The 69787-nt window shown below is 50.0% G+C and overlaps 4 protein-coding genes, 1 non-coding gene and 1 pseudogene across 7 annotated transcripts; 4 read left to right on the top strand and 2 right to left on the bottom strand.

The window, feature by feature from the left end:
* The first annotated feature begins 13365 nt into the window (after nucleotides 1-13365).
* Nucleotides 13366-17644, top strand: LOC125509775 (protein EMSY-LIKE 3-like). 3 transcript variants are annotated; one of them, XM_048674809.1, is made up of 10 exons: nucleotides 13366-13682; nucleotides 14725-14924; nucleotides 15030-15139; nucleotides 15230-15449; nucleotides 15526-15648; nucleotides 15736-15804; nucleotides 16416-16637; nucleotides 16718-16780; nucleotides 16906-16969; nucleotides 17193-17644. In XM_048674809.1, exons 1-10 carry the CDS (start codon nucleotides 13646-13648, stop codon nucleotides 17261-17263), a joined length of 1179 nt encoding a protein of 392 aa, XP_048530766.1. In that variant the 5' UTR covers nucleotides 13366-13645; the 3' UTR covers nucleotides 17264-17644. The 3 variants fall into 3 exon arrangements, 1 of the variants encoding a protein (XP_048530766.1); XR_007284220.1 differs by having other exon boundaries at nucleotides 13367-13682; nucleotides 16718-16826; nucleotides 17193-17315; XR_007284221.1 differs by having other exon boundaries at nucleotides 13367-13682; nucleotides 16718-16804; nucleotides 17193-17315.
* A 560-nt stretch (nucleotides 17645-18204) lies between these two features.
* On the top strand, nucleotides 18205-18277 carry TRNAF-GAA. The gene has a single exon. It is a non-coding gene; the product is annotated as a tRNA-Phe (tRNA).
* A 2032-nt stretch (nucleotides 18278-20309) lies between these two features.
* Nucleotides 20310-29603, top strand: LOC125509777 (peroxisomal (S)-2-hydroxy-acid oxidase GLO4-like). Its single transcript, XM_048674811.1, has 12 exons — nucleotides 20310-20584; nucleotides 21463-21610; nucleotides 21702-21826; nucleotides 21913-21959; nucleotides 22046-22123; nucleotides 22206-22330; nucleotides 22727-22787; nucleotides 22870-22932; nucleotides 23254-23323; nucleotides 23447-23547; nucleotides 28892-28996; nucleotides 29184-29603. Exons 2-12 carry the CDS (start codon nucleotides 21465-21467, stop codon nucleotides 29361-29363), a joined length of 1101 nt encoding a protein of 366 aa, XP_048530768.1. The 5' UTR covers nucleotides 20310-20584; nucleotides 21463-21464; the 3' UTR covers nucleotides 29364-29603.
* Nucleotides 29604-29900: 297 nt separating this feature from the next.
* LOC125509776 (nuclease SbcCD subunit C-like) lies at nucleotides 29901-32993 on the bottom strand. The gene is made up of 3 exons (XM_048674810.1): nucleotides 32411-32993; nucleotides 31880-32234; nucleotides 29901-31075 (listed from the first exon to the last, which is right to left on the bottom strand). Exons 1-3 carry the CDS (start codon nucleotides 32785-32787, stop codon nucleotides 30071-30073), a joined length of 1737 nt encoding a protein of 578 aa, XP_048530767.1. The 5' UTR covers nucleotides 32788-32993; the 3' UTR covers nucleotides 29901-30070.
* Nucleotides 32994-34083: 1090 nt separating this feature from the next.
* Nucleotides 34084-35628, bottom strand: LOC125509778. Its single transcript, XM_048674812.1, has one exon. It carries the CDS (start codon nucleotides 35397-35399, stop codon nucleotides 34323-34325), a length of 1077 nt encoding a protein of 358 aa, XP_048530769.1. The 5' UTR covers nucleotides 35400-35628; the 3' UTR covers nucleotides 34084-34322.
* A 163-nt stretch (nucleotides 35629-35791) lies between these two features.
* On the top strand, nucleotides 35792-38062 carry LOC125509779 (annotated as a pseudogene).
* Nucleotides 38063-69787: the final 31725 nt, after the last annotated feature.

The raw sequence follows: 69787 nt of genomic DNA on the forward strand, positions 1-69787 counted from the left end.
TATTTCCTTGTTCATGATAATTGTCTATTGTTCATGCTATAATTGTATTAATCGGAAACTATAATACATGTGTGAATACATAGATTGTAATATGTCCCTAGTAAGCCTCTAGTTGACTAGCTCGCTGATCAATAGATGGTCATGGTTGCTACCTCTTGAGCACTGCGTTGGATTTCCCCGAAGAGGAAGGGATGATGCAGCAAAGTAGCGTAAGTATTTCCCTCAGTTTTTGAGAACCAAGGTATCAATCCAGTAGGAGGCTACGCACAAGTCCCTCGTACCTACACAAAAACAATAGCTCAATGCAACCAACGCGCTTAGGGGTTGTCAATCCCTTCACGGTCACTTACGAAAGTGAGATATGATAGAGATGATAAATAATATTTTTGGTATTTTTGGTATAGAGATGCAAAGTAAAAAGTAAAAGCAAAGTAAAAGCAAAGCAATAATAAAGTGATGGAGATTGATATGATGAGAAAGAGACCCGGGGGCCATAGGTTTCACTAGTGGCTTCTCTCAAGAGCATAAGTATTCTATGGTGGGTGAACAAATTACTGTTGAGCAATTGACAGAGTTGAGCATAGTTATGAGAATATGTAGGTATGATCATGTATATAGGCATCACGTCCGAGACAAGTAGACCGAAACGATTCTGCATCTACTACTATTACTCCACTCATCGACCGCTATCCAGCATGCATCTAGAGTATTAAGTTAAAAACAGAGTAACGCCTTAAGCAAGATGACATGATGTAGAGGGATAGTTTCATGCAATATGATAAAAAACCCATCTTGTTATCCTCGATGGCAATGATACAATACGTGCCTTGCTGCCCCTTCTGTCACTGGGAAAGGACACCGCAAGATCGAACCCAAAACTAAGCACTTCTCCCATGGCAAGAACAACCAATCTAGTAGGCCAAACCAAACTGATAATTCGAAGAGACTTGCAAAGATAACCAATCATACATAAAAGAATTCAGAGAAGATTCAAATATTGTTCATAGATAGACTTGATCATAAACCCACAATTCATCGGTCTCAACAAACATGCCGCAAAAAGAAGATTACATCGAATAGATCTCCACGAGAGAGGGGGAGAACATTGTATTGAGATCCAAAAAGAGAGAAGAAGCCATCTAGCTACTAGCTATGGACCCGTAGGTCTGAAGTAAACTACTCATAATTCATCGGAGAGGCTTGGATGATGATGTAGAAGCCCTCCGTGATCGATGCCCCCTCCGGCGGAGCTCCGAAACAGGCCCCAAGATGGGATCTCGTGGATACAGAAAGTTGCGGTGGTGGAATTAGGTTTTTGGCTCTGTATCTGATCGTTTGGGGGTACGTGGATATATATAGGATGAAGAAGTACGTTGGTGGAGCTTCGAGGGGCCCACGAGGCAGGGGGCGCGCCCTAGGGGGGCGCCCTCCACCCTTGTGACCGCCTCATGGCTTTCTTGATGGAGGGTCCAAGTCTCCTGGATCTTATCTGATGAGAAAATCACGTTTCCGAAGGTTTCATTCCATTTGGACTCCGTTTGATATTCCTTTTCTTCGAAACCCTAAAACAGGCAAAAAACAACAATTCTAGGCTGGGCCTCTGGTTAATAGGTTAGTCCCAAAAATAATATAAAAGTGGATAATAAAGCCCAATAATGTCCAAAACAGTAGATAATATAGCACGGAGCAATCAAAAATTATAGATACGCATGGAGCAATCTTAAGCATAGCACAAGATCGTGTAGTTCGTTTGCTAAAGCTTTTCTAATGTCAAGTATCATTTCCTTAGACCATGAGATTGTGCAACCCCTGGATACCGTAGGAATGCTTTGGGTGTACCAAACATCACAACGTAACTGGGTGGCTATAAAGGTGCTCTACAGGTATCTCCGAAAGTGTCTATTGGGTTGGCACGAATCGAGACTGGGATTTGTCACTCTGTATGACCGAGAGGTATCTCTGGGCCCACTCGATAATGCATCATCATAATGAGCTCAATGTGACTAAGGAGTTGGTCACGGGATCATGCGTTACGGAGTGAGTAAAGAGACTTGCCGGTAACGAGATTGAACGAGGTATGGGGATACCGGCGATCGAATCTCGGGCAAGTAACATACCGATAGGCAAAGGGAATTGCATACGGGATTGATTGAATCCCCGACATCGTGGTTCATCCGATGAGACCATCGTGGAACATGTGGGAGCCAATATGGGTATCCAGATCCCGCTATTGGTTATTGGCCGGAGAGATGTCTCGGTCATGTCTGCATGGTTCCTGAACCCGTAGGGTCTACACACTTAAGGTTCGGTGACGCTAGAGTTGTTATGGGAATAGTATGTGGTTACCGAAGGTTTTTCGAAGTCCCGGATGAGATCTCGGACATGACGAGGAGTTCCGGAATGGTCCGAAGGTGAAGATCGATAAATTGGACGAAGGATATTGGAGTCCGGAATTGTTCCGGGGGTACCGGGTGACAACCAGCGTGTCCGAAAGGGGTTTCGGAGGCCCCGACAAGCGTTGGGGGGCCTTATGGGCCAAGGGGAGGGGGCACATCAGCCCACTAAGGGGCTGAGCGCCCCTCCCACCCCATCTCACGTAACCTGGAGAGGTGGGGGCGCCTCCCCAAGGGCAGCCACCCCTCACGGCTTGGGGGGCAAGTTTCCTAGGGGTGGGGGCGCCCAAACCCATCTGGGATTTCCCCTGTGGCCGCCGCCCCTTCCCTAGGGAACCCTAGGGCGCCTCCTCCTCCCCCCTTCCCCCTATATATAGTGAGGGAGAGAGAGGGCATCTGCACCCCTTCCCTGGCGCAGCCCCTCCCTCCTCCAACACCTCCTCCGTAGTAGTGCTTAGCGAAGCTCTGCCGGAGAACCACGAGCTCCATCACCACCACGCCGTCGTGCTGTCAGAGTTCTCCCTCAACTTATCCTCTCCCCTTGCTGGATCAAGAAGGAGGAGACGTCCCCGGGCTATATGCGTGTTGAACGCGGAGGTGCCGTCCGTTCGGCACTTGGATCGGATCTTCCGCGATTTGAAACGCCGCGAGTACGACTCCATCAACCGCGTTCTTGTAACGCTTCCGCTTAGCGATCTTCAAGGGTATGAAGATGCACTCCCTCTCTCTCGTTGCTAGCATCTCCTAGATTGATCTTGGTTACACATAGGAAAATTTTGAATTATTACTATGTTCCCCAACACGAAGGACTTGCCTCACAGGGTAGATCTTCACGAAGTAGGCGATCTCCTTGCCTGTACAAACTCCTTGGTTCAACTCCACAATCTTGACGGAGGCTCCCAGGTGACACCTAACCAATCTAGGAGACACCACTCTCCAAAAGGTAATAGATGGTGTGTCAATGATGAACTCCTTGCTCTTGTGCTTCAAATGATAGTCTCCTCAACACTCAACTCTCTCTCATAGGATTGGATTTGGTAGAAAGATGATTTGAGTGGAAAGCAACTTGAGGAAGGCTAGAGATCAAGATTTATGTGGTTGGAATGGAATATCTTGACCTCAACACAAGTGTAGGCGGTTCTCTCTCAGAAAATGTATGTTGGAAGTATAGGCATATTCCGATGTCTCTCTCCACTGATGAAGAGTGGGTGGGGGGTATATATAGCCTCCACACAAAATCTAACCGTTACACACAAATCACCAAAGTTGGTGGGACCGAATCATACAACTCGGTCAGACCGATTTAGTTCAAAATGTGTCCATTAGGGTTTTCGGTGGGGCCGACATGATCAACTTGGTGGGACCGATTCCATTAGGGTTAGGGTAAAGCCTCATCTCGGTTGGATCGATTACACAAACTCGGTGGGACCGATTTTGGTAATAAGCTAAACAAAGAGTTGGCCAAGCAAACTCGGTGGGACCGATTTCATATTTTGGTGGGACCGAAATTAATGCAATAGGCAACAGAGAGTTTGCAAGCCCATCTCGGTGAGACCGAGATCCCATCAATGAGACCGAATTGATTAGGGTTTCTGGCAGTGGCTATGTCAAGAGAACTCGGTGGCGTCGGATAGGAAATTTCAGTAGGGCCGAGTTTGACTTTTGGTTTGGGACATATGTAGATTTGAGAAAGTAGTTGAGGGCTGTGGAGCATATCACTAAGCACTTTGAGCAAGCAAGCCATTAAGCAACACCTCATCCCCTCTTAATAGTATTGGCTTTCCTATGGACTCAATGTGATCTTGGATCACTGAAATAGAAAATGTAGAGTCCTGAGCTTTGAGCTTGAGCCAATCCTTTGTCCTTATCATCTCGAAAGGGTTCCACATCCTCTAGTCCATGCCACTCCATTGTTGAACTTATCTGAAACATACTAGATGAAAGCATTAGTCCAACAAGAGATATGTTGACATTAATTACCAAAATCACCCAAAGAGCACTTGTGCTTTCAGGACGCTCGCCTTGAAACTGAGGGTCTTCGGCTGGTGGATGAATGGCGTCAATTGAAGGTGGCCATCAACCTCGGGCGCCTCCAGCGTGAGCGTGCCAATGCGGATGTCGAGGCATCCCTTGCAACCTCGCGTGAGGCCAGCGCCCGAGCCTTGGAGGAGGCTAGGGAGGTAGACCACCGCCGCGAGGTTGCCGAGAAGCGCAGGCAGGAGCTTCGGGCCTTGAATGCCCTCCTGAAGCAGCAGGCGGAGGCGCGCAGTGCTGCATTGGCATCGATGAAGGGGGCGCCGTCCGATGAGGAGGAGGTTGTAACGCCCCGAGACCGTTGTACCAGGTGTCCTCCAGTTATTCGCTGTTGTTGCCTTGTCATTCGCTTGCGTGTTGCATCTTACCATGTCATCATGTGCATTGCATCATCATGTTTTCAAAACTTGCATCCGTCCGGGTTCCCCCAGTTCCGTCTGTTGTCCGTTCTGAGCCCAGACACACTTGCACGCGCCCGCGGCACGTCCGAAATAATATTTTATAAGTGGCCGGAAAATGTTCTCGGAATGGGTTGAAAGTTGGCATGTGGTGTTGTTATGTTGTAGGTAGGCCGCCTGCCAAGTTTCATCGCATTCGGAGTTCATTTGATGGCCCAACGTATAACTATGGCGGCAGTATAGCCGGTCTTTTCGTCGGACGTTTTCGGTCTCCGGAAACCCTGCCGGGCTGCATCTCTCCCCTCTTCTCTCAGACCAACCCGCTCTCCACAGTCCACTACCTACCGTCAGGTCCAACCTAACCTCTCTCGTCAGCCCGCGGACCTCCTCGCGCGCGCGTCCGAAAGTTGTCCCGAAACCCGACCCGGGCAGTCGTCACCGTTGGATCCGGATCATCCCCAAACATCTACAAAACATCTCCGTTTTGTTAATTGGGCCCCCTAACCTAATTATTCGCGACCGTCCGATTATGATCGGAGGGACGAGGTAGCCCCTAACCTAATCGGTGATGTATTTATACTCCACTCCTAGTCTTTTGGACAAACCCTAAAATCTAGGAGATGTGTCCCGTCGCCCGCTGCCGCTTTCCAAATCCACATCGGGATCTCCTCCCGCAGCAACCGCAACTCCACCTCGTCTCTCCTTCCACCTTGGGATCTTCCCAGATCCAAATCCTCCTGCATCCGAACCAACCAGCAACCGATTCCCCCTGCGCGTACTCCTCACCGCGCCTGCAGCTCCCCGCCGGAGCAGGCAACCGGACCACCACCAGGCTCCACCTCTCCTTCCCTTCTTCCCCTATGGTTTTCTCTCCTTCCCCTTTGATCTCTCTCACGATCTCCCTCTCTCTCTCTGTACTTCATGTTGCAGGAACGGCCGCGGCTCGCGGTGCGCCCGCCTCAGACCCTGAGCAGGAGCCCGAGTCTTCCTCCTCCTTGTCCCCGTGCCCGCAGCAGCAGAGCACTCCGGCCTCCCTCGCCTTTCCCCGCGGCACCGAAGCCCCGCGTACAAGCTCTGCAAGTCCCGCACCTTCAGCAGCGAGCACCTGCGCCTTGGGCTGCCTTCGCCCCCTGCCGCTGCAAGATCCGGCAAGTCCAGTGCTTCCCCGACCTCGTCGCGTCTCCAACCGCATGCTCCGTCGTGCTGTCTGTCTTCTTCATCGACGAACAGCGCCCATCTTCTGCGTCAGGAGGACACTCGAACCTCCTCTGCTTCCCGCTCGTCTGCATGCGACCGCATCGACCTCCCCTACTCCGTTCGTCATTGTCTCTGCCAGATTCGGCGAGTCCCAGCACCCCGGCCTCGTCCCTGACTCCAGTCCGCCGTCGTCGTTCAAGTCCCGCCTCGCCGTGGCTCTGCTTCGTGCGCCATGGCTCTGCTTCGTGCGAACCGAGAGCGAGCGAGATGACCGATCGCGTTGACCAGCGCCAGCGCGTGGGTCGTGCCCAGCTCCGCTGTTGAGCCGGCCCAGCCTCTCCAAGGCCCAAGGCCCAGCCCCTCTGCTGCACCGCGCGCTGAGGCCCAGCCGCTGGCCAGATCCGCCCCGGTGAGGTGAGGACGCGCCCAGCCTCCCCTGTGCACTGTTGGGCCGGCCTCTGATTCGGCCCGTTATGTTTTTTTTCAGTTCTGGAGGTTTTTTCCTAATTATCCACAGAATTGCAGTTTTGCAGAAAAGACCCTCATGTTCATACATTTGATAACTCACAAACTATGCATCACATGGAAAAACTTTATATATGTAACTTGACTAGAATTTCATCTAGTTTAATAATTTGCAACTTTCATCTAGGTTTAAAATGCTTAAAATGTTGTTTGTTTAAATTTTGCTCCTATGCCATGTTAAAATGCTTTAATTCATAACTAAATAACCGTAACTCAGATTTTAATAAACTTTATATGTAAATGGGGTAGAAAAATGCATAGATTATCATGGTGCACTTTTCTTGCATGTTTAATAACTCTAAAATTGTGTTTAGGGAAGAACAGGACCAAATCTAATAAATGCATATGAGGATTTTTTTGGAAGTGTTGTTTGTTGTTTCGACCTCATTTAAATTTGCCTAGATAGGTAGTTTTCATTTGATTCACCCCTTGCCATGTTAATCAACATTTAATATTGTTGGGTACATAAACGAGATCGAACTATAACTTGTTGTGGTGTTTCGTCAATATGCAACTCGTTGCATATTGGGCTCCATTTAATTTGTAGGATTGCTTGTGCACTTCGCCATGCCATGCCTCATTAAACCGGACATGCATCATACTTGTTGTGCATCATGCCATGATTTTGTGGTGGTTGTTTACTATGTTGTTTGCTCCTTTCCGGTGTTGCTTCTTCGGGTTGGTTCCGATAACATCGCGTTTGTGAGGATCCGTTCTTCTACGTCCGTTTGTCTTCTTCATGGACTCGTTCTTCTTCCTTACGGGATTTCAGGCAAGATGACCATACCCTCGAAATCACTTCTATCTTTGCTTGCTAGTTGCTCGCTCTTTTGCTATGCCTATGTTGCGATACCTACCACTTGCCTATCATGCCTCCCATATTGTTGAACCAAGCCTCTAACCCACCTTGTCCTAGCAAACCGTTGTTTGGCTATGTTACCGCTTTGCTCAGCCCCTCTTATAGCATTGTTAGTTGCAGGTGAAGATTGAAGTTTGTTCCTTGTTGGAACATGGAGATGTTGTTCCTTGTTGGAACATGTTTACTTGTTGGGATATCACAATATCTTTTATTTAATTAATGCATCTATATACTTGGTAAAGGGTGGAAGGCTCGGCCTTATGCCTGGTGTTTTGTTACACTCTTGCCGCCCTAGTTTCCGTCATATCGGTGTTATGTTCCCGGATTTTGCGTTCCTTACGCGGTTGGGTTATAATGGGAACCCCTTGACAGTTCGCCTTGAATAAAACTCCTCCAGCAATGCCCAACATTGGTTTTACCATTCACCACCTAGCCTTTTCTTTCCCTTGGGTAGGCCTGCCCAAGGGTCATCTTTATTTTAACCCCCCCCCGGGCCAGTGCTCCTCTGAGTGTTGGTCCGAACTGAGCTGCCTGCGGGGCCACCTCGGGGAAACTTGAGGGTTGGTTTTACTCGTAGCTAGTCTCATCTGAGTGTGCCCTGAGAATGAGATATGTGCAGCTCCTATCAGGATTTGTCGGCACATTCGGGCGGTGTTGCTGGTCTTGTTTTACCATTATCGAAATGTCTTGTAACCGGGATTCCGAGTCTGATCAGGTCTTCCCGCTAGAAGGAATATCCTTCACTGACCGTGAGAGCTTGTGATGGGCTAAGTTGGGACACCCCTGCAGGGTTTTTGAACTTTCGAAAGTCGTGCCCGCGGTTATGGGCAGATGGGAATTTGTTAATGTCCGGTTGTAGAAAACCTGAAGTTGACCTTAATTAAAACACATCAATCGCGTGTGTAACCGTGATGGTCTCTTCTCGGCGGAGTCCGGGAAGTGAACACGGTGTTGGAGTTATGCTTGACGTAGGTTGTGCTAGGATCACTTCTTGATCATAGTTTCTCGACCGTGCTTTGCCTTCTCTTCTCGCTCTCATTTGCGTATGTTAGCCACCATATATGCTAGTCGCTTGCTTCAGCTCCACCTCATACCTTTTACCTTACCCATAAGCTTAAATAGTCTTGATCGCGAGGGTGTGAGATTGCTGAGTCCCCGTGACTCACAGATACTTCAAAAACCAGTTTGCAGGTGCCGATGATACCGTACAGGTGACGCAACCAAGCTCAGGGAGGAGCTCGATGAAGATCTTGTCCTTTGTGTTGTTCCGTTTCCAATTGATCAGTAGTGGAGCCCAGTCGGGACGATCGGGGATCTGTGTAGCATTTGGGGTAGTCTTCTTTTATTTTGGCTCCGTAGTCGGGCCCTGATTGTATTTGGATGATGTAATGCTTTATTCCTGTATTTGTGTGAAGTGGCGATTGTAAGCCAACTATGTATCTTTTCGCTTATTGTATTACATGGGTTGTTTGCGAAGATTACCTCACTTGCGACATTGCTTTCAATGCGGTTATGCCTCTAAGTCGTGCTTCGACATGTGGGAGATATAGCCGCATCGAGGGCGTTACAGAGGTCTTGAAGCATGAGGAAGCGCTAATGTTGGAGGCCACAGAGCGCAACCTCGAGCTTGAGCGGTTGGAGACAAGGGAGCGTCAGGTTGCTCAGGCAGAAGATGCCGTCAGCGCACGCGAGGCCAGGATCCAGGAGGAAGTGGACCGTCGGGCGGAGGAGGCTCGCCTGACCTTGCCAAGAGGTACGACCTAAAGCTGAAGCTCGTGGAAGCCGAAACTGAGGGCAGGACCACCGCCCTTAGGTCAAGGTTGACTGAGGCGGAGCAGCGCCAGGCCGCTGCATCTGCTTTGATCTCCGTGCAGGTTGAGTTGGCCTCCGCCCATGCTGAATTGCTTCCGCTTTAGCAGCGAGTTACTGCCGCCGAGTCCCTCGCGCAGCAGAGTAGGAAGGAGGCGATCCACCGACAGACATTGCAGCACAAACATGCCCCCATGCTCCATGACCTCAGGGTGAGGGCCAACCAGGCGCTGGGCATCATCTGCGATGAATACGCCCTCATCCTCATGCAGAAGACTATACCGGCCACCTTCGCTTCTTCACCGACGTCCTGACGCGCCTGGAGGACAGGGCTGAGAGGGCTCGCGAGCTCATTGACGAAAAGAGCCGCGGCCTCCTCGGGCGCGCGTTTTCCTGCGTCTTCAGCCATCTTCAGAATGCCGACCCCAACTTAGACTTCGACGCCGCCATCACCCCAGTGCCCGGGGCTATTCGGGGCAACCTGGCGCGCTAGGTGGATGATAACGTGGATGCTCTGGTCAGAGCTTTCGCTTTCGATGATGATGTTGTGGTGGTCGCGGCGAATGAAGGTGACGTGGTCGATGATGGTGCGGACGACGCCGGCGACGACGCCGGTAGCGTGTCCGGGAGCGATTCGGGAGATGTTGCGAGCGACATGTCCGATTGAGCCCACGCTCCTTGTTCTGAACCTGCGCACAAAAAGCTTGGGCATGGCCCCCGACGATGTGAGTGTATTTTGGAGAGGGGGAGCCCCTCATGTAATCAGACTATTGTTTTATTCCCTGAGCCAGACTTAAGGCGTGTTTTAGCGAGTTCTCAAGTTCCTCCGCGAGCTCGCCATAGTAACTTACCTCAGTCTAGGCGGGCCCCAAACTGGCCTTCTAGTTGTCGATGTGTAGTCCTCCTGAGGGGAGTCCTCCGCGGACTTGCGAGGTTTCAGGCTTCTGCGGAGCCCGCCGGTCCGCTTGAGAGGGCCTTGCGAGAGACGGGGGTTAGATTACGGTGAGATGCATGCGCATACCACGCTCAACCCCCGCTCGGGAGGCACTCATGAGGAAGGGGCAGCAGGTGCCGGTCTCAAAACAAGGCACGGAGCCGGTAAACTCAAGAAATCAACACGAACGAGAAGAGATGCCCCCATGCTTTGCCAATGAAAATACGACTGCGAGTTCAAATCCAAAAGGCGGCGAACCAAGCTACAGAAAAAGGGGTTGAAAGCAAATGGCCGCGTCCGGCACCTACCTAGTCTTCTTGTCTTCTCACCAGCACGGAGCCTAGTGCTTTTGCTGGCCGTGAGCTTATCCATTGGGGGACAGTGTCGACGGCGATGAGCATGGTGCTTCCATTAGGACATGGGCGGGAGCCCCCGAGGCCCGAGGGCGGCTCTCCAGAGACTCCGGGGCGTGTACAGCCCCACTCATTATTACGTGAGAGTGTCATGGACGGAGAACTTCATAGGCGCGAGCCTTGCTTCATATCGCCAGACGAGGGCCTCGCCTTGCGCCGCCCTCGACCACCATTGGGGCTTCCGGAAACCAAGACGAGGCCAAGGGGCAAAGGGGACGCCAGTGGCGCCCTCGGCGACCATGGGCCCTCTGCCGGGGGAGGGCTCGCCGACGCCTCCCCGGCAGAGGACCTACCTCTGGGTGACGCCTTGCCCCGCGCGACACGGGGGAGGGCCTTGCTCCAGACCCCTTCCGTGCAGCCCCAGTGCGCCGCCCCTGCCTGGAGTGGGGCTGCAATGCTGGGGTCGCCGCCCGCCACTGCGGCTCGGTCCACCTACGACCCATGGTTAGCATAAGCCTGCTCCTGAGATATCAGTGGTACCCTGGGGTGGTTGCCATCGGCTGGATCGGCGAGGCTCCTGGGTGGCTTATAGAAGGCCTCGGCCTCCAGCATCTCTTCTTCCCAGCCCGGCTCATGGAATGTGCAGGGGTCGTCCTAAGCTGCCTTGCCGGAACCTCCGCTGAGGCGCCCTGTGCCCCACGCCGCCGAGCCCGGCGCGCCTTTCTGGTGGTTGTGGGGCCGCGCCCGACTGGGACCGTGAGGAGCAACGCCCGCACCTACACCACCCGGGGGAGGCAAAGGCATGGCTGGATGTCCGGTACCGCCGATTGTGCTAACGCTGGCGAGCCCCCTGGTGCACCTGGGAGCACGTGGGCGTAACGAGGCCCGTCATGTGACCTGACCACAACTTGAGATGTAAGTAGGGAGCGGAAAGGCGGCGTACCCCTGGCTGCAGCATCCAACAGCTCGGCGACGCGTTGCGCGGACGCTCTCCATCAACCGGCACCGCAGCAGCTCCCGCGCCACCACGAGCACGACTCGCATGTTCGCCTGTTCTCGTCGGGTGTGTGGCGTTGTTGCTGCCGCGTAGCTTGCGGCGGCCCGCGCATGTCGCGGCGTGAGGGCGGTGGACGTCGATCCGCGCTACCCGCGCCTGCGGTTGTTGGGCGGTGCGTGGGCCGCTTGGAGCGCTGAGTTGAGGTCTTCTGGAGCGGATGGAGGTGCTCGAGCTGGCCGGGCCGCCCAGCGGTCGTCCTCGGTCCTCGTATCGTCAGACATCGGAGGCATGGGGCGACAACAGGTCGGTCGATGGGAAAGAAAACCTCGGTGCACCCCTACCTGGCGCGCTAAATGTCGAATTAGGGTTCCGGCAAACCCTCGAGGTTCAAACACTAGTGTGCGCACGAAGATCTCTCTACCCCTAGCTCACACTCTCGCAATGATCTCAAAGTCTAGCTCGCCGAACCCAAGGAACAAGGGACACAAGAGTTTATACTGGTTCGGACCACCGTTGCGGTGTAATACCCTACTCCAGTATGATGTGGTGGATTGCCTTGTAGCCTGGGGATGGACAAGTACAAGGGAAGAACAACCTCCTGAAGAGAGGTGTTCTTGAGCTCGATGAGCTTGTGTGGTTCGGGATGATCTGAATGATCCATCCCCGGAGAGATCTCTCCTTCGGTGGTGGCTAGCCCTATTTATAGAGGCCTGGGTCCTCTCCTCAAATATTAGGCGGGAAGGGATCCCACAACGGCCAATTCGAAGGGGGACAACGAGTACAAGTTATCCTGACAAAAGGTGGTCTTCGCCTGCCAAAGGCTCTGGTGGTGACGCCGGCGTGGGCTCCGTGGTGACCTCCGTCTTGCCGTCCTGCTGGCCTTGGTCTCGTTGCATCGATATGAAAACATTTACCTGACGCCTCGGGACTCCTCGCCTGCGCCTGCCTCTTTAGCACCAAAGAGGAAACTGGCACTCTGCGCCCGCTGGCGCCCGCCTGACCTTGGTCGTCATGGCTCACGTCACGGAAACCTCGCGAGGTGCCCCTCGCCTTGATCTCTCCGCTCCTCGCGAGCCAGCCTAGTGAGGCTGCCCCTGAGGAGGTCTTGTGTCGTCCGCCTCGCGAGGCTTGGCGCCTCACAAGGGTCTTGAGCTTTGGTTGATGAAGATGGGCCGTACCAGGCCGCTGGTGGAGCCACGCCTTGGGCCACAGGCAGACAAGTCTGGGTAACCCCGTTCTCAGAACGCCGACAACAGGTGATGGCGCTGTTCATGCGCAGGGGGTGCAACGAGTGAAAAAATTCCCACCCCCAGGTCAAAGTTCTCGCCGGCAGCCTTCGAGGAGGCAAAAAAAATGCCTCTTGAAAGACTTAACGACTGAAGATACTCTAAAGCCCCACCTATCTACTAACCGACCGAGGCATCAAAAACTGCTCTTTTTAGGCTCGGGCCTACTTTTCCGTTTTTTCGCTCGGGCCGGGCCAGGCTCGAGCGTAGACTTTGCCCGTCGGGGTTGAGCCTGGCCCGAACCTGGCCTGAGGAATGCCCAGGTTTAGCCACGGCAGTACTGCGCGCCTCGCCGGTCGCCGGCCGGAGTCCGGCTGCACCACCGCAAGCAGAAACAGAGCGCCGCCGCTCATGGGAACCGGAAGTCTCGTGTCGCCGCGCCGGAGTCCGGCTGCGCCAGTGCGTGCACAAACAGGACTCGTGTACGGCAGTACGACCGCGCCCCCCACGTGCGGTCCGACGGAAAAACACACGGCCACCAGAACGCCACGTAAGACGCGCCATTAGCATAAAGCCCCCCCCAAAATTACCAGCCCCGGTGCAAAACTCTTCGCGCGGAGGGAAACCGACCTTTTTCCAGGGGGCAAATCGGAAAAGTCTACTTCCTAAATTTCCCGATCCCCTTGAACCCTACCTGCCGCCCCGCCCCCCGTCGCCCGCCCCAAATCCTCATCCGATTCCACGCCGCAAAACCTTCCCGAATCTGCCTCCGGCGCCCCCAGGCACGCCTCCGCCCGGCCCCGGGCTGCTCCGTATACCCTCGGATCCGTTGGCGCTCGGTCCCGCCGCGCCGTTCGGATCTGGGGGAGGAACTCGGCTGATTCCTAGGGTTCCTCCGTCTCGGCGCGCCAGCCGGGTCCATGAATCCCATGGGGTACCGCCCCTATGATAGCAGCGGTGAGTCGCCTCGAATCTACGTGCTTTTTTGGCCGGGTGAGCTTGGCCGGGCGGAAAAGCCCAATTATTTCGCGCAGCTTGTTGGATTCCTGGAGGAAATTGGCATAAGTTATACGAAATAGTACCTAATTACGTGAATAGACACAAAGTATAAATTTTTACTCTTGCTTTCTAGCAAAGCTGAGCCCATAGATAACTGAAAATCTGTTGAATTTATCGAACAACGTGTACATTTGCACGGCCCTGAAGAGACAGGAGCATAAAGTAGTTCCTTTTACCAAACCCTTGGTACTACAGACTCAGATTAGTTGATAACTAAAAATCTATTCTTCCCTGCGCTGTTGTGAGCTTCTCGAACCTCTTGCCCAATTGTGAATTTGTCATAGTTGCCGTGGCAGTCGCCTGACCCTGTATTGCACAAATTGTTAACAGCATCTTTTATGACCTCTGAGGTGCTTTTGCGTTATGATGACTTGCAGTCAAATTGTGCATTTGATTATTGATCCCTTGCCCTGAATCAACATGTTGTTTTGACTTTGACCCCGTAAACTTGGCCGGGCAGAAAAAATCCATTCTTTTGCATGGCTTGTTAGATTCCTGGAGGAAAATATCTGGAGGAGATTGGCATACGTTTATTGCCAAATAATTGGAATATGCACCAAGTATATATTGTGCCTCTTGCTTTCTAGCAAAGCTGAGCCGATAGATAACTGAAATTTGTTAAATTTATAGAACAATGTGTACATTTGCATGGCCCTGGAGAAGTAGTGCCTTTTGCCTAGCCCTTGGTACTGCAGATTGATTAGTTGATAAATAGAAATCCAGTCATCCCTGAGCAATTGTGAGCTTCTCGAACCTCTTGCCAAATTGTGAATTCTTCATGATTGGCTTGTCATGCGGTTGACCCTGCACTCCACAAATTATAAACATCATTTTTTATGACCTTTTATGAGGTGCTTTCGTGTTATGAGTACTTGCAAGCTTGCAGCCAAATTGTGCATTTGAATATGCTGCAGTACTGATTCCTCGCTCTTGCTTGCAGGGACGGACGATGATCTCCCCTCGTCACAAAATAGAGGACTAAGAGGACGATCTTTCAGTGGGAATGGGAGAGCATCAGCTGGACCGTTTCCTTATGCAAGGCCACACAATGATTTGGAGAGCCAAGTACATCTGGTTGAGCAAGAGGCGTACACTGGTGTTCTTAGGGCATTCAAAGTTCAATCTGATGCATTGTCTTGGGTGATTATCTGCACACTGAAATTAATGGCTACATTTTCAGTAACCACTGGTTGTCCTGTTGCTGATTTCAGCTGAAAATTAATTAATACTCATGCTTTTGTGCAGGAAAAAGAAAGTCTGATTTCTGAACTCAGGAAGGAACTGAGAGTTTCTGATGAGGAACACAGGGAGCTATTAAACAAGGTTAATGAAGATGGGGCCATCCGTGGAATGAGGTCTTTGCATACAGGACCCATTTTTCCGTAACATGTTATACTTAATCGTCATATTTACCTAATCATTTACTTATCTTAATTTTTCAATAGGGAGCTGAGACAGGGAGGTGGGACCCCGAGTGGGCTGCATCGTGGCAGCAGAGTTCTTCACGATGGAGAACCTGGGCCAACTGCTAAAAGGCAACGACCATCTCATTTAATGCCTTCGCATTCTTCAGGCCTCCAGTCCCCTGTTATGTCTTCACATTCTGTCCCCTCTTCGTCAAAGTGGGGACCATCTTCAGCATCAAGGGGGAAAAGAGCAAAGTCGGTATGTTTGGAATGCTGTACGCCATGTTCTTCTGAATTCGGGTCAATTTTATGGCAATCTGTTGATGCATGTACAGACTACGCCACTGGCATTACCATCCATGGATCCGACCTCATTGATTAGCCGGAAAGTTTTTACAAGATGGCCAGATGATAACAACTTCTATGAGGCCACTATAACCCGTTACAATCCTGCTACGGTTTGTTCCAACTTTACCTATTTTTCTCCTTGATGCAGATATGCATCTGTATTAAGTAATATTACCTACTCTCCTGATCCTTTTCAGGGCGAACATGCTCTTGTCTATGACATGGGCAAAACAACTGAGTCATGGGAGTCTGTCAGGCTTTGTGATGTAAGCATCGTTCAAGCCTTTGATGCTATTGTTCTTTATCTTTCTTTTCTTACTCCTTGCTCCTCATTTGTACACTAATTATGTATTTTCTTTAAGAATTTGATCCATTTTTTTTCATGTTTTCAACCCTTTGCTATGAATTATCCACCCTTTTTTATATGCTACACGTGCCATAATGTGCTGACTTACTCCAGTAGTGAAGCAGAGGCTGGTTGCTCATGTGCCCAATACCATATACTCCCTCCGTTCGGAAATAAGTGTTTGAAACTTTGAACTAAAACATCGCACTTATTTCCGAACTGAGGGAATATAAATTAGTGGGGAAATGATTTGCAGTTGAGAGTGGTATCATGGCTTAAAATTTCCCAATATGAATATCTTTAGTATCCATAGGGGCCGATATTCGGCACTCTAGAGTTAATCTAGTTGACCATTAGTTTAGTCTACATGGAGACTTATGCTTTGTTTTTTCACCGGACTATGGAGATTTGTTTAATCAGTTGTCCACTCTGGCATGGAATAATTTTTTACTTGCTTATTTGCTCAGAATGTATGATCGCCACCTTTTAACTATATAATTAACCAATAGGAGGTGAACAATTCTTTCACAGATGAGACCTGAAGATATAAGATGGGAACGTGATGATCAAGGCATCTCAAATCGAGATGGTTGGGGCCCTTCTGGTCCATTGTTGAACAGGAACCAAAGCAACAATGGTAGAGGGAGACTATCTCAGAATGAGCATCCAAATAAATATGGTCCACCTCAAAATGGCATCAACAGGAATATTGGTGAAATTGACGTGCCTAACACTCAGAGTGTCGTGATTGAGGTAAATTTATATTGAAGGATCGGACATCACAGGGTAGTCAGATACTGTTTGTTGCTCACAACTTTATTTTCTTGATGCAGGTCGAGAGGGTATTGTCAAATCCAAGTGTGCATGAAATTGAAAAGGCAAAGAAACTGCTAACAGTGAGTTGACTTGTCTATCTTGAGGTCGTTCCCTGTCGAAAGCAGTGTATGATGGGGAAAGGCTTGCTTGTAATTCCTTAAGTCTATTATTTGAGAACCGTAAGGCAAAGTAATTGTCCTTGCAGGACCAGGAGCAGTCATTACTTGATGCAATTGCCAGTCTTGATGATGCATCAGATAGCGAAAGTGGTAAGTTATTTGCCAATGCTACCTTGAAAAAGCACTGTAAAAGTAATAATATCATTAATGGACAAATTACATTATCTGTATTTCTTTAGAGGTATTCTGGACAATTTCCATGCATTAACTAATGATTACTCGCAGCAATCAGGAATTTATATTTCCATGGATGATACACAAATCAGTTACATTACTACTTTGCCTATTTCACTAACCAGTCTTCATATAACAGAGGATAAGGCCATGGAAGCCCGAATGGGTTCTGGTGGTGATCACACGGGTAGGAACGGCATTGCCTGTTAGTTGATATGAGAAGTATGTTGGAAGATTGCCACCTTCCTGGATCATCACTGGACAAAGAAGCCATGTGATGGAAAACTGGACTACCAAAAGAAGGTGGATTTGGCAGTTGCTGCTCCATGAGATGAGTTTATTTGCCTGCTCAAAATTCGGACCTGGCAAGGATGAATCCAGATGGAACGAAAAAGCTTTAATGGCGCCTTTCCTCTCTGATGGACTAGAAGTGACTAATTTTCTAGAAATTGTTGTTAACATAAATCAGCTGAAGATTCTTTGTGTTCGGTGCCGACAGCTGATTAACCTTGGCCGAAATCTCCGTTTTTCTTTGCCTCTCCTATGCGCACTGAGTTTTGCAGTGGGCATACTGGCTGTACTGTAGTGTACTCCCTCCGGTCCTTTTTACTCTGCACATTGGATTTGCCGAAAGTCAAACTTAGCTAAGTTTGATCAAATTTATATTAGAAATTATTAGCATCTATAATATCTAATAAATATAATATGCAAATATATTCCGAGATGAATCTAATGATATTGGTGTTGTTATGTAAATGTGAATAATTTTTTATATAAACTTGGTCAAAGTTGGATAAGATTGACTTCAGATAAACCTAATATGCAGAGTAAAAAGGACCGGAGGGAGTACAAAATAATGTATTTTTCCCCATAACAGTTCTGTATTTTGGAATAATTAGTAATCAGTAAACTGAAGGTCCTTGAGAAAAACATTCTCTGTATTTCTTACCGGGACGATAACTCTGAAAAGAAATGTTCCCTATCTTTTCTTTTGAAACTGGTGTAACGAGGCGAGCACTTGCCCGATAACAAAACACGCCAACAGGCCACTTGACAGCTCGTTTACGTGTATCCCTCACAAAAAAAACATAGTTCAAATCTGGACAATTTAACAGTACTTGTAAAGATTATATGTGCTACCGAACATGTAAGCGGGGATAGCTCAGTTGGGAGAGCGTCAGACTGAAGATCTGAAGGTCGCGTGTTCGATCCACGCTCACCGCATATTACTTTTTAAAAAAAAATTATGTTCATCACGGATACATCGTTCAATTAAACAAGCTGTCGTTCTTCCAAACGGCTAAACTCGTGACTAAATTTATATTTACAGCTATAAAATTTATTTCTCTTTCTCTGTTGAGGAATTTCTCACGTGGCTTGTCACTGCCATGCAAACGAGCAATGGAATTCTGTGAGCACAACAACGTACAGAGAGGTTTTGACTCAGTGGTCAACTTAATTGCGTGTAGTCTTTGAAAGCAGCGCAACCCTAGGGTGTTTCATAATCTGGCGCAACGTTCAATCATTGCGTTTGTGGTGCAAAACATTAAACGAATTGCTTAATTGAAAGGGTGTGGGTGCAGGATGTCTTAGCTCTTTTGTGAGAGTAGTCTTCTTATTTTCGGTGTGGTGTGTACCTGTAACAATGTTTACAGTGCGGATATGTTCTCTTGTAATTCATAACTTCTATATGGTATGTACTTTACATATTCTCAAAAATAATGATTTTGTGAGCGCTTCACAACATGAGCGATGTGCTCAAGCAACATAGTACAAATCTGGCGCAAGAATGTTAGAGTTTGAGTTGAACGGTTGAATCCATCGAGACGCGCACTTACATGAAGCAAAGTAGGTGGGCCAATTCTTATGACTGGAAACCGCAAGAAACTTATGCACGCAATTATGATGCCTACACCACACTTGTTCATTAGTTGGTTGTTGCAGAGACGAGAGGACGAGGAGCACAAGTCAGAGAGTGTCGAGTATCATGGTTATTTAGGAAAGTAGGATAGCATATGATTTATTCTACACTGCCTTGTACTCTAAATGGTCATGTAATCCTATATATCGAAGATAATTTTTCCTGAGCATCAAAATGGATCCTAACCTCCCAAATGTCATCATACAAACTACAAATCAAAGACAGTTTCAAGTAATTAGTAGGCCTAATCCACAATCTATCTTAACAGAACACAAAAGAATGAACAGTTAACCCTAATCCACAATTTGAATGAACAGTTAGGCCTAATCCACAATTTGAGTTGACACGCAAGGAAGAACAATGATGCCTAACCCTAATCCCCATTTGGAGTTAACAGAAAAAGGAAGAAAGTAAACCTAACCCCAATCCCCATTTTCAGTTAGCAGAGAAGGAGGAAAGGATAACTTACATCACACTTCCGATCCATGCGTCCAATGATGGCTAGTGCTAGGGTTCACCACCCAAATCTGTGCCATCCGCACCCGCTGCTCCATGGACAACGCCGACTCCAAAAAATCATCAGCATCGCTGGAGTAGCCGCCACCGTTGTCGATTCCTCCTGTCGCGGCGCTACCTAAGCTGGAAAGGTCTCCACCGACGTTGCTGCCCTCGCCGCTCGCGCCACCTACCGGAGTCGCCGACGCCATTAGCGCAGAGCAGCCGAGCAGGAGAGGTAGGGTTCGAGGGGAGAGGTAGGGGGCGACTGACTGAACTGGTTCGAACGAGCCAGGTTAAGACCGACCGAGGCGGACTCGTCCGAGTCAACACACGGGCACGCGCGGATTGGCCATCGTGGCACCTGACGGGAGGGCCCCATTGGTCAGTTTCAGCATCAATACCTATTCATACGGCGTTTAGATCGTCCTGTCGCCGCATGCCCTATTCTTGATACTAAACGTGTAAAGATTACATAAAGTGGTACCAATCCGCACGCACTGCCCCAATTGTGGCACCTCCATGCAATTACCTCGGTTATATGAAAAAAAAAATCATGACTTGCAAAAGAGCAAAATGGGCTTAGCTTCATTTTATTTCTTTTCATAGTTGACCGAGCCGCCGCTGAATAGCATAACCCATTATTAAATTTTTGTTTTGCAATAGAAGGCAGCGATTCCCTGATGCTAGACTGCCAGTCATACGCGCAGAAACGCCTCGCTGAAATCCGGCATCGACGTGTTCGGTACTGTTTGAAATTGGCATGTCCCGCCTTGTCTTTATTCTTCTGTCATGGACTGGAAGATGAGGTGGGCCGTGGTGGATATGTGGCTGGTTTGCAGGCCGACAAAAGGGGATCGGCCAACCTGAGAAAAGGCATCGACGATGAACTGACTGTAGGATAGCTACTTTCCCCTTCTCCTCTGCTCTTCCTCCTCGAGTTCCCTGTTGATTTTGTACCCCTTTTACATCCAAAGTTTGATCTGAATCCTCTGTGCGTGGCGCCAGCGGCAAGGATCGTAACATCTTGGTCATCTTATCCGTTCCCAGCCAGCAGCTAGCAATCCTTGGTCATTTCATCCTCCGGATATCTCCACTGCTGCCCTATTCCCTCGGTATGTTGCTTGCTTGCTGCTCCACGCCCTGCTTCAGTTGGCTGTCTCGTACGGCCGTTCCGCTCTCGATCTGCTGTATTTCTCCGGCTCTCTTTGCGTCTGATTTCTGTGGGTGACCAGGCTGATGGGACGGCCTTTCATTTAATAATAGAAGTGGGGAATAGTACAAATTGTTTGCAGCCATTGCTAGCACCGGTCTCGTTGATCTGAATATAGCTTTGTAATTTTGTATTTCTGGCAGTGAACTTTTAGATGTGTTTTGCGGTTTCTGAGTGTCGACAGGGACCCAAAACGACCAGAACTACGACACAAGCTATGAACTCCCCAATGCGTGCAACAAGAAGCGACCCCCTCTAGCTACAGCCTTTTGACCTCCCTCAAATGCAATAGGCTTCATGGCATAATCTGCACGCGTGGCCTGCGGTCCAACAATAGACAGTGGTAGCAATGTGGTTTTGGCTACTTCTTTCTTAGTAGCTTTTAGGCTTTTTTTTTTGGTATTTTTGGTTCTTTCTGGCTTTGTCGGTTTACCCTTGTAAATGTTTTGTCCATCTTTGTGTGTGTACTTCTAATGGGAAACGACACGCATTTCGCCTCATGTTCGAAAGAAAAACAAATTGCCTAAAAAAAGGGCAGCTCCAAAAGGAAGCTATTACTGTATTTTATAGCTCTTTCTGAAGTATAAAGAGAGATTTTCTTTGCAAGGGGGAATATAGGGACATCAATTGAAGTTGAAGCTCTGTATATGTTTAAAAGATGTAATGATGGGGTTCTAGCAGCTAGTTGGTCATGTGTTAAAACTATATTCCGGACCGATGTATGGTTAAATAGATATTTGCATCAGCTGGATGACCTATAACCATTATATGTACCAGCAGAAATGGAGAATAATCTACCAGTCAACATTCGTGAGTATCAAGAACTGGCCAAAAAAGCACTGTCAAAGATGCACTATGATTACATCAACGGAGGAGCGGAGGATGAACACACATTGAGGGACAATATCGCAGCATATGGAAGAATTTTGTACTTTCCTATAGACTTGAATCTTATAGGTAAAATCTTCATTGACCTGAAGAGTTTAGACTTGAAGACTTTCTTGGTGTGTATTCTGCAGGTTACGACCTCGGGTTCTTGTAGATGTCAGCAACATAGACATGTCGACAAGCTTGTTGGGATATAACATGCCCTCTCCCATAATTGTTGCACCAACGGGGTCACACAAAGTAGCAACCCCAGAAGGTCCCAAAATTCTAAAGTTATTTCAGAATGTTAAAATGTGGCATCTAAGCTCTGGTGATATCCCTACATCTCAATGCTTATTTCAGGGGAGGTGGCTACAGCAAAAGCTGCAGCATCATGTAATAGCCTAATGGTTGGTGACATCTGATAACAGGATCTTTCGCTCGACTTTTATTTCTGCTGTGGATTTCTATACATGTTTGTATTTTTCAAGTACAGGTGCTATCCTTCTCATCCAATTGCAGAATCGAGGAGGTTGCTTCCAGTTGTAATGCGATTCGTTTTTATCAGCTATTTGTATGACATCTAGGCCTCAAGCTCCAGAAATAATTCTTTTCATGATAATGTCATTCTAATTTTATTTTTTACAACATCATAGGTGTTTAAGAAGAGAGATGTTTCATCAACATTGGTACGGCGGGCCGAGAGTAATGGATTCAAGGCAATTGTTTTGACAGTTGACACTCCTGTGTTCGGTCGACGTGAAGCTGATATTAGAAATAAGTACAATTCTATTTTAAAAGTTCTTTGTACAACATTTTTTTTCTACATATACTAGAAGAATTTGGAGATAAAATTATATTTTTGTTCTAGAACTTTAATGCTGGCATATAGTTAATAGCTCAAATATATGGCTGGTAAATCTGCATTGTTATAGTTTGAACCCACCAAAATAACAATATGGGAATTTCTCTCTTAAAGTGAATCTGGTGGTTCTCTTACTACCATCTTAATAATATGACATAATCGATTCAGTAAGGTTAAATTTTGATAAGCACACAGATGCCTCAATGCCAGAAATTAAACCTAAACGATATTTATATGGCATTTCAAGATCTTAAACAATCGCTACGGTTCAGACTTCTTATGTTCAATTTGCTGATCCGATTGGTCATGCAGGATGGTTGCTTCTCCGAAGCCAAACCTCGAAGGTTTAATTTCAATAGATGATCTTAATACCGTGAGTAGATTTACTAGAAAATAATTTGTTCGTTCTGGACAAAATGTTCATGCAAGTACAAACTCATATTTCGCATTTCCAGACAGGCGGCTCGCAGATTGAGAAATATGCGCGTGATACGCTGGATCCATCTTTATCATGGAAGGTACTGAAAAATTTGGACCCATATGCAAATTACAGTTGTAGATCCTATATCATGTGCTTCAGTACTTCATAAGACATAACTATATTCAACAGTAGTTTCAAGGACAATTCTGCAACTCTGCATCATCCATAGCCATAGAACATGCTGATATACACGTGGAGACCTACCCGGTATGTCTATATAGGAAGACAGGAACCTTGAACTGCTCCAGTAGTAGGCTGCTGCACTGATGCCCAAAAACAAGGAGCCAATCCTGCAGGAGTATATTAGAAGTTGGAACATGAATTCTGACATTCTGTCTGCGATAATCCTTTTGTGCAGGAAGTGGAGTGGCTGAAATCCATAACCAGCCTGCCGATTCTACTGAAGGGCATTGTCACGGCCGAAGATGGTAAGTCTGTAACCACTGTAAAGCATCTTGACTGGAATTGAGAGAATAAATTTGTGTTAATGTTGCAACTTGTTAATCATCATTTATTTCTCCGTGACACTGAACGCCGTGGGGCACAAACAGCTAGGAAAGCAGTGGAGGCTGGGGTGGCCGGTGTGATCGTGTCCAACCACGGCGGTCGGCAGCTTGACTATGCGCCTGCCACCATATCCGTGCTCGAAGAGGTATACTGAAGCATGCTCATCGGTTTTCCCTTCTTCCATTTTGATCAGCAGGGACAATCGAGTAGATTTTATGTCATATATTCTTAAAAGGGGTGTGCATCAGTCGATGCAAAGGGCGAGCGAGGCGATAAAACTTTCCTTTCAAAAAAGACATTTTAAGGCGGTGCCTCTGTCAGTGAGGCTTCCCTAATGCTGACAGGCATTGCGCCTCGCAACAGGAAGACAAAGGAAGATGCAACCTAAAGTTACAGTATCAATGTGAAGTGTGGTGTCGGTATTTATATGGGCCATGTTGGGATGGGAGTGGGTGAGCTGTTGAGGCCCGTGATACAATCGTTCAAATCTGGTAGCAAATGGATGAACATTATTGGATCCTCTACTCCTCTATTGTTTTTCCTTCTTTCTTGCTCTTTCATGATCCCGAGTTCTCTCCAAGACCTCATTGGATCGTGATCGCTTGGAGTCCAGAACATCACAAGTTGGTACCAGAGCCAGCGTTGATCTGACGCGCTTCATATCCTTGCGATCGTACTAGTAAATTCTTAGGAATGTTGTTGGAGGCCCGAACTAATGTGGAGTTTACGAGAGTATGAGTAATAGAAAGTACATACATGCAAGTTTACTAGAGTATGAGCAGCAGAAACTAATGACACGCTTTAGAGGCAATTTTAGGCTTTTCTAGCAATCTATCAAGCACCGTAAACATGCAAGTTTGCATGTTTACGAGAGTAGGAGCAGCAGAAAGTAAAGACATGCAAGTGAAAGTAACAGGTAGAGTTAGAGATATGCAAACACGGATTGGCTCAAGGAACTAATACCTACTACAAGATTATTAACTATCAAAATCCACCAAGGGGATTAGATGCAGTTTTACATTGCCTTTGTTTTAGTTGTGAAGAAAAATGAAAGTAGGGCCAAGGCGTGTTTATGGAAAATGATAACCTGCTTAGCTATAAGCCATTGAGACATGTGAGCTTCTTTCTGATGAAATGCTAGATGCTATGGTTGCTCAAGAAGCATCAATGGATGAGCTTCAACTTCAGTAAATGTACTGTCAGGAGGTGATCATTTAAAGACCATCACACTTAAAGCTCTCATTAGTAGTCAAGTGGTACCCATTCTTCTTGACTCAGGTAGTTCACATGGTTTATTTGGATTCAGCTTTGTTGCCCAGATTTGTAGTTGAACCATAGTCACTACCGAGCTTTGATAGTAGACAATGGTGTAGTGCTCTCTTGTATACAGAAATCAGGACCTAAGCTACTGAGTCCAAGAGCACACACTCACTTACTCGATGAAGGTGGTGGGCTTAGGAGGCTATTACATGACCTTAGGCATAGACTGTCTGGAGCAGTTGGTGGCTCTGACCTTCCACCAAAAAGGGGAAATGGGTGCAATTTCCTTATAATGGTGTTTTGATCATTCTACATGGAGTGAACAACGAATCTCCTTTTGAAATTCATGTGTTATTCCTGGAACAAGTATTTTGGTGGAGCATACAATAAAAAGATTCTGCAGCCACACATATGGTGGTTCAACCTCTTCTATAGCATTGTGTTGACATTTTCAGGAACCAACTACATTGCCTCCATTGAATGTTCTAGATGATGATATACATCTACTTCCTGGTATCTTTCCTATGAATTCAAGACCATACATGTATTCTCCTTTATAAAAGGATGAAACAGAACGACATGTAGCTTAGATCATTATTGCAAGCATCATTACTCCCACTCTTAGTCCATTTGCTTCACCCGTATTGCCAATTAAAAAGATGGCTCTTGAAGGTTTTGTGTAAATTATAGGAACACTAGTAATCGTGTACGTGCAAATGCACGTATTGATGAGTACACATAACTTTTCAGTTAGATAAAATAGTACAATACTATCAAGCTTTTTGTTCCCTGTTTCTTGCTTCGAAGGTTTTTTCTCGTTACAAGATCCCATCAGATACAAAAGATACTAATAGACAGGCCTTTGGCTGTCAGAGGAATTTACGTAGCTAAAAGTAATATATTGATAGAAACCACTGCGTAGATCATTTTGGCTTATTATAGACTCATTCATACTGTAAGCGTAGTCAATTTATTTCCATTATCATAGACTCATTTTGGTTTATACACTACGATCTAATCACAAATTTAAAACCTGAGAGGCCTTATTGATAGATCATAAGAAGCTCAACCGAAACATGGAAATTGCAAAGTATCATAAAAAACTGTTTTTCAGCAGAAAAAATCTCATATTAATTTAGAAGATTACTCAACATTGTTCAGTTATGGTCATATGTCAATATATATAACCGGTAGTACAAAAACTCTACCTATTGTTGAATCTTCCTTCAGTAACATCCCTCCAGTGTTTTCAACACAACAATATAAGCTAGAATAAGAGAAAATGGCAATTAGGGAAACTGCAAAAAATAATCACACCGCTACATGATCTTGGAGAGAACAAATGTAAATATACGATTTTTCAAGCATTCCGCTAGCCTCAGTCAATCTATCATTTTTAGGGATTACTAATTGCAACCAGCTTCAAATTACATGCATGTCGTCACGTCACTTAAATCATCTCGAATTATCTGCAAACAAGAAATACAACCAACTGAATCGAGATCGAGAAAGATAAAGGGGGATAGAACCTATGGACTGGAACATTATGATGTGCATCCTATATATGGAGTCTTACATGCACCCAACACATGTTGGCCTGTATAGCGAAATAGATCTAGCACACAAACAATCATGCAAAAAAGAAAAGCAGTGAAACCCCCACAAAAAGCATGATGCACAATGAAATTACGACTTGATATCTTTATCCACATCTCTTCAATGGCACTAAACAAAATAAATCATTTTCTTGAAAACTTTAAGACCAAGAGATAGGATGCTTAATAATTAATATCAGAAAGGAATTAAAGAAGACTAACCTCATGTCATATAGATGCATTCTTTGTGCGAGAAATCATATGGATCAAAATTAACACCACGTGGTGAGGAAACTCTCTTGTGAAAATAATACATACTGTTTAATATTAAGATGTCTTCGACAGCGGCAACGGCTCGGGGTTGGTGAGCTATGGCATGGAGCGAATACATGACTCTCCCGGCTATACTTACATGTTCAGGAGCACTCACTGTCAAACAAATATATGTTCAGATTTCATGTCATCAACGCATACATGTAAATTCGAGAAAACAAACTCATGAATTAAATTGATAAAACGATGGTTGATATAAAACGTAGATAATTGCAGTTGTGAGGTAATCAGGAAAAGATGCAAGCAGATCACATACCAGGCCAGTGACTGTAGACAACCTCCCAGGCTTCTTGGCCCAGGCTTTCTTGGCCTATCTTTTTTCCTCACAAGATCGACATAATCACTTCACTGAACAAAGAAATGAGATCACTTATTGATAGTTAAACATGATTTCTTGATCATCAGCTCACTTGCTAGGTAACGGAACAAGCCTGAAAGGTAATCTTGATTAATTCTTAAATGGCACACCATGATGGATGCCGGTGAGCTGCCTAAACTAACGTAAACATTGTTCATCACAAAAATTCAGAAATTTGTCATTCACCAATGGAGCACACACATGCCAGCGATCCAGGCACAGAACCCGCACAAACTGAACACCCACGCAGAGCACGGATGCACACAACGGAAGACACATGTGAAGAGTGGAAGGGGTCCATACCAGAAAGAACAAAAGCGACACTCGTTCAGCTGGTTGGGGAGGCAGAGGTTGAGGCGAAGGTCCGCTGACGCGTCGAGCCGGAGGTCCTTCAGTCCGCCATCGCGTCGGGAAACAAGTTAGGGCGGGAAACATGTTGGGGGCGGAGGTCCGACGGTGCCTCGAAGCGGAAGTCTGTCGGCGCGTAGAGAAGGTGGTCGCCAGTCAGGCGAAGTGTCGGGAAAGAGGTGGTCGGGTGGAGGTCGTCCAGCTCGTGGAGGCGGAGGTCCGCCGGTCCGCCAGCGCGTCAAGTCGTCGAGGCATGGGGCTTTGGCGGGCGGTAAACTGCCGAGGCATCGTGCGAGGTGCGTGGGGAGAGGATAACCGGAGCCAACATTTTTTTCCTTGTCAAAGAGAGAGGTTAAAAGCTAATGTCATGGTGGGTAATTAAAGCATAAAACATATTTAGTATGTTGGAATGATGTAAACCGTCAGATCGCAAGATTGGATGGATATGATGAATTGGTTCTCCGCCCTTTCATTCTTTTATAGTTGTAGTAGATAAATAAGATCATGGTTAAAAAATAAGTTTTCTCTGGTATTATTAGATGAATTGCTTGACCGTAGTTGGTTTTCTAAACTGGACCTAAGACCTCGGTATCACCTAATAAGAATGGCTCCCCTGGATGAATATAAAACAACTTTTAAGACACACATGGACGGTTCTAGTTCAGGGTGATGCCCTTTTGGGCTTGCCAATGCTCCTTTAACATGAAAGTGCCCAATGAAATCCTATTTGATCATATTAGTTTGTCTTAATTTTTTATGGATGATATATTAGTGTGCAACAAACACATGGAACAACACTTAGAACATCTGCAAACAAGGTTCATGATTTTGGGGAAACACCAATTGTTTGCCAATGGAAGTAAGTGCATGTTTGCTCAACCTAAACTTGGACACTTGAGCCACATTATCTCTGATCACGGTGTGGCAACTGACCCTGAAGACCATAGCAATGCTTCAGTGGCCTGTTCCAAATAACATCACTAAATGAACTTGAAGGAACTCCGCCTCCTATTATAGGGAATTATTTAGAAGTGAAATTGAAGTTACGCCTTCGACGCAGTGTGCGTTATTTAGATGGGCCATGTTGGAGCGGGAGTGGACGACCCATTTTGGCCCGTGGTGCGGTGTTATTACTGGCCATGTTTGGATACTTTAACTTAGTTAGAGGTTAGAGTTAGTTTGTAGCTCATGATTAACCCTGAACTAACTCTAGCCAAAGAGGTGTTTGAATGACAGGGTTAGATTGGCAATAAATGCACTAGAAGAACTGACTTCAGTTAGCACCTTGGTGGGATAGTTTTTATGGGCGGGTTAGATGCAACTAGCTCAAACTAGCCCTCATGTTTGGATACTTTAGGGCTATTTGAGCCCAAACTAGCTCAAACTAAATCTAACTCATGAATCCAAACAGAGCCAACATATCAGTTCGAATCCCCCTCATAAAAAAGCATGTCAGTTCAAATGTGGTAAACTTTATGGCTAATGAAAGAATTCTAGGCCTCCTCTTCCCAGTACCCAAATCTCTCCAACTCCCCGTTGTATATTGTGATCTCTCGATCAGAGTCCAGGACATCACGGTGCCGTCGTGTGTGCAGGTAGTGAAGGCGGTGGCGGGGGCGGTGCCGGTGCTGGTGGACGGCGGAATCCGGCGGGGGACCGACGTGCTCAAGGCGCTGGCGCTCGGTGCCCGGGCAGTCATGGTACGTACTCCCTCCGTTCCGAATTACTTGTCACAGGTATAGATGTTTTTAAATGTATTTTAGTTCTAGATACATTCATTTCTACGACGAGTAATTTGAAACGGAGGGAGTACCTACGTCCGCAAGCATTGTGCATGCAAAACCCAAAAAGGTTTTTTATTCAAGTGTTGTGTGCGTGTGGTTTCAGGTGGGGAGGCCGGTGCTGTACGGGCTGGCGGCGCGGGGCGAGGCCGGGGCGAAGCACGTGATCGAGATGCTGAACAGCGAGCTGGAGCTGGCCATGGCGCTCTGCGGCTGCCGGAGCCTCGCCGAGGTCACCCGGGACCGTGTCCAGACCGAGGGCGACCGGATCAGGTCGCTGCTGTGAGCTATTCCTGCGTGCCGGTGGCAAAGGCGAGTTGTTAACTTGTTATCTGCCAGACGCGCCCTTTGTATTCGTGCTTGAAAAATAAGGAGCTTGATGAATCCCGGCTATGCCATTTCTCATCGTAACCACCTCACATCAGTGGGGACGAACGACGGAACGACGGAGTGTGAGGTTTTGTAGAACTTTCAAGCATACTCTTTGGTTTTTTAGATGATCCGGAGTATATTTTTGTTTGATCCATTGGACGTTTGACCTTACTCTTTACTACTACTCCCTTCATTCCGAATTACTCGTCACAGAAATGGATGCATCTAGATGTATTTTCTAGATGCATCCATTTCTGCGACGAGTAATTTGGAACGGAGGAAGTAGTAGACTAGAAAAATAAAAGTTGCATTTGCTTATTTCAGAGGTCGTCGCGTGAACCCTCCACTCTATCCTTTGCTCCAAATCCGGCGCCGCTACCGGATGCAGCTCGCCGCTCACCGTCACTTTGCCCGCATCTTCTGCGCTACGCACGCGAGAGAGAGCGAGAAAGAGAGAGAGAGGGACGTCGTTCGATCTGTCAGTCCGATTACAACATGTCGTCAGTTCAGTGGTGAGTGTCCTAACAGTGCAAGCACACTACATGATTTACACACAGCTGAAGCTATCACACACTTCCTAATACTACTACGTAAGCTCTACCGGCTACATCTAGCTTGCGACTACTTCCTTCCTCCTCGCCTCGACGACGACGAGGACCTCTCCGACCTGTTCACCTTGGCCCTCTTTGCCGGCGGCGGCGTCGCCGGAGCAGCGCCCCGTTTCTGTGGCCGCCCGACGCTTTTCTTCGTCGCGCTAGCCTTGGCTCCTGCCTTGGAGCCACCGCGGCCGGTATTCTTCCTGCCTGCCCCCCTCCTGGCCTTGGGCTCCTCCTCCTCCTCCTCCGGCGCCGGCGCCGACCGCTTCCGCTTCGTCAGCGGCGACCCTCTCTTCTTCGGGGGCGACGACTTGCCCTGGTTCAGCCGCTTCAGGAAGTCCACGGCGATCCGCTTCTTGGGCAGCCCACCGGCGGCCGCCCCGTCCGAGTCCCCGTTGTCCTTCTTGTCAGCCGCCGCCGCAGCCGCAGCCGCTTCCTCCGCAGCTGCCGCCGCCTTCTTGCGGCTCAGAGCGGAGTTCTTGCCGGGTCCCCGGGTCTTCTTCGTCCCAGTGCCCCACGCCTTGCCCTTGGCCGCCGCGGCCAGGGCGGCCTTCTTCTCGCCGTCGCTCTCCGCCTCCTCCTCAACGTCCCGCTTCTCCGCGGCCTCCTCCTTCCTCGCGACGGCCGCCGCCGCGGCAGCCTTGGCGATGGAGCTCCTCTTGCGGCAGAAGATGAGCGGCTTGGCAGCCTTCTGGATCAGCGGCCCGACGATGTCGGCCTCGGCCCTCCGCGAGTCCGGCCCCGCCGCCGGCGCAGGTGGGGGATTAGCGCCGCTCGGCGGCTCCCGCTTGGCCGGGGCCTCGCGGAGCGAGGCGGAGACCTGCGCGGAGACGAGGCGGAGGGCGTTGAGCGCGGCGGCGGCGTGGTCGGGCGCGTGGCGCGGGAGGTAGACGGCGGCGTTGGCGCAGAGCAGCAGCAGGTCGCGGTAGAGCTCGGCGCTGCTGGCGTAGCCCGCCGCGCCGTCCAGCTTCCGGCGCATGGCCTCCAGGTCCACGTGCCGCCTGATCGTGCCCCGGTACGACTCGCTCTCCTGCAGCTCAGCAAAACCAAAGCGGACCCACAGCACGTGAATAAACAACAAAAATTATTAAAAAAACACAAATGAAAGCGTAGAAGAAAAAAAAATATCTCCGCAGCATCTCGAGTCCTCGATCGGCTGCTGTTGAGGCGGCATGCACCCACGGGCCACGGACGGCCGCCCATGTGGTGGTGACCGCAACGCGGCACCCGACTGGCCCGTGCGACAAGGAATCGAATCGCCGGATGGATCATCATCCAGTTGCAGCCCGCAGAAAGCAGCAACTTTTCTCCCTTCTCTTCCGCGAGAGACACGAGCTCGAACGAACAGACGTTATCGCTCGGCTAGAGATGACACTCGGTGGCTTTGAACGGCAAAGAATTTCTCCCGCATCATCACCCAACCCGTTCGGCCGGCGATGGTCCATGCCGGCCGGCTGGGTGTCCTAACGCGGCACTCGAGGCGTGCGGCGTGCGTGCGTGCGTGCACCGCGATGACGCGCTGGCTGTGCTCCGGTCACGTAGATCGGGCCGGCCGGTCAGTGCTCCTAATCGCAGGCCATCATGCCGCGTGCGTGCGTGCGCGCCAGCCTAACCATATCCGTATCATGAGACGGACGAACACCTAGATTAAGCGCGCGAGGGTGGGACCCAGCATCTGACATGCTCCGTGCTCTTTGGTTTTCACCGTGTACGTCTACGTTCTCCCCTCGTTTTCACCCCTGGTAAACACGAGTTTTGACCTACTCCGGCCGACGGTGAGGAGGAGGGACAAGACGGGCAGCGCGGGGGCGGTAACTCTGATGGAGGTTTTTACCTGGCTCTCCTGTAGCTGGTCGAACACGGGGCCGAACCTGGCGGCGACCCTGTCGAGCAGGGCGGCCAGCGGCTCGTCGGCCTCCTCGTCGGCGCTCGCCTTCCGCCGCCGGCACTGCAGGCTCACCGCGCTCTCCTTGGACTCCCCGGACAGCTCCTCCTTGGCCGCCTCCTCCGCCGCCTTGGCGGCGGCGCCGGGGCGCTTCAGATCTGTGGAGTTGGACTCCCGGCACGACCGCCCGGGCTCCTCGCTCGACACGTTCTCGTCGCGGGTCACCCCCTCCGGCTTCGCCTCGCCGCTCGACAGGCTCCGCTCCCGCTCCTCCTTCATCAGCTCCACCTTGCTCTGCAACGTCCTGTCACAAGTAAAAACAAAACCAACAAGTAAATAAATAAACATCGTGCTCTGGAAAAATGGCGGCCGCAGGATCCGCCATCGGACGGGCCACGAGGCGCGCGGTGAATGGTTTCCCTTCAGTTCAAACGGTGGTTTTATCGGTTCGGGTAAACTACTGGAGTATAATCGTTTTACCCGATGGAGAGATCGCATCGCTCGACCTCGCGCCGGAGCTCGGCGACGCGGAGGCGCCGGAGCTCGTCCAGCCACCCGTCGGCGGCGGAGGCCTCGGCCTCGGCCTCAGGGCCGACCTCCCCCTCCTCCTGCTCCTCCTCCTCCGCCCCGCCGCCGGCGGAGAAGCGTCGGTGGAGCTGGTGGAAGCGGAGGCGGCAGCTGCCGGGCGTGAGGCGGGGGCGGGCGGCGAGCGGGCACCGCGCCTGCACCTCCGTGGCCACCGAGTCCCAGCTGGCCGTGCCGTGCCGGCACACGGCGAACGCCAGCAGCAGCTCCTCCAGCGTGCCCCAGATCTCGCCGCCGGCCGACACGTCGGGGCCGTCTGATCCGCCCGCCATGCGCCCCAGCCCTCTGCACCGTGCCGTGCTCTCTCGCGAGGAAGCCGCCGGCGGTGGTGGTGCCGTCTCAGGCTGGTAGGTTCCCTCCCCCACGCCCTCCTCCGTCAAATTTTTTTCCCGTCGTCAGCCTTTTCCTTTTCCTCCTCGTCCCTCCCTCGCCTCCGATTTGATTTTTATCGGAAGGACGGATACGGCCCAGAGTTCATAGCCGCGCGCGCAGGCGATTTCCTGGTTTCTCAGGGGCGTTTTCGCCATTTGGGCAAATAGAAAAGAGGTGGGTGGAGCCGTAGAGGGAGGGCCATTTTCAAACCGGGGCCCACCGCGGGCCAATTCCTGCGTAATGCCCATACTGCCCCCCCTGATCACTGATCGGCCACGCCACTACCGCTAGCCTGACGTGCCAAAGCGCGCAAGGTTACAAAGCACAGTTGAACTGTTGCAGCGCGTCACTGAGCTAAACTGATCCAAAGCAGTGGTAGTATCTGACCGTCGGAACGCCTGATGCTCAGAGTACACACTGCAAACTTCCAGGGCATGGAAATTATTTGAATCTGGCCAGCGGTGTCCATTTGGTTCGCTGGCTGACAGGTGGGGCCTGACTGGGTTGCAACCTCCTGTTTCACTGCAAATGAGTCTACGAGTGCATATCTACCGTCAATCTTTGTTCTGGATGAAAGAGTGATGGAAGTATTTTTTTTTTCAAGTAGTGAGTTCAGGATTCTAGCACACCAAGTTTTAAACCAACTTGTTTCTAAAATAAGAGGTTTTAAACGAGCCGCCCATGTCAGACCAGTATTTGCATCAATTTTGTATTTCAGGAGGAACCTTCGTTACTGGAGGAACTCTTTGGATGCCGGATGCAAAGGTAAGTTTCAGATTTTACCAGCAAGCGGATGAAGGCGACAGGAGCATCGACTCCTTAAATACTACACTCATCAAAGCATAGCAGCACACAAAGAAGCATCTTACTGTTGAAGACTGTTACATAACTCTTCTACTTATCTTCTAGTAGTACCACTGAGGACCATTCCCTAAGTATTTTGAAAGTGTTTACTGTGGAGTCAGATCATTCATTTTCCCTGTTCTCGCTTTCAGGCTCCTTGATTCCTGCCACTTTCTGAGGCAAAGCAAAAGTTGGCCCCAGATTTTAACTGCAACTAGGCACACTTGCACATAGATGCCGGATCAAGATTACCAAAATGCCTCCACTTGCACAAAGCTATCACAGCAACCAAGTTTACCAAAATGCCTCCAGAATGGCATCTGGTCAACAAAAGGATTCTGAACATCACAATAGAATTTGAAACCTCTACTAACAGGAAGTTGCAAAGACAGAAAACAAAGGTTTATACATGATGGCATATCCTAACACGAGCGACATGGAAAACATGGAAAATTACTGAATCACCTTATGAGAATGTCGTTTGGTTCCACTCAAGGATGCAAACTGCCTACCGACCTACATTATTAAGATCAAAATATATATGTAAAATTGCAGAGCTTGCAATGTCAGCAAGCACTAATGCAGTAATGGCTCACTTCCTCCGGGCCTCGAGTGCCTTCTTCAGCTCCTCGCTCGCATCATTCGGTCCACCGGCCGCCAGCTCCTTCCCATTTCCATGGAGATCAGGCTTCACAGGGAAAGTAGTCTGCAGAGGCGGCGACAATGCCGGCATCCTTCGAGCGTCGCCTTTGCTGGGAACTGAGATAGCTCGGTTGACCCCAATCTCAGCACGCAGGCCCTCCACAGTGTGCCGCAGCATGATGCTCTCATCGTTCAGGGCCTCCAGCTGCCTCTTCAGCAATGAGAATTCCTCTCCCTGGGCTACAGGCGCGCTCTTCCCCTTCTTGTCCTCTTCAGACTTCGGATGCTGGCGTGGTGTCTGTTCAATTGTGATCTTGTTCATGACGAGCAGCGGCAGCTTGCTGACAGCCAGGCTCCCCGCCTTCCGCCCATATCCATCGTCTGCGAGTGCGGCCTTCAGCTCTGGTGGCACACGCAGCCCCCACTGGAACCTCAGACTCGCCCTGTTCCACAGAGGCAGCATGCTCCTGGTGGTGAGGCGCATCCCGGACAGCAGCATGCCCACCCCTCCGCCGGTGTTCCCGGCGGCCGTGGTGTTCGCCGCGAACCCGTTCCCGTTGAGGGAGAACTCCTTGTGGCCCTCATGGTCGTGGTCGTCGCCGTTGGTGAGGTCGGACAGCTTGTGGGACAGCGGCAGCGCGGGGGGGTCGGGGACGGGCGGCGAGCGGACGGAGTTGGCGAGGGAGAAGTCGCCGAGCCGGGGCTTGAAGAGGAGCGAGAAGGCGGGCGGGTTGGAGGAGAGGAGGTTGAACTCGGCGGAGAGCGCCAAGGGGGCGCGGATGGGGGAGCCGAGCACGCCGAGGCCCGTGCGGATGGAGAGCGCGAAGGGCTGGAGCGGGTCGTTGGGGCGGTAGGACAGGCGGAGCCCCGGGCCGGAGGGGAAGGCGGTGGAGAGGTCGAAGCGGAGGTCCTCGGAGTCGCCGCCGGCCGAGACGCCGGAGAGGAACGGCAGCCCAAGCACGCCGATGGGCACCTTGGCGCGCAGCAGCGGCCGGTCGTCGTCGCGGAACTTGATGGAGGCCTTCATGGTGGGGGAGGGGGTGGCTAGGGTTAGGGTTCGGGGGCGCCGGGATGCGGGGATCTCCGCGATTCAGGGATGGGGGGTGAGGGGTCGCGGTGGACGGGGAGGTATTTGAAGGGGGGGGGGGGAGGGGAATCGAGGGCGGGGATCACGCCATTTCGGGTGCCGGAGGGGGAGTCGTCGGCGGCGGCGGTCGCGGCTGGTCTTAATTGGGGAGAGGACCGGAGGAGGATGAATGGAATTGAAACGAAATGGGTGGAGGGGGAACAGGATTGGGTTGGAGCTGGGACGGGCCGTTATTTTCTCTCCGTTTTACTCACCCACACGTTTTTACCGCTGATTACGTCGATTTTTCTTTTCCTTTCTCAGTCAGGTAAATCGGTGGAGCCAGTACCTTTTTTTTTTGCTATGAATGTACCAGATCAGTACTGCTCAGCATGGTATGAATGTGTAACTGATCGTCCTCGATCTCCTTGGATCCAACCTTCTGCGATGCAATTGGTCTGACATTCACTAGCTCCACTGACCTGGGCACGCCCGCGGGTATTTGCGGGGCCGGATTTGCAAGATGTGGGTGTACTATGGGCTACTATGGACGAGTTTGGTTGCCCACATCGAGCCCAACCAGGCCTGTGCAGTGCAGTATCTTTTTGAACCTCGGTTGTTTCGTTCCTCGCATACACTGTTGAGCCCGCACCCCTCGTTGGAAACGACCGAATCGGCAGTTTCCCGAGAGCCAGGCCCGAGCGATGCTTCGAGGCGCACGTGGGTGGCTCTATGGAGACGCGTGTCTCGAGTTAATCCATCTCCCCTCTCTCTCTCCCCCCTAATCCTTAATCCCTTGAGGGAGCTGCTGGTCGGCGTGTGCGCGCACTGCCTCTGGGAGCGCCGCTCCTTGCCGCCAAGTCCAACAACGGCGGCGGCCGCGCGCGCCCGCCAGTCAACGACGCGAGCTACTTGTCGACGTGGCCCTATTGCCGGGCGCTCGGCCGCCGGACGGCAACATCTCCAGCTCGCTTCCCAAGGTGTCCGTGCTCGGGTCCTTCCTCCAGCGCCTTGATTCCTCCCGCCGCCACCACCACCCCGACGAGGTCGTCCACGACCATGATGGCGGCGGCGGTTGTGAGGACAAGGACGCCGAGGGCGACGCCGCCGCCTCCGTTGCCAGCCTCGACAGTAAGTTGCCACTCGTACGGCGTACAGATGCAATAATTGGTTGCGCTTTGGCTCACGGGCGGATTGATCGGTCTGCAGATTCCTTCATATCAATCAAGTTCGAGGAGAACGGCACAACAACGTGGGTGGACAGCCAGCAGACGTCACTAAAGCCGGTGCACGAGGCCACGGCGACAACGAAGACGACGGCGTTGGTGGTGGAGCAGGCGAGCCGGCGGGGCGACGTGACGGCTCCGGAGGTGCTGCCGTCTCCTTAGGCGCTGCCAAGGTGTGTTTAGCTGCCACGGCCGGAGCCGGCGCCACGCCCGAGTTGGACCGCGACGCGATTTCCGCTGTTGCTGGCGACGACGACGAGAGCGCGGGGGGAGGCAGCGAAGACGAGGCGGCCAGCGCAGAGGCTCTCCGAGAGGCGACGGGCGCGGCAAGATCCTCAACAACGGCCAGCTCAAGCTCGTCCACGACCGCGGCGAGCCGGGCGCGGCCACGACCACGGCAGCGAGTCGGGTGCGTCCACGGTCGCCATGAGCTGGTGGTAGGCACGATGGGCAGTGGAAGCTCCGGCACGCTCAAAGTGTTTGACGAAATGTCAAGCCCAACATGGTGGCTGTTAAGTTTTGTTGTTAACGCTGGTAATATATGCATGTATGCAACCAAACGCCGGGTGAAAATTGCATCTCAATGACAAGACGCCCAATGCAGGCAACCAATCAACTGGTCATCTACATTTTTTACCCTATTTTTGCTTACCCAGGCCCTGCTCAGGCTGACTCGTTTTTCCCCTCTGAGCCAGGCCCGGCAGCGAAAGCAACCAAACACGCCCTATGTGACTACTCCGCTCCCTAAAATTTAGCTCCACTTTAGAAAATGCCATATGCATGTTGGTACGTATCGAACGAGATGGTTCATGATAAGGTACCTCCAACCATTGATGTATCTCAATAGTTTTTTTGCAGTGACCTCAGCTTGCTCATGATGATTGATCGACATCCAGAAGAAGGTGTGTTAAAAAAGAAGGTTGTTTTATCATATGTGTCATGTTTGTCCGCCATAAAGAATGTCCATAAGAGAGCTATTGTCAATGCAAAAGTCCGACGAAAGCCACCTTTTGAATGGTTGGTTAAAGCTAAACGTAGACGTCTCATTTGTTCTTGCTGATGGACTTGATGAAGCGGGTATGGTTTTGAGGGTCGCCATGTTGGGGTGGAGGGTATCTTTAGCTCCTGCTGGTACTTACGCATTTGCTCAACCGCAGTTGAATCATGAATTGCGACGTGTCTTGAAAGTTTATCATTGGCCCTACAATGGTGCACCACTTTGATTTTGATTGAAGCAGATTGTCTGAAATTAGTTAACATGGTTACCAACAATGATTAGGATAGGTCAGTGTATTCGGGTATGATTCATGAAGTCAAATCTTTTATGCTCACTAAAGAATCTTGTATTATTCATATTAAGAGATGTCGGAACAATGTAAGTGGCTGGCCATAAAGGGGAATGACTAGATTGATCCATACTTCCTCACTTTTAAGGGTGTTACAATGGGTGATACATTATCCCCTTTATTGTTTAATATCATTGTTGATGGGCTTGCCATGTTGGTTAACAAAACACGAAGGAGGAGTTTGATTAGTGCTATGGTTCCCAACTTGGTGGGTGATAGTTTAGCATTACTTCAATATGATGATGATACCACCTTCCTCCTGGAAGATAACCTGGAGAATGCTAGAAACTTAAAGATCGTCCTCTGTGTTTTTAGCAAGTCTATGGTCAAAAGATAAACTTTTATAAGTGAGTTTATTGTTTGGGAGAAGTTGTTAGTAGATACTCACTTTAAATGCTAGATTGTTGCTTATGAAATATCTTGGTTTGACATTGGATGCTAAGAGATTGAGCAATTCTCAAGAGAATCTTGTTGTGTGAAAAGTTGGAAAGAGGATGGCTGGATGGAAAGAAAATTTGCTGTCTATTGCGGATAGGGTCCCTTTTGTGAACCCCTATCTTATTAGCATTCATGTGTTCATGCTTTGTTTCCTGGAAGCTCCCAATGGAATACTTAAGAATTTTTATACCTGCAAAGCAAGGATGGTTGGGTAGGAAAGTAACAATAAAAAGAATATTTGGTTAACTGGCCCACCATATGTATGCCAAAAAGTTGTGGTGGATTGGGTGTGTGGACCTAAAATTGATGAATTAATGCTTGCTAACCAAGTGGCTCTGGAAGTTAGAGAATATTGATGGGTTGTGGCGAGAATTTCTATCCAAGAAATATCCGAGTAGGAAATCCTCATCCCACCAGACAGATGGTTTGGATGCTCAAACTTTTTGCAAAGCTTGGTGAATGTTAACCATACATTTCAACAGTTTACGAAAATGATTTTAGGAGATGGGTCCAAAATAATGTTTTGGGAAGATGTGTGATAGAAGATTTATTCCCTAGATTTTACACCCTGAAATTTACAAAAATGGTGTTTATCCAATATGTCAAAATTGAGGGTTTTGAGGCTATCCATTTTAGAAGAAACATACATGGTGAATTGATGCCCAATGATAATTGAAGCGGCTAGTGGATTCAGTTCAAGGATTCCAAAGCTAGAGTCACACGGCCTTTCAATAGCAAGAAGAAGTTTGTGGTGAATAATTTATACTTGCATTTGAAAGCTTCTAGACTAGTTGGATACAAATCAATTAAGAAGATTGAAATACCTCATAAAATAGATCCTCATACGGTTGATGCTCAGGAGTAATATATTGACCAAGGACAATCCGTTGAGAAGAGGCTGAGCTGAGAATGATCAATTCCATTTATGTTTCGAGCTAGTTTGAAATATGTGTTTTCTCCTTCCAACAACCCTCTTGACACAAGTTTTGGGAGAGCATTAATCATCTATTTTTTGAATGTGGCCTTGCTAAATTGGCCTGGTAGGTGATGACTGTTGGGGAACGCAGTATGCAATTTCAAAAAACTTCCTATGCTCATGCAAGATCTATCTTTTTTTAAGGTAACTGGGGATTTTATTCAAGGATCATCCTATCCGGAATACAAGCAATGTCTGGTAGTACCCCTAGCCACACATGGCAGCCCATCGGCAGAGACGCAACTCCTTTTGCTACCGAGTGGGCCTTGAAATTATTCTCTCTACTTTCAAAATGGAAAACAACAAAAGTAAAAAGGTTCCTGGTAAGAAAGATCTCATGCAATATTGGCGCATAAACTGGCGAAGCTTCTCTGTTGATGTTTGTAATCACCTCTAAGCAATCCGAAGCGATCTCGAGATTCCGCAAATTCAAGTCACGTGCAAGGGCAAGAGCCTCGCTGCAAGCTTGCACCTCCAAACTTGACGGGTCGATCAAGCCATCAAAAACCACCGCTGATGCCCCTAGAAATTTTCCTGACCTATCTAGGCACACTACAGCCGATGCTCCTTTCTCCCCCAGAGTAGAGATAGCTCTGTCACAATTTATTTTTGCTGATTCTCCTGTTCGTGGCAACCAAGCTCGCACCTTCGTAGCTGAGTAGCGGCCCGGCTGCACACGTGATGCTTGAATAGTTGCGATGTCTAGTTCCTCCAGAAATCTCCTGATGAAGCTCATGGTTGACAACGGACTCTGGAACTCGTTCTCATGAATGGCTTTCTGGCGAGCCCACCAGATTGCCCACATTGTGATGAGAACTCAGGTAAGATCTTGGTGATTTGTAGTTTCGAACAGCCAGAGCAACCATAGCTTCGCATCAGCATTCTGATTTGATATAACGTGCTCAAGCAGCTCCTCATCACCCAAAGCCCACACACACCTAGCCATACGGCAGCTAAGTAAGGAGTGTCGCCAGGTATCCTCGTTGGTGCCACATATAGAGCATATTGCAGTATCAACCATCTTCCTCTCGTGCCGCACTGCACCCGTTGGAATCGATGTATGCGCCAACCTCCAAATGAAAACTCGGATTTTGGACGGAACCTTCACTTTCCATAGCTGAGACCACGATTTCTTATCTGCTGCAATATTTGAGTGACCCGATCGGTGATCCAGCCAGTCCTCCCTTTGGGCTTTAATAGCGGAGATCATCCTGTATGTAGAACGTACAGAGAACACTCCTCTTTTGTCATAATGCCATGACAAAAATTCATCTTGTGTCCGAGTGCTAAGAGGCATATTTTGTATGACTTCAACATCAGGTGCAATGAAGTGCTCCATGAGGATTTGCTTATTCCACACCCTGGTGATGGGATCAATGAGGTCCGAGACCAACGCTGGTGGATTAGTCGAGCGAGCACAAATGGGTATGAGCTTATAGTCCCTTGGCAGCCAGTTCTCATTCCATATGCTAGTCTGGAGACTAGAACCGATTCTCTTTATTAGTCCTTGTGCCAGCACGTCCCTGCCCTCGAGGATAGACCGCCAGACCTGGGACGGTGCCGCTCCCAGGGTGGCGTCTAGCAAGTGACAGTTCAGATAATATCTAGCTTTAAGTGCACGTGCATTGAGCGTATCCGGTTCCTTCAACAATCTCCATGCTTGACGTGCGAGTAGAGTTAGGTTGAACAACTCAACATCTCTAAAACCCAGACCGTCCATGAACTTGGGTTTCGACATGGTCTTCCACGACACCCAAGCAGTTTTCCTCTGGCCATTCTTGCTTCCCCACCAAAATTTCCGGATTATGCTATTGATGTGATCACATAAACCCCGAGGTAGTTTGAAACATGACATAGAATAAGTAGGGATGGATTGAGCCACCGACTTTATAAGAACTTCCTTCCCTCCTACTGATAAACACTTCTCCATCCACCCTTGGACCTTGTTCCAGATTCTGTCCTTGAGGTATTTAAATGACCCTTCTTTCGCCCTACCCACATCCGTCGGCAATCCCAAGTATTTTTCTGACAACGATTCATTATGGACAGCAAGGATATTCTTGATGGAGTTACGAGTAGAATCAGGTACACCTTTGCTAAAGTAGATAGATGACTTGTCCATATTGATCCTTTGCCCAGATGCATCACAATATGTCCTTAAAAGCTCTTCCACACGTGTATCACTCGCCTCACTAGCCTCGAAGAATAGTAGGCTATCATCAGCGAAGAGAAGATGGTTCACCGAGGGGGCGTTTTCTGCCACTGAAATCCCCCGAATTCCTCCTTGGGCCTTCAACAAGCACGACAACCCTTTAGCCACGAGCAAGAACAAATATGGAGAGATGGGGTCCCCCTGTCGCAACCCTTGCGTTGGACTGAAAGCATCCAAGCTGCCAGCATTGAATAATATGAAGGAAATATGCCCCAGAGGCAATAATAAAGTTATTATTTATTTCCTTATAACATGATAAATGTTTATTATTCATGCTAGAATTGTATTAACCGGAAACATAATACATGTGTGAATACATAGACAAACAGAGTGTCACTAGTATGCCTCTACTAGACTAGCTCGTTAATCAAAGATGGTTATGTTTCCTAACCATGAACAAAAGAATTGTTATTTGATTAACGAGATCACATCATTAGTTGAATGATCTGATTGACATGACCCATTCCATTAGCTTAGCACCCGATCGTTTAGTATGTTGCTATTGCTTTCTTCATGACTTATACATGTTCCTATGACTATGAGATTATGCAACTCCCGTTTGCCGGAGGAACACTTTGGGTGCTACCAAATGTCACAACGTAACTGGGTGATTATAAAGGAGCATTACAGGTGTCTCCAAAGGTACATGTTGGGTTGGCGTATTTCGAGATTAGGATTTGTCACTCCGATTGTCGGAGAGGTATCTCTGGGCCCTCTCGGTAATGCACATCACATAAGCCTTGCAAGCATTGCAACCAATGAGTTAGTTGCGAGATGATGTATTACGGAATGAGTAAAGAGACTTGCCGGTAACGAGATTGAACTAGGTATTGGATACCGACGATCGAATCTCGGGCAAGTAACATACCGATAACAAAGGGAACAACGTATGTTGTTATGCGGTCTGACCGATAAAGATCTTCGTAGAATATGTAGGAGCCAATATGGGCATCCAGGTCCCGCTATTGGTTATTGACCGGAGACGTGTCTCGGTCATGTGTACATTGTTCTCGAACCGTAGGGTCCACACGCTTAACGTTACGATGACAGTTATTATGAGTTTATGCATTTTTGATGTACCGAAGATTGTTCGGAGTCCCGGATGTGATCATGGACATGACGAGGAGTCTCGAAATGGTCGAGACATAAAGATTGATATATTGGAAGCCTATGTTTGGATATCGGAAGTGTTCCGGGTGAAATCGGGATTTTACCGGAGTACCGGGAGGTTACGGGAACCCCCCGGGAACTATATGGGCCTTAGTGGGCTTTAGTGGAAAGGAGAAAGGGGCAGCCCAAGGTGGGCCGCGCGCCTCCCCCCTCCCCTAGTCCTATTAGGACAAGGAGAGGTGGCCGGTCCCCTCTCTCTCTTTCCCCCCTCGAGGAATCCTATTCCAACTAGGATTGGGGGGGGGATCCTACTCCCAGAGGGAGGACTCCTTTGGCGCGCCCTCCTTGGCCGGCCGCCCTCTCCCCCTTGGCTCCTTTATATACGAAGGCAGGGGGGCACCCTAGGACACACAAGTTGATCCTCGTGATCGTTCCTTAGCCGTGTGCGGTGCCCCCTGCCACCATATTCCACCTCGGCCTTATCATAGAGGTGCTTAGGCGAAGCCCTGCGATGGTAGAACATCAAGATCGTCACCACGCCGTCGTGCTGATGGAACTCCTCCCCGAAGCTTTGCTGGATCGGAGCCCGGGGATCGTCATCGAGCTGTACGTGTGCTAAGAACTCGGAGGTGCCGGAGTAACGGTGCTTGGATCGGTCGGATCGGGAGGACGTACGACTACTTCCTCTATGTTGTGTCAACGCTTCCGTTGTTGATCTACAAGGTTACGTAGATCATACTCTCCCCTCTCGTTGCTGTGCATCACCATGATCTTGCGTGTGCGTAGGAAATTTTTTGAAATTACTGCGTTCCCCAACATAATACTGAGAAGGAAACCGAAGAAACAAACCTCATGACTATTTCAGTGAACCGAATACTGAATCCCATCTTAATCATAACTGATCTTAAGTAGGACCATTCCAAGCGTTTGTATGCCTTCATCATATCAAGCTTAAGGGCACAAAATCTATTTCCTTTCACCCTCTTGGTCTTCATATAGTGCAAACATTCATAAGCAATAATAAAGTTGTCTGTAATTAGGCGTCCAGGAACAAAAGCCGACTGCTCTTCAGAAATGATTTCGGGGAGAATAATTTTCAACCTATTTGCTAACACCTTTGATGTGATATTGTAGATCACGTTACAAAGGCTTATCGGCCGAAATTGTCCTAAAACTTTTGGACTAGCTATCTTTGGAATTAAAACAATGAACGTGTTGTTTATCTCCTCTGGTGAATCGACTCCATCAAGCACTCTGATAATCATCCATGTGACCTCATCTCCACACAAATCCCAATGTTTCTAGAAAAAATGCACGGGAAAACCATCGGGTCCCGGAGCCTTAGTCGAAAACATCTGAAACAAGGCGTCTTTTACCTCCTCCTTGGTGTATCTTTCATTCAGTCTGCCATTCATGTTGCCATCCACCCTCACTGGGATATGGGATAAAACTTCTTCCATACCTATAGTACCTTCAGAGGTGTATAGATTGGAGTAAACCTCTGTGGCCATCCCTGCCAGTTCATTTAAGTCCGTGCATGTCGATCCATCAACACGGTTAAGCATTATAATTCTATTTTTTGCACGGCGAGCATTCGCTTTCCTCTGGAAGAACTGAGTATTGCTGTCTCCCTCAGACAGCCATGAAATACGTGAATGTTGCCTCGCCATAATTTCCTCCCTATACGCAAGTTCAACCATGCGATACTCAACTCTTCTCTCCTCATTGCTCGGTCATGTTCTCAGCGGGTCAGCTCATAGCGTTGCAAGTTGGTTGCGTAGCGAACGCAGCTCTTGGCGAACCGAACCAAATCCCCCGTCGCGACAATGATTTTGAAACAGATTGGAGTTTGCTAGCCAACTCAGCAAGCGATGAGGCCGGGCCATCGCCATTCCAAGCTGCCTTGACTATATTCTGAACCGACCACCGGTTTCCCAAGCACAGTCGTGCCGAAAAGGCTTCTTCGCAATACGGAGATATCCCGCTTCTAGTTCATTCATGAGCAAAATTGGGCTATGATCACTTTTAACTGCTGTTAAGTGCTCAACACTTGCAAAAGGAAAAATGTTTGACCAGCTTGGCATGGCTAGAGCCCGGTCCAGCCGGACCCTGCAAAACTGGCCTCCTGTTACTCGCTTCTTAAAAGTCTAGTCCAGCCCCTGTACCCGATGTCAGATAGACCGCATAGATCCACCGCCTCTCTGAACCCAGCCATTTGAGCACTATCCCGTGGAGTAGGCCCCATCAGCTCCTCCTGACGGAGTATCTCGTTAAAATCCCCTATACAGAGCCACATCAAGGTACTCTCTCCTCTTAATCTCTTTATCGTGTCCCAAGTTTTATACCTTAGGTTTCTATTGGCTTCTCCGTAGAAGCATGTGAGGCGCCATTGAACATTCCCTGGCTCCAAGACCCACGAGTCAATGTGATACTGAGAAAAGTTCTTTATTACCAAGTTAATCTCCGATTTCCAAAAGATACATAAACCTCCACTCCGACCACTACTAGCTATTGCAAAACTACTTTGAAAACCTAACGATGCCGCCAATCCTTCCACTCGATTCTTTGCTAATTGAGTCTCCAAAATGCATAGAACCGATGGCGCACTAGCCCCCACGAGATCGCGGAGCTCATGAACTGTCGCAGGATCACCAATCCCGCGGCAGTTCCAGCACAGAGTCCTCATCAGGCCCGGCGGCCCTCCTCGAGGGAGGCCGCCTCCGTAGTTGGCTCCATGTCCTTCCCCTCATCACCTTGCTGCCTCCTCCTCTTAACCAGAGGATTCTTCTCTGGTGTAGATACCGGAGCACTGTTACTTGAAATTGGAGTCGTGCCCTCCAGTAACATGACCGTTCCAGCAACTTTACCAGCGAGGTTTGATATCAGTTGTCCCCTGATAGTGAGAGATCCATTGGCATTAACCAGCCGCTTACGAGCCCCTTTTCCAACATCCAAGTCCATATGTTGCGCCGGCTGTGAACTATCTTCTTGTGCTCCGCCTCTACCTTTATCCACTGTCACCCCCTTCCACCTCTGCCCCCATGGTCACCCCTACCAGGCTCTGTCCCCTTCCTCTTCTTGCACCATATCCTCTCCCCCTCCCGCCATAAGGCTGGGCAGCAGGGATCTCCGGCTCCCACAGCAGCCAGTCTCCCCACTCGAAGGTTCTGGGATCATGCAACCCATCCCCACATTCATCAGCCAAGTACCCCATTAAGCCACATGCAAAACAAAAGTCTGGGAGTTTTTCATAGTAGACACTATTTTTTTGCGTTCCTTCAGAGTGATATGGACAAAACGGACCAGCGGTGTGTCTACATCCACAAAAACACGAGAACGTAGAATGCTTGCTGGATTGATTCTCCCCTCATTTACGATCACCGTGAAGGGAGGCTCACCCACCTTTGCAGCAACCTTTTCAGCCAACTCTTTCCTCTGTGTTAAGCCATCTGGTAAGCCCTTCACACGAGCCCACAGCGGGATCTTGTTGAGACTGTACTCATTCACAGCGGTGTGTGCGAGGCGTTGCGCTCTAACTGAACCTGAGCGAGGCGTTGGCCTCTAACTGAACCCGAGCGATTGCACTAGCTACGTTACTGAACCCGAGCGACCGATCCCTTGATGTTAACTGAACCCGGGTGATTCCTTCGCTACTGCTGCTAACCAAAGCCGATCGATGCTGCCTCTGGATGAACATCGAGTATTGTTTGGGGGGGGGTGGATGAACAGTTCCTGGTGGGGGATTGGATGAACAGGACCCCGTGGTAGTAGAGGCCGTTGCCACTGGATGAACAGGACCCCGATCGAGCCGGTTGGGGGTGGATGAATAGGACCCCGTGGAGAGCTGGATGAACAGGACCCCGTGGAGGGCTGGATGAACAGTAGCCTGTGGAGGGGTGGTTGAACAAGACCCCGTGGAGAGGGCTGGTTGTAACAGTCCCAAAATTGGGTTATCAGTTTTTGTGCTCTTATTCCTTCCTGGCACTCATTTTTCAAAAATTTCTCCTGAGTTTGCTGGATGACTCTGACAATTTTTGTCATTTTCAACCTTTCCAAAAACCTTGCTCATGTATGTGTCAGTGGGCAAGCCCTCATTTGGTTCATCTCAACCCTCTCAAACCCTAATTCCAAATTTTTGGAATTTGGATATGCCCTTTGTGCATACAAAGGAGCCATCATTTTCCTTGATCTATTGATCCTCCCAATTGTTCCTAGAGATCCTCCTTTCTTTCTGATCCTTTGTATGCACCCAAACCACGTCTACGAGCATAGCATAGCAATATAAGCAATTCATAGAAGTAACTCCCGAGGGTTTGAATATAACAGGGCAATAGGTTCTACCTCATCAACTACTTCCCAACCCACATGTTAATCACGTCCTAACCATGCAATGTTTGAGGATTGGAACTAATGCATAAAAACTGGGTGATAAAGGGATATGATCAAAGTGTTACTTGCCTTGCTGATGATCCGCGAAACCTAGGGACCCCAAATAACATGCTTCGCACTCCGGGAATTCTATCGCAAACAAACAATAGCATACATAAGCAATCAAGCAAAGAAGCACGGGTAAATCTCAAATAAGAAGATCTAACCAGAAAGTTCAACTTAAGAACTCCGCTTTGCGGAAAGAATCAAATCAAACGGAGCAACGAAACTCAAACGGCGAAAGAAACAAGATCCGTTTACTAATATGAACTAAGGTCAAATTTTACAGTAGAAAAATCTTGTTTAAGTTGACTAAACAGAAAGAGGGTCTCGTGATGAAGATCTAGGCGCTTGAATCGCCTGATTCCGATAAACGAGCGAAAAGATAAACTGAAACGGAAATCGGATCAGAAATAATCGCGAAAAAATCCGATAAAAGAAAGCCGACGAACAGGCTAACAAACGAGTGTTCGTTGTCTGTAACTAACGAGCGAAAACCGTTCGTTAAAATGAACGTACGGACGGACATCCACTATAGAGAAGAACCGGGAAAAACCGGCGAACCAAAAAAAAATGAACTAGGTTTTTTTCAAAAAAACTGGAACGGTTTTCTTAAAAAAAACCGGCGGCGAACGGCTACCTCGTCGGGTCCAGCGAGACGCGGGAGCGGCGGCGGGGCGAGGCGGCGAGGTGGCGGCGAGGCACGGTAGAGGTGGCGGCACGGCTGCGGTGGCGGGGCTGCGGGCGGTGGGGTGGGTGGTGGTGCCGGGGGGGGGGCTTCGGTATTTAAAGAGGGGAGGGGGAGGTGGCTTGGGGAGGGGGCAAGACGTCAGGGAGGCGGAGTCCGGCTCGGACTCCGTCCGAGTCGGCGGCGGCGGCGCTGTCCTGGTGCGGGACGAGGCAGTGGGGAAGATGGGCCGGCCCGGCTGGGTTTCGGCCCAGTCGGCGCCCGAAGACTTTTTTTAAACAATTCCGTCAAACAGAAAAAAAATCCTAGAAAAATAAATAAAAATCTAAAAGTGCCAAAACAAATTTTCACCGTCTAAATAAAATATTTAGAACGAGATGAACATTTTCTTGGCTCTAAAATGCAATTTTGAAAACGTACAATTTTTCTAATGCAAACAAGATTGCAGTAAAATCCAAATAAAAACAAATATTTGATTTTAATATTTTTCCTCCAATATTTCAATTATTTTGGAGAAGTCATATTATCTCCTCTCATATACTTTAATATGAAATATTTTTGGAGAGAAAAATAATTAAAACCAAAAATCCTCGTTTCAAAATTTGATAAAAATCATATTTGAAAACCGGGGAAATCCCCAACTCTCTCCGAGGATCCTTGAGTTGATTAAGATTTCGAGGATCGCGAGACGAAATACAATAAAATATAATATGCAAGAATGATCTATGTATAACATTCCAAATTGAAAATTTGGGATGTTACAAACCTACCCCCTTAAAATGAATCTCGCCCTCGAGATTCGGGTTGGCTAGAGAATAGGTGTGGGTGGTCTTTGCGAAGATCATCCTCTCGTTCCCAGGTGACTTTATCTTCGGTATGGTGGCTCCACTTAACTTTGCAAAACTTAATAACCTTGCTGCGGGTGACTCGACTGGAAAACTCCAAAATCTTGACTGGCTTCTCCTCATAAGTCAAATCATTGTCCAACTGAATCGCTTCCAAGGGTACGGTAGCTCTTAGCGGTATATCGGCCATCTCAGCATGGCACTTCTTCAACTGGGAAACGTGAAACACATTGTGAACTCCTGACAGTCCTTCAGGTAACTCCAACTTGTAGGCAACTTCTCCCATCCGTTCCAAAACATGATACGGTCCTACAAATCTCGGGGCTAACTTTCCCTTAACTCCAAAACGTTTCACTCCTCGCAAAGGTGATACTCTCAGATATGCTCTGTCTCCAATTTCATAGGTTACCTCCATGCGTTTCGAATCTGCATAACTCTTCTGTCTGGACTGAGCTATGTTCAGTCCATGTCGAATCAGTTTAACCTTCTCCTCAGACTCTTTGATCAAGTCTGGTCCAAACAACTGTCGGTCTCCAACTTCATCCCACATCAATGGTGTTCTGCACCTTTGTCCATGCAGGGCTTCAAATGGTGCCATCTTCAGACTGGCTTGGTAACTATTGTTGTATGAGAACTCTGCGTAAGGCAGATTGTCATCCCAACTAGATCCATAATCTAGCGCACAGGCCCTCAACATGTCCTCTAGAATCTGGTTGACTCTCTCGGTCTGTCCATCTGTCTGCGGGTGAAATGCTGTACTGAACTCCAATCTCATTCCCAAAGTCTGGTGCAGCTGATGCCAAAACTTTGAGGTAAACTGTGTTCCTCTATATGATACGATGGTCCTTGGAACTCCATGCAGACATACGATCCTGGTCATATATATCTTGGCCAACTTTGCACTGGTATAAGTTGTTTTCACTAGGATAAAGTGTGCCACTTTGGTCAAGCGGTCATCTACTACCTATATAGAATCATAACCTGATTTGGTCCTTGGTAATCCGGTGATAAAATCCATGCCAAGTTTATCCCACTTCCATTCGGGTATCGGCATAGGCTGTAGCAATCCTGCTGGCTTTTGATGCTCTGCCTTCACTCTCTGACATACATCACATACAGCTACATACTCGGCGATATCCTTCTTCATCCCTGTCCACCAGAAACGTTCCTTTAAATCCAAATACATCTTGGTGTTTCTGGGGTGTATCGAGTATGGTGAGTCATGAGCCTCCTGAAGTATTAATTTCCTGATCTCTGTGTTATTGGGCACATAAACACGATCCTCAAACCATAAGGTGTCGTTCTCATCCTCATGAAAACCTTTGGCCTTTCCTTCGCTCATTCTCTCTTTTATCTCCGCAATCTCTTTGTCATCCTTCTGAGCTTCTCGAATCTTTCCTAGCAATGTAGACTAAACCTCCATTGTTGCAACAAAACCTCTAGGAACAATCTCCAATTGAAGTTCCTGGAGATCCTCTGCTAACTCCTTCGGCAATCCCGTGCTCTCTAGGATATTAGCATAACTCTTTCGGCTCAAAGCGTCTGCTATGAGATTGGCCTTTCCTGGGTGATAGTGAAGCTTCATGTCATAATCCTTTATGAGCTCCAACCATCTCCTATGCCTAAGGTTCAGTTCCTTCTGTGTGAAAATGTACTTCAAACTCTTATGATCCATGTAAACATCACAATGGTTTCCAACAAGGTAATGTCTCCAAGTCTTCAATGCATGCACTGTGGCTGCTAGCTCCAAATCATGCGTGGCATAATTCAACTCGTGTGGTTTTAGTTGTCGTGAGGCATACAAAATAACTCTTCCATCCTGCATAAGCACACTTCCAAGTCCTAGGAGATAAGCGTCGCAATACACTTGGAAACCCTTACGTATATCTGGCAGTGTCAGCACTGGGGCTGTAGTCAAACGTTTCTTCAGCTCCTGGAAACTTCCCTCACAATCTTCCGTCCATTTAAACTTGGTATCCTTCTTCTATAATTCTGTCATTGGCCTCACAATCTTGGAAAAATTCTCCATGAATCTCCGATAGTATCCTGCAAGTCCAAGAAAACTGCGGATCTCACTAACTGAAGTTGGTGCCAACCATTCAGTGACTGACTAAACCTTGGTGGGGTCTACTGCTATACCTTCTCCTAATATAACATGTCCAAGGAATCCGACTTCCTTCAACCAAAATTCGCATTTGCTGAACTTGTCATACAACTGATGTTCCCCGAGTTTCTCGAGAACTAAACGCAAATGCTCCTTGTGCTCCTCTTCATTCTTCGAATATACCATTATATCATCAATGAACACCACAACAAACTTATCCAAATATTCCATGAACACCTTGTTCATCATGCTCATGAAATAGGCAGGGGCGTTAGTCAGTCCAAACGACATGACCGTATATTCGTATAACCCGTACCATGTGGTGAATGATGTCTTTGGTATATCCTTCTCTCGTATCTTCAACTGATGGTATCCCGATCGTAGATCGATCTTCGAAAACACCTTAACTCCTTGCAGCTGATCAAACAGATCATTGATCATCGGCAATGGGTACTTGTTATTAATCGTCACTTCGTTCAAGGCCCGATAATCAACAACCATTCTTAGGGATTTATCCTTCTTCTCCACCAAAAGGACTGGGGCTCCCCATGGTGATGAACTCCGTCGAATGTAACCTTTCTCCAATAACTCCTTGATCTGTTTCTTAATCTCCTCCAGATCATTCGTGGGCATCCGATAGGGTCTCCTGGATATTGGCCTGTGCCTGGCAATAGCTCTATCAAAAACTCGATATCGGCATGCCTGGTAACTCCTCTGGGAAAACATCCGGGTAATCCTTTACTATAGGCACTTCCTCCTGAACAACTCCCGTGAGGGTATTTACTTGGCTACTTCTTGGCGCATGCCTAGATACATACTTGATCCTTTTTCTCTTAGGGGTGGTGAGGCAAATTGATCTACCAACACAGTCAATGCTTCCTCCGTACTTTGACATCCAGTCTATTCCTAATTTCACATCCAATCCTTGTGACTCCAAGATAATTAGGTCGGACGAAAAAACATGGTTGCCAATGGTTAAGGGTATCTGGTCGCACCATTGACTAGCCATATACTCTGCTCCAGGTGAACTTACTAACAGAGGGGTCCTAAGGGTTTGGGTCGGTAGTTTAAACTTATCCACGAATTCCCTTGATATGTATGAATGCGATGCACCAGTATCAAAAAGAAGAAGAGCGGTAAATGACTTAACCAAAAACTTACCTATAACCGCGTTTGGCTGCTCTTCAACCTCCTCCACGTTAACGTGGTTTACTTGTCCTCTATTGAATGGATTAAGATTCTTCCCAGCGCTCCCATTTCCGTTTCCATTCTTCCCTTCAGGGCACTCCGTGGCATAGTGTCCAGTCTTCCCGCACTTGAAACAAGTAACGTGGCTTAGGTCTCTCTTGATGGGTGTGGCTGGATTGGGGCGGTTCTGATTGTTGCTTGCTCCATTCCCATTCCTTGGGCTAGTATGATTATGGTTACTTCCTCCATTATGGGTGTGGCCTCCATGGTTATGAACAAGTCCTCCCGAGTTCGGGGTTAGGCGAGGCTTCTGCTGAGCTCCTGAGGTATACCTCCCTTGTCCATACTTCCTATTATGGTTCTCAATCTGCTGCTGCTTCCCTTCAATCATAAGAGCATCATCTACCAACTCCTGGTAGTTGTTGAATGTTGCCACCATCAACTGCATGCTCATTTCATCATTTAGCCCTTCCATAAACTTCTCCTGCTTTGCGACATCTGTGGCCACATCATCAGGGGCATAGCGAGATAACTTGCTAAACTCATCTGCGTACTGAGCCACAGTACGGTTCCCCTGGCGTAAGTTGCGAAACTCACGCTTCTTCATACTCATAGCTCCAATTGAGACACAGGCTGTATGGAAGGCTTGCTAAAACTGGTCCCATGTCACCGTGGCTATAGGGTAGGTGATAGTGCAATTCTCCCACCATGAGGCTGCTGGTCCATCCAACTGATGTGCGGCAAAACGCACCTTCTCAGCATTGGTACATCCTGCAGTGGTTAAGTCCCTTCCAATCCTGCGGAGCCAATCATCTGCTACTATAGGCTCGGTGCTACTGGAAAACACCGGCGGTTGCAACCTCAGAAAACAGGCTAAGTTGTCAACTGGTGGTGGTGGTGGATTGTTGTTGTTGTTGTTGCCTTGGTTCTGGACTAACAACTGCATCAGGGTATTTTGCTGCTGGATCAACTGAGTGAGCTCGGGTGGGAAAGCGAATCCGGGGTTACGTCTCGGAGGCATCTGATCGGTTTAGAGGGGAGAGATTAGAATAGAATGAGGTCTAATGAGAAAGCACTACCCATATGCACATGAGACAAACACAATCATTTCACTCAATCAATCAAGCAAGGGCATACAATCGGTCTAGAACTATCGTGAAAGTGCTCAGACTACACTATTTACATGGTGGAATACTACTACTGATGTGGTGGTCTACTAAAAATATTCCTCGGTTGAAGACTCCATTATATCTGCTCCAGCTTCGTCTTCAAAGTCATCATCGCTAAGGTCGGAGTCGGTTTCGTCGATGATGATGTAGTCCTCCCGACGAATCTCCTTGGGTTCTTCGTCTTCTTCTACTGGTGCGGGGTCTCCCATGAATACTCTGATCTTCTTAATCAGGTCATCATTCTTCTCCAATAGTGTCGCAATTTCCTCCTCGTATCCATCGCGTGTAGACTTAAGTTCTTCTTCTAGTTCGATGATCCTTGTCTTCGCCTTCTTCAGATCTATCATGCCTGCACACATTTGATTCTCCTGGCGTCGAATGTGCTGGTTTAGTTCCTGGATGAAAGCTGCAATTGTTCTATCTTTCCTGGTGCTGATCATCTCCCATTGCTCATCTCGGCGCCCACAGATCTGGTAGATAGTATCCTTAAGCTCCTTTTGGTAAACTTCTCCAATGCATCCCATAGTGATGTGAGCTGCCATACTCTTTCCTAGACTCCAGGTTGGTGCATCAAAGGAAAACTCTATGGGTTTAGTGACTGGCGTGAAGGTCCTTCCTGGAACTTGAACTTGAATCATCCATCGCTCCTCTTCTGGTAAAGTGGCGTTGTAAGTCCCGGTGAAGCTTGGTATTCCTATGTTCAGGTACCTAGTGACTTCCTTCAAGTGGCATCCAAAAGGTGTGTCTTCATCCGGTTGTGCAAACTTGTTCCTTGCATCCGCCATCCTAAAGAGTGGAAAATGGAGAGGAGTCAGAAATGAGAAGAGAATAGAGATCTATGGCTTTAGCTTAATGGTCGTGTCCTACACTCAGCGTGTGCTCTGATACCATCTTGTAGTGACCCGACCTCAAACGGTCAAGTCTCTATGCTTTAGTGTCATCCCTGGATCGGTAATGCTGACACACACAGTACTCAAAGGATTTATAACAGAGTAGCAATCACACACTTATTACATTGAATGTCTCAAAAGAGAACTTATTACAATAAATATGGCTTAAGGCCATCTAAGACGATAACAGCGGAAGGCTTGGAAGATAAAGTGAGTCCATCAACTCCAACGGCATAGCTGAGCTGCACGGCAATGACCTAACGAACCTTACTCCTCGTCTGAAAAGTCTGCAACATAATATGTTGCAGCCCGAAACGGGTCAGCACATGGAATATGCTGGCAAAATAACATAGTAGAGCAAGAACAGAATAAGGCTATCACTACATGCATATTTGGCTGGTGGAAAGCTCTATGGTTATTGTCTTTGCGAAAAGCCATTTTTCCCTACAACAAAGGAATAGATTTTAATTTAACTATCATGGTAGTTGAAACATCATTGAGAAGGTTCCTCCAACTCAATCCCAATTAAAGTAATTATCAACCCAACAATATTAAGTTAAAAAGTGATGAGATACTTAAGATACTCCAAGTACTAGATACTCAAGATGTCCATAACCGGGGACACGGCTAACCATGATTAGTTTGTACACTCTGCAGAGGTTTGCACACTTTTCCCCACAAGACTCGATCGCCTTCGTTGGATTTCTCGCACTACATGGTGTTTGAGAAATGGATGACCGAGACAGAGTCTTTCAGGAACATTAACTCTCTACTCCGGGCAGACCATACCAAACCTACAACCCACTACCTGCTGATCCACCTCTTCAAGAGCTTCACGCAACTTACTCAACTATGCTAGAGCCCATAATAGCTTGTGGCTGCACACGGAAGTTTCTAGAATGAATCATCTCAATTCCCTTTGAGCCTGGGTGGCGGTCCATAGGAAAATCACATGGAACCCCGGGATTTCCAAAAATACAGGCAACACTGGGTTCTCCAGGTGCCTCAATCCACCCAGATGTGTATTCAAGTTGCCACCTTAAGTTGAACCATTAATTAACAATCTCACATCTGTCATGGATTTCACTCACCCAAACCACGTCTACGAGCATAGCATAGCAATATTAGCAATTCGTAGTAGTAACTCCCGAGGGTTTGAGTATAACAGGGCAATAGGTTCTACCTCATCAACTACTTCCCAACCCACATGTTAATCACATCCTAACCATGCAATGTTTGAGGATTGGAACTAATGCATAAAAACTGGGTGATAAAGGGATATGATCAAAGTGTTACTTGCCTTGCTGATGATCCGCGAAACCTAGGGACTCCAACTAACATGCTTCGCACTCCGGGAATTCTATCGCAAACAAACAATAGCATACATAAGCAATCAAGCAAAGAAGCACGGGTAAATCTCAAATAAGAAGATCTAACCAGAAAGTTCAACTTTAGAACTCCCGTTTGCGGAAAGAATCAAATCAAATGGAGCAACGAAACTCAAACGGTGAAAGAAACAAGATCCGTTTACTAATCTGAACTAAGGTCAAATTTTACAGTAGCAAAATCTTGTTTAAGTTGATTAAACAGAAAGAGGGTCTCAAGATGAAGATCTAGGCGCTTGAATCGCCTGATTCCGATAAACGAGCGAAAAGATAAACTGAAACGGAAATCGGATCAGAAATCGCGATCAGGAATAATCGAGGAAAAATCCAATAAAAGAAAGCTGACGAACAGGCTAACGAACGAGCGTTCGTTGTCTGTAACTAACGAGCGAAAACCGTTCGTTAAAATGAATGTACGGACGAACGTCCACTAAATAGAAGAACCTGGAAAAACCGGCGAACTGAAAAAAACGAACTAGTGTTTTTTTTTTCAAAAAACCGAAACGGTTTTCTTAAAAAACTAGCGGCGAACGGCTACCTCGTCGGGTCCGGCGAGACGCGGGAGCGGTGGCGGGGCGAGGCGGCGGGGAGGTGCGGTAGAGGCGGCGGCGCGACTGCGGTGGCGGGGCTGCGGACGGCGGGGTGGGTGGTGGTGGCGTGGGGGGGGGGCTTGGGTATTTAAAGAGGAGAGGGGGAGGTGGCTTGGGGAGGGGGCAAGACGGCGGGGAGGCGGAGTCCGGCTCGGACTCCGTTCGAGTCGGCGGCGGCGGCGGCGCTGTCCTGGCGCGGGACGAGGCGACGGGGAAGATGGGCTGGCCCGGCTAGATTTCAGCCCAGTCGGCGCCCGAAGACTTTTTTTAAACAATTCTGCCGAACAGAAAAAAATCCTAGAAAAATAAAATAAAAATCTAAAAATGCCAAAACAAAATTTCACCGTCTAAATAAAATATTTAGAACGAGATGAACATTTTCTTGGCCCTAAAATGCAATTTTGAAAACATGCAATTTTTCTAATGCAAACAAAATTGCAATAAAATCCAAATAAAAACAAATATTTGATTTTAATATTTTTCCTCCAATATTTCAATTATTTTGGAGAAGTCATATTATCTCCTCTCATATACTTTAATATGAAATATTTTCGGAGAGAAAAATAATTAAAACCAAAAATCCTCGTTTCAATATTTGATAAAAATCAAATTTGAAAACCGGGGAAATCCCCAACTCTCTCCGAGGGTCCTTGAGTTGCTTAGGATTTCAAGGATCGCAAGACGAAATACAATAAAATATGAGATATGCAAGAATGATCTATGTATAACATTCCAAATTGAAAATTTGGGATGTTACATCTTTGCCTCTTGCATATCTTCAGGACTGAGAAATAGAATACCCCTTTTCTTTGGAGTTGGCTTAGGAGTTGGTTCAGGAATTGGATCAGGAAGTGTCCAATTATTTTCATTAGTCAACATATTGTTTAATAGAATTTCAGCTTCATCTGGTGTCCTTTCCCTGAAAACACAACCAGCACAACAATCCAGGTGGTCTCTGGAAGCATCGGTTAGTCCATTATAAAAGATATCAAGTATTTCATTTTTCTTAAGAGGATGATCAGGCAAAGCATTAAGTAATTGGAGAAGCCTCCCCCAAGCTTGTGGGAGACTCTCTTCTTCAATTTGCACAAAATTATATATCTCCCTTAAAGCAGCTTGTTTCTTATGAGCAGGGAAATATTTAGCAGAGAAGTAATAAATCATATCCTAGGGACTATGCACACAACCAGGATCAAGAGAATTAAACCATGTCTTAGCATCACCCTTTAATGAGAACAGAAATATCTTAAGGATATAATAGTAGCGAGTTTTCTCATCATTAGTGAACAGGGTGGCTATATCATTTAATTTAGTAAGATGTGCCACAACAGTTTCAGATTCATAGCCATAGAAAGGATCAGATTCAACTAAAGTAATTATGTCAGGGTTGACAGAGAATTCATAATCCTTATCAGTAACAAAGATAGGTGAAGTAGCATAAGCAGGATCATATTTCATTCTAGCATTCAGAGTTTTTTGTTTTAGCTTAGCTAATAATTTCTTAAGATCACTCCTATCATTATAAGCAAGAAAATCTCTAGTAGTTTCTTCATCCATAACATAGCCCTCAGGCACAATGGGTAATTCATATGTAGGGGGAGAATCTTCATCATCACTTTCATCAATATGATCAGTTTCAATAATTTCATTCTCTCTAGCCCTAGCAGGTTGTTCATCAAGAAATTCACCAAGTGGCACAGTAGTATCAAGCATAGAAGTAGTTTCATCATAAGTATCATGCATAGTAGAAGTGGCATCATCAATAACATGCGACATATCAGAATTAATAGCAGAAGCAGGTTTAGGTGTTGCAAGCTTACTCAAAACAGAAGGTGAATCAAGTGCAGAGCTAGATGGCAGTTCCTTACCTCCCCTCGTAGTTGAGGGATAAATCTTGGTTCTTGGATCTTTCAAGTTCTTCATAATGATAAGCAGATATAAATCCCAAGTGACTTAAAGAATAGAGCTATGCTCCCCAGCAATGGTGCCAGAAAATAGTCTAGATAACTCATAAGTATAGGGGATCGCAACAGTTTTTGAGGGTAGATTATTCAACCCAAATTTATTGATTCGACACAAGGGGAGCCAAAGAATATTCTCAAGTATTAGCAGCTGAGTTGTCAATTCAACCACACCTGGAAACGTAATATCTGCAGCAAGGTATTTAGTAGCAAAGTAATATGATAGTAGTGGTAACAATAGCAAAAGTAATATTTTTGGTGTTTTATAGTGATGATAACAGTACCAACGGAAAAGTAAATAAGCAAAGGACAATATATGGAAAAGCTCCTAGGCGATGGTGTCGGCGTTCTGGGAACGGGGGCCCCCAGACTTTCCTGCCTGCGGCCTGCGGCGTGGCTCAAAGGGGGGCCCAGCACGGCCCATCTTCACCAACACAGACCCAAGACCTTCACGAGGGGCCAAGCCTCGCGGGGCGGATGACGCGGAGCTTCCTCAGGCACGGCCTCATCAGGCTGGCTCGCGAGGAGGCAGAGAGATCAAGGCGGGGTACCTCACAAGGTGCCCGTGACGCAAGCCATGACGACCAAAGGCGCCAGGCGGGTGCCATCCCGCGCAGCGTCCTCCTTTCCTCTTTGGTGCAAAGGGAGCAAGCGCAGCCGCGGAGTACCGAGGCGTCAGGCAAAGGTTGCCATTTTGGTGCAACAAGACCAAGACCAGGAGGACTGCAAGACGGAGGTCATTGTGGAGCCCAAGACAGCGTCACCACCAGAGCTTTATGCAGGCAAAGACTACTTTTGTCAGGATAACTGGTACTAGCTGTCCCCTTTCAAATTAGCCCACCATTGTTGGCTCCCTTCCCGCTCGATATTTGGGAAGAGGACGAGGGCCTCTATAAATAGGGCTAGCCACCCCCCGGGGAGGGAATAAGAATCAGAGGGAGACGAAGAAGAGACGAGAGAGGATCAGAATCAGAGAGAGAAAGAGAGAAGGGTGACTGAACTCCTCCCAGCAGTTCATTGCCCCAGCCAAGAGCAGACCCTCGCGAGGCTGTTCTTCCTTGTATTGTTCATCATCATAACCCCAAGAGGCAATCCACCACACCACACACTGGAGTAGGGTATTACACCACAACGGTGGCCCGGACCAGTATAAACCCTGTGTCATTCGTGTTGTTCTTTCCATAGCTTAGATCTTTGCGTGGCGGAGGGGTGCAGGTAGGTAGGAGGCGAAATCTCCGCACGCACCACAGTGTTCGAACCTCAAGGGTCTGCCGGAACCCGAAATCCGACATTTGGCGCGCCAGGTAGGGGTGCTCCGGAATCCACCTTCTACCGCTTCGTGCCCCGTCGCGTCGTCATCACCATGTCCGGTGACCAGGCGGGCAACCCAGATCCATGGGCGGCGTGGCCCACCCGCGCAGAGCCGCTCGCCTCGGGCGACCCCGTGCCCCAGGCAGCTTGCGGTCCGCAGGGCGCTGCGGGCCGCGGGCGACGCGGACAGGCTTCGACAGCTCTCACACCGCGGCAGGCGCGGTCGGCAGCAAGGGCCTCCAATCATGCCGCGACCACGGCACCGTACACCCGCCGGGAGCAGGCAAACTCGAGGGCCGCGCTCATGGTGGCCCGAGAGCTGCTGCAGTGCAGGCTGCTGGAGGGCGGCCGCGACATGCTGCTGGAGCGGGTGGCAGAGCTCCTGGGCTTTGCCGCCTCGGGGGCTCACCCCTTCTGCACCCAGCTCCCATCTCAAGCCCAGGGCGGCCCGCGCGGGGGCTCCGTGCGCGCCCGCAGGCTCCAAGGCTACTCCAACGCTAGCGAAGCTGTCAGCACCGGACCGGCGGCGGCGCTGCCCCCGCTCCCGGTCCGTGAAGAAGAAGGACTCGACGCGACCCGCGGCCCCAGTGGACAGCCGCGCTGCCACCCCACGGTGGGCGCGTCAGGCAGGACTGCGTGGCACGCGGAGCACTACGGCATGGCCTTCGGGATGACGGCGCCAGAGGAATACGTGCCCCTCATGATGGACCAAGGACACCCTCACGAGAGCAAACAAGGCTCGCTCCTCAGCCCAAGCTGGGGGGACGAGGCACTAGAAGCTGAGCCTTTCCAGGAGCCCCGGGACGGTCGCACTGGCCACGCTGGAGGCAACGATTATCGGGTACTGCTAATTCTTTAGGAGCAGGCATACGCTAACCATGGAATGCAGGAGGTGCAGGTCGCCACAGCGAGCAACTGACCCGCTCCCACAGTCTCCTACCCCTCGGGAGGAGGGCGCAGGGGGCTGCAGGAAAGGGGCCGGGATCCGACATCACCACCGCGGCGTTCGGAGCAAGGTGTTCTCAGGAGGTAGGCCCTCTGCTGGGGAGGTGCCTTAGGGCCGGCCCCTGGCGGAGGACCCGTGGTCGTCGGGGGAACCGCTGGCAACCGCTCTACCCCATCGGCGGCGTCCTGGTTTCCGGCTGTCGTTGATGGCACTAGAGTGTGGCGCAAGGCGGGGCCCTCATCTGGCGATATGAAGCAAGGCCAGTACCTGTGAAGAAGGCCCAGTGCCTATGAAGCTCGCCGCCCCGTGACACTCTCACGTAATAATGAGTGGGGCTGTACATGCCCCGGAGTCTCAGTGGTGCCGGCCTCAGGCCCTGGGGCTCCCTCCCACGCCCAGTGGCAGCACTTAGCTCCGCGCTGGTGAGAAGACGTCCAAGACTAGATTAGGTGCCAGACGCGGCCTTTTGTCTGCTTTCGTTGCTTTTCCCTTTGGTAGTCGCTTTCCCCCGCTGGATTCAAGTTGGATTCGAATTTGAGATTTGCGTGTGTTCGGGGAAGGGGTGCTTAGTCTCGTTCGAGCAATTTCTCGCGTTTTGGTTACCACTTCGCCTCAGCTGCCTCCCCTCGTGAGCCCCTCACGAGCCGGGTCAGGCCTAGCTTGCGCGCAGCCCAGACTGCCGCCGCCGCGTCCTCTCAGGAGGGTGTTTTGCTGCAGGTCCTACGGATCCAATCAGGGAACACTCGGGACACCACAACCTCCCACAGGCTACCTCAGGGCCAGCACGGGACCAAGGTAAACTAGCCGACCAGCGCGTTGCTTAAGCCAACCACTTGGCGCGGGTGCATGGGCAATCTAGCGACTACTAATACGATAAACACAAGTTTTTACATAAGGGGCTCCCCCTCCAAAATGCTCTCACCGCCATCAGGCCAAAACCCGAGTTCTATTCATGCAGGGCAAGGAAGTAGGAATGATGCACAATCAGTCAGATAAATCCCCCAATGCGTCCTCAGGAGCACCACCCGAGCCGCTGCTGGCGTCGCTGAACTCGCCATTGCTGTTCGCGTTGCCGCCAGCGGCGTCAGGGCCGTGCATAGCACCGCCCTCGTTGGCAGCCACGATCACGTCGTCGTTGTCTGAAGCGAAGGCCCTGATAAGAGCATCCACATTGTCTTCCACCCAGTGCACCAGGTCGCCTCGGACGGCCTGGGGGACTGGGGCGATGGCGGCGTCGAAATCGAAGTGGGGATCCATGTTCTGGAGATGGCTGAAGACGCGAGAAAAGGCACGCCCGAGCAGGGCGCGGCTCCTCTCCTCCACCAACCTGTCAGCCTTGACCGACCGCGCCTCCAGCTGCGTCACCACGTCAGCGAAGAACTGAAGATTGCCGGCGTACTTGACTGCATGCGGCTCGCCGACAGCCGCCTCGCAGATGTTGCCCAAGGCTGTGTTGGCTCTCTCCTGGAGCGTGGTGAGCATGGGGCCGTGCTCATGCTCCAGGATCCGCCGCTGACGTATCTCATCCGCATTCTGGCGCGCGACGGCCTCAACCTCCTCCACCTGCTGGCGAAGAAGGAGCACCTCGTCCTGGGAGGTGGTTAACTCACCTTGCGCCACCTCAAGGGTGGCCCGGAAAGCATCGGCCCGCCATGCCGCCCCCTCCAGCTTGGCTCTCAAGGCAGCAGTCCTGCCTTCAGCCTCGTCCCGGATCAACCCCAGCTTCTCCTTGAACTCGTGCTCGAGGTTCTGATGCGCCATCGCCACTCGATGTCCGACCTCCTCTAGGACACGGGCTTCCTGTGCAGCGACATCATCCTCCGCCTGCGTCACCAAGCGCTCCCTCATCTCTAGACGCTCGTACTCGCGGGTACGTTCGGCGGCTTCTAGCGTCAGCGCCTCCTCATGCTTTTGGAGCGCTGCTGAGTCGCTAGAGGCCACCTTCATCGACGCGAGGGCTGCCTCGCGCAGCTCCACCTGCTCCTCTAGTGAGTGGCACCAGGCCAGGAGCTCCCGAGCCCGCTCCTCCGCCGCCATTCGCCGCCGGTCAGCTTCCTGGGCCTCCTCAGTGGCCCAAGATCGAGCCTCCCGAGAGGCCACCAGCGACGCCTTGGCCTCTGCGTCGTCAAGATCGCGCTGACGGCGCGCAAGGGCGATGGCGCCCTCCAGCTCGCGCCTCTCTGCAGCCAGGCGCAGGCCCTCGGCCTCAAGGCACGCGTCTTCATCAGCAAGCTCCTCACCAAGCAGGCTTACCGCGTCAGCCGCCCTTCGAAGGAATCCTTGGCGGAGAGCGCGACGCTCCCGAGCGCGCTCGAGAACGTCTTCCATGCCATCATCTGCCCCAAGCAAGCGCCGGAGGCCACGAGTCAGCACCCCCCCTCCGGGCTGGGGGCTGGGGGCTGGCACCCTCGTGACGGTCGGGCACGCCGCGCCAGAAGCCCGGCCTGGGGCCAACCCATCCCCAAGTGAAGAGCGCAGGGAGCGCCTCAGCCAATCGCAGTCCACGACCAGGCTGGCTATGCCATGAGAAGGCCTGCGGAAGAGGATCGCAAGGTGCGCAGGGCCACGATGCGCCTCGGGACGGTCTGCCTCTTCGATCGCCCTCACCACAAGGGCTCTGCTGCTCGAGGCGCTTGAGGGCAATGGAGGGGGCGAAGCCAAGGGGGACGGCACCTCAGCCGTCTCCGCAAGCTCGGCTGGAAGGGGCCTGCGGAGCAAGGGTCAGTAAAAGCAACAGAAGGATCGGGAGCTGGGAAAGGAGAAGGCTTACTCATCAGTGGCGAAGTACTTCCTACGCTTCAGCAGGCGACAAGGGTAATCATCGCCCAGGGCCTCCCTTCTCTTCCGGAGGGCCTCAAAGTCCACGCGGAAGCGACCCAAGAGTTGGGCCCAGGGATCAACCTGCGACGAAGACGGAGCGTCAAGGCGATCTGCGTCAGGGGCGCCTGCTTGATGCGCGCTGCCAATCGCCTCGCCAAGGGAAGCAGCCGGAGCCTCAGGGGCCTCAGTCGCAAGCGCTGAGGGCAGCTGCTCGTCACCACCAGCCTTAGCGGCACGGGCCCCGAGAGCTGCTCCCTCATGAGCATCGCCCGGCGCCGTCACCCCGCCGGGAGCCCCCTCGGCCTCTGGCGCCTCATGCCTCCCTGCTCCGCCGCTCGAGGAAGAGCCGCCTTGGCCGACTGGAAGGGCGGTCACCACCACTGGGTTCTCGTGAGGCCCCTGGAGGCCGGCGGGGCGCGACCCCCACTCATCAAAGATAGGCATCTGCTTCACAAAATCGTCCCTGCTCTGGCAGAGGTACAGCAAGGCCCCTCCCTGCTGGATGCTGCCAGGGTTGGGGTCCCCAGTCAGGGTCAAGAGCGCTGTCCTCAGCACTTCAAGAGTCAGGTCCTCTTCCTGGAGCCTCATACGATCATCGCGCCCGCTGAAGGCCCACATCCGACGGGAGTGGCGTTGGAGAGGAGCAACGCGGCGTAGCAGGAACTCCTTCACCACCTTGGGCGCTGTCACGCCAAGCGACCTCAAGAACGCGAAGCGGTGCCAGACGAAGACGAGCCGGGGGCTCTCAAGCGTCTCCTGGCCCCAGCCTGAATTGGGGACAGCAGGTGAAGTTGGCTCCGATAGCAGGGGGCTGGGCACCCCTGCGTCCACATACAGCCACCGCTCGCGGAACCCAGCCGCAGGCGGGGGGAGCTTGAAGTCAATCCCAGAGGCCACAGTCTCAGACGCGGCAACGAAGCTCACACACGCCCAGCATTGGGTAGGGGCGACAAGGCGCAGCGAGAAGAAGTGGCGCAACAAGGCAACCGAAGGAAGGATGCCCATCATAGCCTCACAAACAAAGGTGAAGACCGAAAGGAGGGTGATGGATTCAGGACCCAGATGCATCATGTGGATTTGATAGTGGGAAAGCACGGCATTGAAGAAATCAGAAAAGGGAGGAACCAGACCCGCCCACAGGGAGTCGGCGAAATACGGGACCTCGGTGACTATCCTGTCGATGGAGGAGTGGGACGCGGGCCAGGTCATCGTCCTCCCGCATTCGTTGAAGATAGTGGCCAGAGCCGAGCTGACCTTGCCTAAGCCCTCGGCGGGGGCTGCCAATGGCAGCGGACCAGGCGGAGGCACGGGTTTCTTCCCTCTTCCCTTCTTTGTCGGAGACATGGCGATGGGAAGGGGGGGGGGAAAGTTCGAGATTGGGTTGAAAACAGAAGCTGGAGTTCGAGCGGAGGAAGGACAGTGGGTGCTCGAGCGACAGAAAGGGGAGTGGCTGTGTACAACTACGAGTCCGCCTAGCATGGCGCAAAATCAGGGGGGCGTGGGGGAGCAGTGCCTCCCACGTCCAATCAACCGCCGCGCAGCGCCCAAGGCCGCAGGCTGTTAGGGCCCGCGGCGCTTCACCCTCGCCCTTCCGCCTCCCTGCATGGCCAAGTCCGGGCGCGCCTCGGGCTCGGGGGCTACTGTCGGTGTTCTGGGAACGCGGGTCCCTAGACTTGCCTGCCTGCGGCCCGCGGCGTGGCTCAAAGGGGGGCCCAACACGGCCCATCTTCACCAACACAGACCCAAGACCCTCGCGAGGGGACAAGCCTCGCGGGGTGGACGACGCGGAGCTTCCTCAGGCACGGCCACATCAGGCTGGCTCGCGAGGAGGCGGAGAGATCAAGGCGGGGTACCTCACGAGGTGCCCGTGATGCAAGCCATGACGACCAAAGGCGCCAGGCGGGTGCCAGCCCGCGCAGCGTCCTCCTTTCCTCTTTGGTGCAAAGGGAGCAAGCGCAGCCGTGGAGTACCGAGGCGTCAGGCAAAGGTTGCCATTTCGGTGCAACAAGACCAAGACCAGGAGGACTGCAAGACGGAGGTCATTGTGGAGCCCAAGACGGCGTCACCACCAGAGCTTTGTGCAGGCGAAGACTACTTTTGTCAGGATAACTGGTACTAGCTGTCCCCTTTCAAATTAGCCCGTCATTGTTGGCTCCCTTCCCGCTCGATATTTGGGAAGAGGACGAGGGCCTCTATAAATAGGGCTAGCCACCCCCCGGGGAGGGAATAAGAATCAGAGGGAGACGAAGAAGAGACGAGAGAGGATCAGAATCAGAGAGAGAAAGAGAGAAGGGTGACTGAACTCCTCCCAGCAGTTCATCGCCCCAGCCAAGAGCAGACCCTCGCGAGGCTGTTCTTCCTTGTATTGTTCATCATCATCAGCCCAAGAGGCAATCCACCACACCACACACTGGAGTAGGGTATTACACCACAACGGTGGCCCGAACCAGTATAAACCCTGTGTCATTCGTGTTGTTCTTTCCATAGCTTAGATCTTTGCGTGGCGGAGGGGTGCAGGTAGGTAGGAGGCAAAATCTCCGCGCGCACCCCAGTGTTCGAACCTCAAGGGTCTGCCGGAACCCGAAATCCGACAGATGGATCGGTGATGAGAATTATGCCGGATGCGGTTCATCATGTAATAGTCATAACCTAGGGTGACACAGAACTAGCTCCAGTTCATCAATGTAATCTAGGCATGTATTCCGAATATAGTCATACGTGCTTATGGAAAAGAACTTGCATGGCATCTTTTTTCCTACCCGCCCGTGGCAGCAGGGTCCTATTGGAAACTAAGGGATATTAAGGCCTCCTTTTAATAGAGTACCGGACCAAAGCATTAACACAGAGTGAGTACATGAACTCCTCAAACTACGGTCATCACCGGTAAGTATCCCGATTATTGTCACTTCGGGGTTAACGGATCATAACACATAATAGGTGACTATAGACTTGTAAGATAGGATCAAGAACTCTCATATATTGATGAAAACATAATAGGTTCAGATCTGAAATCATGGCACTCAGGCCCTGGTGACAAGCATTAAGCATAGCAAAGTCATAGCAACATCAATCTCAGAACATAGTGGATACTAGGGATCAAACCCTAACAAAACTAACTTGATTACATGATAAATCTCATCCAACCCATCACCGTCTAGCAAGCCTACGATGGAATTACTCACGCACGGCGGTGAGCATCATGAAATTGGTGATGGAGGAAGGTTGATGATGATGATGGCGACGGATTCCCCTCTCCGGAGCCCCGAACGGACTTCGGATCAGCCCTCCCGAGAGAGTTTAGGGCTTGGCGGCGGCTCCATATCGTAAAATGCGATGAATCCTTCTCTCTGATTTTTTCCTCCCTGAAAGTGAATATATGGAGTCAAGGTTGAGGTCGGTGGAGTGTCAGGGGGCCCACGAGGCAGGGGGCGCGCCCCCACCCTCGTGGACAGGTGGAGGCTCCCTGACGTGGATCTTTCTTCCAGTATTTTTTATATATTCCAAAATAATTCTCTGTTGATTTTAAGGTCATTCTGAGAACTTTTAGTTCTGCACAAAAATAACACCATGGCAATTCTGCTGAAAACAACGTCAGTCCGGGTCAGTTCCATTCAAATCATGCAAGTTAGAGTCCAAAACAAGGGCAAAAGTGTTTGGAAAAGTATATACAACAGAGACGTATCAGCCACGAGGCAGGGAGGCGCGCCCGCTGATGAAGCTATGTACCTAGGGTAGGGCCATGGACCTGTCCAAACTGACCTACCCAAGGACACCTCCAGAAGAAATCACATTTCAATCGACTTGGCGGTGTTTCACTCGACGAACTCGAAGACACTCGACCAAGAAGCAACCACTCGACCAAGATCCAACCACCCAATGGCTAGGAGACCTAAAGTCACTCCGCACGCTAACGGTCGGTCATTAAGTAGCTTTTATGGTCATCATAGCACTTTATTAGGGGCGTTACCAGTAATGCCCGACCTTAATGTACTTAAAACCCTGCATAACTGAGGGCCGGAGGGGTCTGGCGTACTCTATATAAGCCACCCCCTCCTCAGTGTAAAGGGTTCGCACCCCGGTAATTCATACTCTCATAATCCAGTCGACCGCCTCCGGGCTCCAAGACGTAGGGCTATTACTTCCTCCGAGAAGGGCCTGAACTCGTAAACCTTGAGTTCTTACAACTTCTCCATAGCTAAGATCTTGCCTCTCCATACTTACCCCCCTACACTACTGTCAGACTTGGAACCACGACAGTTGGAGGGCCTGAACTCGTAAACCTTGCGTTCTTACAACTTCTCCATAGCTAAGATCTTAACTCTCCATACTTACCCGCTACACTACTGTTAGACTTGGAACCACGACAGTTGGCGCCCACCATGGGGCGGGTGTTTTAGCGTTTTGTTGGAGGAGTTGCGATCTTTTCCGACCCGAATCATCGTGGTTTTCGACAGAGTTTTGGTGGAGGGCCGCAAGATCCGTCTCGGTGCGCTCACGTTCATCGCTGACGACTCCGCTTGGCTTCAGGAGGCTCCGCTCGACGTGGACGCACTCCCTATCCGTGGGGCAACGCACTTTAGCGCGTGCGTCCGCGGCGTTCTCCTGCGGCAACCGTCGACCCCCTACCGGTCGGCTCCTGTGTTGTCCTCCCTCCCTGTTTCCTGCCGGCGCAAGCGCTCCGGTCGGTCGAGACTTCAGCGGTGGGTGAGACACGCGGTGGCACGCCAGTCGGCCACCCCTCAAGTCGCGGCGATCGAGCCCGACGAATCCCTCTACGGCCTGTTCGACTGGCTCCGCAGAGACCGCATCCGAGTGCGACAACAGCGATCCGGCGGCGGAGGTTTTGATGGTCGATGGACCGCCCAGTCCTCCCGGTGTTCCCTGCACCGACGGAGGCACGGGTGGAGGCGACCCGTCGCGTCCCCATGAGGAATATCTTCTTGAGCCTCTCACGTCGCTGTAGAGAGAAGAACTTCGCCGCCGGAACATGGATGCACTGCACACTCCTATCGTCGGAGAAACCCCCGAGGCTCGTGCCTTGGAAGACGCGCGCTTGGCAAACTTGGCCGAGCGCACTCGACTGGAGAACCTCCTGTGAGCACTCGACGAGCGTGCGCGACAACGGGTTCCCAAATCCAGTCGACGTCAGCTCTTCCCGCCCCCGCAAGTATATCGAACTCCGATTCAGAATTTAGCAGCTGCAGCCCGTATAGCGGAGTCGATTCAGCCTTCCCAGTCGGAGGCTGGTAGAGGCTTGCTGCAGATCAGAGCGTTACTCCGGGCAGCAGGAGACCAGAATTCCACTGTTTCTCAGCCGCGGAACAGGATTCACAGCAGATCCATTGCCGCGGACACAGTCCAGTCGGCTCACAGCCCGAGATCGCCCCCGAGGCGTGAGGGACGTGGAGACCGGCGTGACCAGTATGGGAACCATGAGCAGTATGATCACCGAGTCGATCGTGATGGTCGACGTCGAGTGCCCACGCCTCCCCCGAGGAGCGGGTCGTATGTGCCTCGCCAGCAGGATGACAGGCGCCCTCATAGTGGTGGGCTGCCAGGGTACTGACCCACGAGCACCTATGGGACCGGCGGACCGAGTCCCTTTCGGTTCGGCGGGGGCGAGGGTCGCACGAAGAGCGGATCGAGGCGAAGCACACGAGCGGTTTACCCAGGTTCGGGCCGCACGGATGCGTAAAACCCTACTCCTGCTTTGTGGTTTGTATTAAGTTCTTGCTCGGGAGCGCGGAGTGCTACAGTACACTCCAGCAGCTAACGAGACTGAGCCTGAGAGTTCTTCCTCCTTTTTGCCGATCCCCTTCTACGTTGCGCATGGGCCTCCTTTTATATGCTCAAGGGGTCACCGACAGGTGGCAATGTAGACAAGGGTAAAAATGGAAAGGTGCTGCGGTTGGTACAGCTACCTGCTATAGTGTATCATACCTAACCCTGACGGCAGGGGACAAGGGCATTAAATGCCCGTCTGCGTCGCCTAAATAGTGCAAAAGGGACCGTCAGGGACGCCACCGCTCGCCATGATGGCAATCTTGTCAGCGCCGCTTGCCACCGCGCACCGCTGGCTGCACAGCCTCCCGCCACGTACGCTTGGAAGGGTCCCAGAGCGACACGTTGGTGGATGTGCTGGAGCACGGACATAGAGTGGTGGCTTGCCGCGGCAAGCGCCTTGCCGCGGTCGTTGTCTTGTCGCGTCCGGGAGCTTGTCGCTCACCGGGCCTTGCCGGGACGCGTGGCGCGTCGCGGCAAGTTCCTTGGGATGCCTTGGTTGGCCTTCCCGGCAAGCTCCTCTTGCCAGGGTCTTGTCTCCTTGGCTTGGATACTTTGTCCTTGAATGGCTCCAAAGGAACCACGGAGGACCTTGGCGGTCACCCGGCAAGCCTTGCCGCGGGATGCTGCGACTGCCCGTGCACAAGTTCGGGATACTAGGGTACCCCTACTCTAGTACACCGATAGGAGCCCCCGGGCCTGGGCCATACACGGTGCCGAGCGCTGTTGGGCCAGGCCCAAAACAGGGCACGGGCACGCGCGGCCTGGGTTATGCCATATCTCTCTCTCCGTATCCACCGCGCCCTCCCCGAACGGCACGCGTTGAATGCGGCGTCGTGGGAGAGATCGTGGGTGGTTTCTTTATTCGGAAATGCGGAACGTCCGCCCCCTCCCTCCTTATAAGCAGGGGAAATAGGGGCAGTTCGCCCATTCGC

Source organism: Triticum urartu, chromosome 5, assembly GCF_003073215.2.
Source record: "Triticum urartu cultivar G1812 chromosome 5, Tu2.1, whole genome shotgun sequence".
In the NCBI taxonomy this organism is placed as follows: domain Eukaryota; kingdom Viridiplantae; phylum Streptophyta; class Magnoliopsida; order Poales; family Poaceae; genus Triticum; species Triticum urartu.

Excerpts from the sequence above, each read along its gene's own strand:
- LOC125509777 (XM_048674811.1), top strand. The coding sequence starts at position 21,465 with ATGGAGAATAATCTACCAGTCAACATTCGTGAGTATCAAGAACTGGCC. Across the intron at positions 21,960-22,045 it reads CATCATGTAATAGCCTAATG|GTGCTATCCTTCTCATCCAA; the intron begins GTTGGTGACATC and ends TTTCAAGTACAG. Across the intron at positions 28,997-29,183 it reads TCGGTGCCCGGGCAGTCATG|GTGGGGAGGCCGGTGCTGTA; the intron begins GTACGTACTCCC and ends GTGTGGTTTCAG.
- LOC125509775 (XM_048674809.1), top strand. The coding sequence starts at position 13,646 with ATGAATCCCATGGGGTACCGCCCCTATGATAGCAGCG. Across the intron at positions 16,638-16,717 it reads CTCAGAGTGTCGTGATTGAG|GTCGAGAGGGTATTGTCAAA; the intron begins GTAAATTTATAT and ends TTCTTGATGCAG. Across the intron at positions 16,781-16,905 it reads AGGCAAAGAAACTGCTAACA|GACCAGGAGCAGTCATTACT; the intron begins GTGAGTTGACTT and ends TTGTCCTTGCAG.
- LOC125509776 (XM_048674810.1), bottom strand. The coding sequence starts at position 32,787 with ATGGCGGGCGGATCAGACGGCCCCGACGTGTCGGCCGGCGGCGAGATC. Across the intron at positions 32,235-32,410 it reads CGATGCGATCTCTCCATCGG|GACGTTGCAGAGCAAGGTGG; the intron begins GTAAAACGATTA and ends TACTTGTGACAG. Across the intron at positions 31,076-31,879 it reads ACCAGCTACAGGAGAGCCAG|GAGAGCGAGTCGTACCGGGG; the intron begins GTAAAAACCTCC and ends GCTGAGCTGCAG.
- LOC125509778 (XM_048674812.1), bottom strand. The coding sequence starts at position 35,399 with ATGAAGGCCTCCATCAAGTTCCGCGACGACGACCGGCCGCTGCTGCGC.